The sequence below is a fragment of the Geotrypetes seraphini genome, chromosome 3, assembly GCF_902459505.1.
Source record: "Geotrypetes seraphini chromosome 3, aGeoSer1.1, whole genome shotgun sequence".
NCBI classification, from domain to species: Eukaryota; Metazoa; Chordata; class Amphibia; order Gymnophiona; family Dermophiidae; genus Geotrypetes; species Geotrypetes seraphini.
In genome coordinates, this window is record NC_047086.1 from 388627502 (window position 1) to 388699590 (window position 72089).

Below are 72089 nucleotides of genomic sequence, written 5' to 3' on the forward strand. Positions count from 1 at the left end.
TGGGCTTGATGAACCATTGGTCTGACCCAGTATGGCTGTTCTTATGTTCTTAAGTGAGCCAAGTATAGCACAATTAAGTCATTGTAATATCACTATTGAGGTTGGTTCTGAGGCACTGTGGAATGAGGCATTATGACATCACAATCTCGGCTCTGGAATGTTGCTCTCATTGGGGTTCCGGAATCTTGCTATTCTTTGAGATGCTGGAATGTTGCTACTCCTTGGGTTTTGGCCAGGTACTAGGGACCTGGATGGCCACTGTGCGAACGGGCTACTGGGCTTGATGAACCATTGGTCTGACCCAGTATGGCTGTTCTTATGTTCTTAAGTAAGCCAAGTATAGCACAATTAAGTCATTGTAATATCACTATTGAGGTTGGTTCTGAGGCACTGTGGAATGAGGCATTATGACATCACAATCTCAGCTCTGGAATGTTGCTCTCATTGGGGTTCCGGAATCTTGCTATTCTTTGAGATGCTGGAATGTTGCTAACTCCTTGGGTTTTGGCCAGGTACTAGGGACCTGGATTGGCCACCGTGAGAACGGGCTACTAGGCTTGATGGACCACTGGTCTGACCCAGCATGGCTGTTCTTATGTTCTTGCCTTGTAGGCACTGGCACTGACAATGACCCAGCTTTGCTCAGACTCCGGCTTTGACCGCCCTAGTGCTGCTCAGATAGTGCTGCAGTGGTCAGAGAGGTTACGAGAAAGTGACACCCTTAACAGAGAGGAGTAGCCTAATGGTTAATGTAGTGGACTGTAATCCTGGAGACCTGGCTTCCGTTCCCACTGCAGCTTCCTGTGACCCCTGAGGGTCACTTAACCCTCTATTGCCCCCGGTATAGCAAAACAAACACAAAACGTAGATTATCAGCCCGAGAAGTACCTGTTGCATATGTCTAGTAGTACTATAGAAGTGACTAGGGAGTTTGTGGTGCAGTGGTTAAAGTACCCTGAGGTTGGGGGTTCAGATCCCACCCTGCTCCTTGTGGCCCTGGGCAAGTCACCTAATCCCCCTATTGCCCCAAGTGCATTAGATAGAGTGTGAGCTCACCAGGACAGAGAGGGGAAAATACTTCAGTACCTGAATATAATAAGTGGTAAATAAAAAATAAATATATACCAAGTATTTCATGCTGCTACATGCCAACAAGGGGGAAACCTGAATTTAGAAACACGATGTACAGTGGTAGGTACACACTTGCTCGCTCTCTCTACCCTTTTTTGCACACTTGTTCAGTTTCTGTTCTTTCCCCATATCCTGTTGTTTCTACCTTGAATGCTCTGCAGTTATTGACGTTTTTGGCCACAGAGTCCAAGACACAAATGAAGTAGCTTATCTTATGCCCCCGTAGCCATTCATCTCATTTATCAGAGTAACATAAAGACTCAACAGAACAGATCAACAACTCAACAGAGCAGTCTGCACTTACAGATGAAAATACAGTATGTACATACTAGTCTTATAGCCCGTTACAGTAACAGGTGCTAGAATATGTGTGTGTGTGTGTCTGTCTTTATTTTTTTTTCTCTCTCCTAAGCCGCTTTCTGTATTTCTGTCTGTCATTTTTTTTTTTTTCCTTGGCTGTCCACTACCACCCCTTGCCTGCTCCCCCTGTCCATTCTCCCTTCCTTTTACCTCCCCTGTGTCCTCCACCACCCCATCACTGCTCACCTTATCCAGCAGAAGCCCTTCTCCCTTTGTTTTACCTCCCCCTGTCCATCATCACCTCCTTCCTGCTCCCCCTGTCCAGCAGTAGGCCTGTCTTCATTTTTCTGACCCCCCTCCCTGTTCATCAGCACCTCTTCCCCTGTCCATCAACCCCTTTTCTACCCCTCCATTTCCATGTGTTGCAGTATTTTCCTCCCCCCATACCTTCCTCCTGAACTCCATGTTAAAATGCTTTCCGGGTTTGGCTGCCGCGGCCAGCAGCCGCCACGGCCGACATCCGACTCGGGCCGCTGCGGCCGACATCCACCTTTGGGGGGGGGGGGGAGGAAGAGAGAGAGAGCGTACGGTGCGCAAGGGAACGATGGCGGCGGGGACGGCCATCTTACAGGAAGGGAGGGAACGCAGGCGGGGATCGTGAGAGTAGCCACCGCTGCGTCTTTCAACAGGGAGCAGGGCAGACCGTAAGCCGCGCATGCGCACTTCCTATGGGTCATGGAAAACCGGCGCACGCATAGGAAGTGCGCATGCGTGGCCTAGCGTTTTATTATATTAAGATGATCCTTTGTGCATTCTACGCAGCATCATAGGAATAACCTTATTTGGTCCATCTAGCCCAGAATCCTGCTTCCAACAGTAGCCAATCCAGGTCACAAGTACCTGGTAGAAACCCCAAAAGTACTACTACTGCTGTCACTACTATTTACTTCAATAGGGGAGTGTGTGTCACAGTGGTTAGAGCCTCAGCCCCCCAAGGTTCAAATCCCACACTGGGTTCAAATCCCACACTGCTCCTTCTGATCCTAAGCAAGTCACTTAATCCCCCATCCTCCCAGGTACATTAGATAGTGTGAATTCACTGGGGCAGACAGGGAAAAATGCCCGAGCACCTGAATGTAAAGTACTTAGGCCATAAGTGGTATAGAAATACTAAAAATGAATAAATAGCACTACCACACACATGCAGTGCTGTACATTAAACACACAAGAGACATGGCTTCCCCATGTTTGTCTCAACAGCAGACCATGGACTTTTCCTCCAGGAACCAAAAGCAGACCGTGGGCTTTTCCATCATTGAGATGCAAATACTGCTTCTTTTTTTTTCTCCAACAGCAGACCATGGACTTTTCCTCCAGGAACTAATAGCAGACCATGGACTTTTCCATCATTGAGGTGCAAATACTGCTTCTTTTTTTTTCTCCAACAGCAGACCATGGACTTTTTCATCATTGAGGTGCAAATACTGCTTTTCGGAAGCTCAGTGCCGTGGCAGTCATTTTGGATCGAGTTTTTGTTCCCGTGTCTAGGTTGAAGTGGGTCATATTGTGATCCCTGTTTCCCAATGTCCCTTCTACTTCTATATCTTGTGCCGGTCCTCGTAGTCCATTTAGAATTAAGTCCAGAATTGCATTTCCTCTCACATTTTCCATGACAAGTTGTTCTAGGAAGCAATAACCTACAGCATCCAGGAACTTGGTCTCTCTTCTGCAGCTGGAGTTGCCTAGGTTCCAGTCTATACCCGGATAATTGAAGTCACCCATGATAACTGCGTTGCCTCCCCTGCATTCGTGTTTAATCTCGTCTGTCATTTCTCCATCAGTCTCTTCGGACTGCCCTGGAGGTCGGTAGTAGATGCTGATCTTTGTATCTGTTCCATTTGTTCCCGGTATTTTGACCCATAGAGACTCTACCTTATTGTTCGCCTCCGGCATGTTCTCTTCGGTAGGCTCAATTCCCTCTTATTTATAGGGCAATACCCCCACCTTTTTGTCCTACTTTGTCCCTGCGGTATAGCTTGTATCCCGGTAACAGTGTCCCAGACGTTGTCCTTGTTCCATCATGTTTCCGTGATGCCGATGATGTCTAGGTTATCTTTTTGTGCTATAGCTTCCAATTCCCCCATTTTATTCCTTAGGCTCCTTGCGTTTGAATACATACATTTAAGTTTGCGGCCTGTTGCTGTGTTGCATTTCCATCCCACTTCTGGCTCTTTCACTTCCGTCCCTTTCAATCCATTGGGATTTCTAATGGAGGTGGAGGAGGGAATGGGTTTTTGGACACAGAAGGCATGGACTTGGGAGAGAGGAAGGGAGGGAAAGAGATGCTGAGGTGGGGGAGGGAATGTGTTTTTGGACACAGAAGGCATGGACTTGGGAGAGAGGAAGGGAGGGAAAGAGATGATTGTGTACACGGGGAATAGAAGAAAGTAGAATTTTTGGTCATAGGGAGGGAGTGAAGTACAGATAGTGGCATACCAAGGTGGGGGAGTGGGGAGGGCGGTCCGCCCCGGGTTTATGTCCCAAGGGGGTGCACAGCTGGCCACCCTCCAGTGTTCTCCCTAGGCCGGCAAACTGCAGCTCTTTAGCCACTTGAGTGCCACCGCCGCCATCGGGAACAGGCCGGCGCCGAGTTCGCCCTGCTTCTCTTCCCCGCGGGGCCGACCAACTCTTGCCACCCGCGTCAATTCTGACGTCGGAGAGGACGTTCTGGGCCAGCCAATCGCTGCCTGGCTGGCCTAGAACGTCCTGTCCGATGTTAGAATTGACGTCGGGTGGCGAGAGTTGGTCGGTCCCGCGGGGAAGAGAAGCAGGGCGGTCTCAGCGCCGGCCTGTTCCCGATGGCGGCAGTAGCAGCCTATTCCCCAGTGGCGGTGGCAGCATTTTCCCAATGGTGGTGGCATAGGGGAGGGCAGGGAGAAAGAAAGGGGGGGGGACAGGGAGCCAGAAAGAAAGAAAGGGGGCAGGGTGAAACAAAGAAAGAAATGGGGCACGGAGAGAGAAAAACAGACATTTCCTAAAGAAAGAGGGTATGGAGAGAGAGAAAAAGAAAGAAGGGGCAGGGTGAAACAAAGAAAAAGTTTGGAGAGGGAATGAGGTCTGGAGGAGAGGAAGCATACAGGAGGCTGAAAGAAGGGAAGAAATATTGGATGCACAGTCAGAAGAATAAAGTGCAACCAGAGACTGATGAAATTACCAAAGGTAGGAAAAATGATTTTATTTTCAATTTAGTGATCAAAATGTGTCTGCTTTGAGAATTTATATATGCTGTCTATATTTTGCACTATGGCCCCCTTTTACTAAACCGCAATAGCGTTTTTTAGCGCAGGGAGCCTATGAGCGTTGAGAGCAGCGTGGGGCATTCAGCACAGCTCCCTGCGCTAAAAACCGCTATCGCGATTTAGTAAAAAGGGAGGGGGAATATTTGTCTATTTTTGCATAGTTGTTACTGAGGTGACATTGCATAAAGTCATCTGCCTTGACCTCTTTGAAAACCTGCGGAATATAAATGATAACATTTTCTCTGTGTAGCAGCGTGCTTTGTGATTTTAAAATTTTATTGTTGGTAGATCATTTTGACTTGGCCACAAAGGTAAGGAGGGGGAGGGAGGGGAGCTGCTGAAAGACATCTAGTAATCCTTGCAGGCTTGACTGTGCAGTGAATTATTTTTGTAAAATCATGTTATGTTATGTGACTGGCATTTAGACTTTAATTTCTATGAATGAATAGAATGAAAATGATATAAATTACTTGCTTGTTTTTATGTGCGTGCGCTGAAGGAAAGTGGAGAGAGAGTGGGCTGAGGACGCTGAAGGGAAATGGGGAAGAGAGAGTGGGGAGAAGACGCCGATTTATAAATTACAATTGTACAGAATATTGTTTCTTTTTATACTTTAATATAAACAATTCAAGGCTTGTGTGGATGGAATTAGGTGGTTTGCAGGGATGGGGACCGAGCTTACGGGAATTAGTTCATAAAAATGGTATTTTTTTATTTCTCATTTTTTGTTTTATTTGTATTTGTTAATTTGTAAAGTGGTGATTGTTATGTATCAGTTTTTTTTCAAATTTACATCTACTGTCTTTATATTTTGCACTGTATTAGAGGACATGTGTTACTGTTTTTGTGGTGTTGCATTGTATCCAGGGTCTGGTTTCTTGGCGGTTCAGTTTAACTTTTGTCTACATATTTCTATTTTTAGTTTCTGATTATTCCATATTGGGCGAGGGTGTATCTCTGTTCTGTGTGTATGAAAAGAACATAGTTTTCAGTTGGCATTGACTACAGGATCAATTGACTGTGCAGGATCTGGCTTGTTTAGTTTTACAATGTATGTGTTGGTGTTCTAGTGCTCACTGCAGTGTTTAAGATGCTGCCTTTTCCTAGGTACACTCTTGTTGTGCGATATGTGGATTGTTACTAAAAATCATATTTTTCATATAGATGGGGGAGTGTCAAAAAATGATGGGCCCTGGGTGCCACATACCCTAGGTACGCTATTGTTTATACCACATAGGTATTTAAATGTCTCTATCATATCTCCCCTCTCCTCTCAATATTGCTCCATGGTGTGACCTCACCTTAAGTACTGCTTTCAATTCTGCTCGCTTTATCTAAAGATAAGATATAGTGGAACTAGAAAAGGTTCAAAAGAAGAACGACCTTGATGATAAAGGAGATGGAACTCCTCTCGTTTGAGGAGAGACTAAAGAGATTAGGGCTCTTCAGCTTGAAAACGAGACGGCTGAGGGGAGATATGATTGAAGTCTACAAAATCCTGAGTGGTGGAGAATCAAATGGATCAATTTTTCACTCCATTATAAGGGGACACTCGATGAAGTTACAGGGAAATACTTTTAAAAACATTAAGAGGAAATATTTTTTCACTCAGAGAATAGTTAAGCTCTGGAACACATAGCCAGAGGATGTGGTAAGAGCGGATAGCGTAGCTGGTTTTAAGAAAGGTTTGGACAAGTTCCTGGAGGAAAAGTCCATAGTCTGTTATTGAGACGGACATGGGGAAAGCCACTGCTTGCCTTGAATCGGTAGCATGCAAAGTTGCTACTGTTTAGGTTTTTGCCAGGTATTAGTGGCGTGGATTGGCCCACCATGAAGATGAGATACTGGGCTATATGACCCAGTAAGGCTATTATGTCCTTCAATGAAATGAAAAGGGTTGCATTTGTGTTCTGCATATTTTAACTTGCGTGTTACCCCTTATCGATAGGCTGCAACTCATACAAAATACCGCAATTAAACTCATTAACAAAATAGGTAAATTTGAACACGTCACCCCCCTTCTTAAAGAGGCTCATTGGCTCCCAGTCACCCACCGTATAATTTATAAAATCATACTGCTCTCTTTTAAAATCAAACTCTCCCACTTGCCCTTATTTCTCGATAAATTATTAATACCCCAAAGTTCTCCCCGTTCCTTAAGATCTACTGACCAAAAACTCCTTTTCATTCCTTCTTTAAAAGAATCCTACTATACTAGGAAAACGAACTTTGCTATAACTGCCCCCACATTATGGAATTCTCTCCCTCAATTTCTTCGGGATGAAATTCATTTACAAAAATTTAAGACTAATCTTAAAACTTTCTTATTTCAAGATGCCTTCGACAAATCTTAATCTATACTTTGTTTACTTATTTATCTTTTTCCCAAAACTAACCTTTACTTCAGCGCATATCTTTTATACCATGCACCCTTATCCCTCATGTTCTATCCCTTCCCTCTATCACATTTCTTCTAATATTATGTAACTTTTCCCTTCCTCCCGGTCAGGTTTGTCAGTACATGTTTTATATGTTTTCTCTAACTTTTCTAATACACCATCAACTAGTTCTTTCTATTCTATTTTAAATTTTATTGTTAACCGGTCAGATATTTGTTTTATGATCAGGATATTAAAAACTAATAAACTTGAAACTTGAAACTTGAAACTTGCAATTGTGTAAATTCTATATGAGAGAGAGAAAGAGAGAATAAAGATAATCTTCAAGAGTATACAATTTATACACAATAGAATGTTCATCCAATATCCACGTGACCTTCTAGAAATATGTTTTATGACATTGATAAGCTACCAACACTCTTTTCTATCTCATGTTTGTCAACAGCAATGCAAAATATACTAAGGGCTCCTTTTACTGAGGTGCGCTAGCGTTTTTAGCGCGCGCTAACCACACGCTAAATGAAAAATACTAACGCAAGCTCTATGGAGGCATTAGCGTTTAGCGCGCATGGCATTGTAGCATGTGCTAAAAACACTAGCGCACCTTAGTAAAAGGAGCCCTAAATTTTAAAAATGGTATTTTAATACTGTCATTGCTGGTGGTTATTGCCAGATTTTTGTTATTTCATCTATTAGTTTCCATAATACAGTAAAACCTTGGATTGCAAGTAACTTGGTTTGCAAGGCAAGCAAAACATTTGATTAAATTTTAACTTGATATACAAGCAAGGTCTTGCAATACAAGTGCATACGGTATACACACGTCACAAGTGAGCCGATGGTTCTTCGCTCTCTGACGCTGCGGGAGTGACTGTTTTAAACGAGCAAAATCTTGCAATACATAGAAACATAGAACATGATGGCAGAAAAGGGCCACGGCCCATCCTGTCTGCCCACACTAATGGCCCACCTCCTAACTACCTCCATGAAGAGATCCCACATGCCAATCCCATCTTTTCTTAAAATCTGGCACGCTGCTGGCCTCAATTACCTGTTGTGGAAGATTATTCCAACGATCAACCACCCTTTCGGTGAAGAAATATTTTCTGGTGTCGCCATGAAATTTCCCACCCCTGATTTTCAACGGATGCCCTCTTGTTGCCTTGGGTCCTTTAAGGAAAAAGAGATCCTCTTCCACCTCGATACGGCCCGTTACATATTTGAACGTCTCGATCATGTCTCCCCTCTCTCTGCGTTCCTCGAGTGAGTACAGCTGCAACTTTCCCACTCGTTCCTCATTCGGGAGATCCTTGAGTCCCGAGACCATCCTGGTGGCCATTTGCTGAACCGACTCAACTCTCCGCACATCTTTTTGATAATGTGGCTTCCAGAATTGTACACAGTATTCCAGATGGGGTCTCACCATGGATCTGTATAACGGCATTATGACCTCGGGCTTACGGCTGACGAAACTTCTACGGATACAGCCCATGATTTGTCTAGCCTTGGATGAAGCTTTCTCCACTTGATTGGCAGTCTTCATGTCTTCGCTAACGATCACCCCCATCTTCGCTAACGATCACCCCCATACATACATACATACAGTATACACGCATCACATCATCACAACTGAGCCGATGATTCTTCTCTCTCTGACACTGCAGGAGTGTAGTGACTGTTCTAAATGAGCGAGGTCTTGCAATACGAGTACATACGGTATACACGTGCCACATCATCACAACTGAGCCGATGGTTCTTCTCTCTTTGACACTGCGGGAGTGTAGTGACTGTTCTAAACGAGCAAAGTCTTGCAGTACGAGTACATACAGGATTTTGTATTAAAGTTTTTGGGTTGTGGAGTTTCCATTATTTCCTATGGGGAAATTCGCTTTGATATATTTAATTGTTCATTTTTATAGCCCGTCCACCCCAGGAGCCCAGAACGGGTTACAATAAAATGAAATTAGGTACCTGGAACTACCCTAACTGTCCCGAAAGCTCACAATCTAGCTAAAGTACCTGAGAAAACAATTATTAAATAGTAAAGATATAACAATTCAAATAAAAAGAGTAACATTAAAGTCAATCAAAGACCCAAAGCAGTCCAAGCAAGACAGAATAGAAGTCCAATTGAGCTCTAATCAGTGTTAAGGCAACAGTAGGATACAACGGCCGAGTGTTTTGGATTACAAGCATGTTTTCGGAACGAATTATGCTCGCAAACCAAGGTTTGACTGTATATGTCTTGTTTGAAAGCCTGTTCTTACCAGGCTCACAATAAGGCCTGCACTTTCTGATGTAACTACAAGTGCAAGAAGACTCTTAGGCTTCAGTTGTAGGTTGGGATCCAGAAGCCAACCAGTGACGTATGTTGCTCTACTACTCTGAAAGTGTGGGCACAAGTTTGGTTGAGCTGTGGTGTACGTTTGCATGAGATGCTCAGCTGTCAGCTGATGGCAGTGGTCGATACTATGCTCTACGGTACAGCATGTTCCATTCGCACCCGAGAATCAGAGAACCTACTTACCTTTAAAGCAATGCTTTTTAAAACTCCTGCTTTTATCTATAAAGCACTGATTCCCTATTCCACAAATAGAATATTGCGGTCTAACGAACAGCATTTATTAACAATTCCATCTCTTAAAATTATAAATACTAGAAGACAATATATCTTTTCTGTTACTGCACCACAAATGTGGAATTCCTTGCCAATCTACCTAAGAAAAGAGCATGATATTGAAAAATTTAAGATTAATTTAAAAAACGTTCCTTTTTAAAGACGCCTTTGATTAATAACTTATAATCTGGATCACAATTATTTAATCATTAAAAAATTTCCCACCTTATGTTTTTCCCCAACCTTCTTTTATTATAATTTGTAGTTCTTATCCCCTTCTCCTTTTACTCATGTTTTGTTAAATATGTATTTAGGATTTTTTATTCTCTTTTAAATTAATTTTTAAGGTCATGTATAATTAATGTCTTAATTTTTATTTTTATATTGTAATATTAATTATTTCTGTTTATATATATGTATGTTCATCGCTTTGAAAAAAAGACAAAGCGATTAATCAAAAATTTTAATAAACTTGAAACATGCCCCATGACCTTCAACGTTTATTTTGGTTCTTGAACTCGGTCCATCCTGTAACCTGAACTGTGTCCTTTCCCTTGCTACATATTACAAAATTACAGAAGCTGCTCTTTCAGCTTGTAAATTTCTATAGCTCTAGTGCAGAGCGACTCAATTCCAGTCCTTGAGGTCCATCGGAAGTCCCGTTTTTCAGGATATCCACAATGAAGAGTCATAAAAGAGATTTGCAGGCACTGCCTCTTTGGCACATAAATTTCTCTCATGCGTATTTATTGTGGATATCCTAAAAACCTGGCCTGCCCGTGGGACCTCAAGGACTGGAATTGCGTCACCCCGCACCAGTGGTACACACAGCAGACCGCTGTATGTTTTGATATAGGAGTGCTTAATGTTAGGCCTCAAGGGCCGCATCCCAGTTGGGTTTTCAGGAATTCTACAATGAAAATACACGAGATCTACTTGTATTTGCATGCAATGGAGTTAAAGTGCAAGCAAAACACATCTCATGCATATTCATTGGGCAAATCCCGAAAACCTGACTGGGTTGTGGCTCTCAAGGACTGACACTGAGCACTTCTGCTTTAGTGTAATCCTTAAATATAGACTGACCTCTCATTCAGACAGGAAACCCAAACATGGATTGTGGCCAACAAATTATGAGTCACTCAGAGACGTGAAACTCTACAAGGAGAGAATGCTCACCCCTTGAAGATATACCAGAGTTTACCTTCCAGTCATTGCAACTGTTTCAATGCTGGTCACGCTCCATGTTGGATTCCAGAGTGAATAAATAAATAAATAATGGTTACAATCTTGCAGTCTTCTGTGTGAATATACTTTCTTGCTATTTTCTTATTTCTTATTTCACAAACATCAAGAGCTATAAGGGTTTTGAAACTTAGCTCAGCTTGACTTTTGACAAATGGAGGGGGCCACGTAGAGAAATATCTGCATTATTACACACTCAGGGCCTGATTCTATGAGCGGTGCCTAGATGGGCATACCTAGCCGAATGCCACATGGAACGCAAAATTAAATAAGCTTAATTGGAGTGGAAATTGACCACACTATTAAGATTATTACAAAATATTTAAAAACCAAGAGTTCCACGCCAGGGAGCATTTCAAGAGGTACTCGGGGGGGTGGGGGGAGCCAGAGTGGCGGGGGAAAGTAGGGAGGGCTCATGACAGTGAGGCCAGGCACCACCATTCCGGGCACCTCCCTTCCTCCTTACGCCAGTGGGTGTAATTATCAATTTGGGTTACCCTTAAGATGTGCTATTTTACCACAGGGCCCTTGACACAGGGAGGCTAATGCAGTCATTTCTGGCATTAAACCACAGGTTACTAAATTAAAAAAAAAAAAAAATCATTCTGGGGACGTGGTGTTTTAGCCAGCCAGCCTGTTATGCTGACTGCACCATAACTAGGTAAAGCATTGATAAATGGGGAGCATTTAGGGCCTCTGACCAGCTGCGGTCAAAAATGAGAGAACTTAGAATTTCACCCATAATAGAACATTTAATATTTCTTTATTTTTTTTTTTGTTTGAGTAGATGTAAATGCTTAATAAATCAAAGTAAACACAAGGTTAAGTATATACGTACTTAGCAAATCAAAGTGAATCCACGTAAAAGTTCTGAGGGAGCCAGACAGAAATCAATACGGCAGCTGTCTGTATTCGGTCCTTGGCTTGCTTGGAAATTTTCATTCTGACTCTCTTACATCCTGTCTTTCTGCTTACTATAGTGAAACATTCTCTGATCTTTGCCCTGTAGCTGCAGTGGAGAGTTTATGACCCTTCACCTGTCCAAACTGTTTACAGCCCTTCGCCCCTGTCCACATTCTGTCATTAACCTTTTTTATAATTTGTGTGCTGTTGCCAACTGCACTGCAGTTATCTTATCTCGGAGCAGTGTTGTAGTGAGTTAGGCACTGTATTGCGCACTCTTCCTCGCCGTTTCAGCCTCCCCCACCCCGCACGCCTTCCCTGCTGCATGCCTCCTTCCTCCACATTGGCCTCCGCCATCCCTTTGATGTCACTTCCTGGTTCTTGCGACCAGGAAGTGATGTCATATGCAGAGCCGAGGCTGACGCGAGCAGCGGGCAGGAGATGCTGCTTGCACTGGTGAAGTTTTGAAGAGATGGGTGGGCGGAGAGGAAAGGCGATGGCACCCCCGCCAACTCTTCCCCCCCCCCCCCATTCCTATGCCACTGTCTCTGGGCTAGGTTACAAAGGCTGTGTTGCTTTGACCGGCTGCAAGGGATAAGCCCTCGTTGTTTGTTTTCTTTTCCAGGACTGCTGAGTTGTTCTCATGATGCTCGCGTATGCCTCTGAGTACCCTCTCCCCCCCCCCAATAAAACTTTGGTGTCCCTTCAAGCCTAAAACACAGGCCCATAGCACTATATTATCACTCACCTTCTAAATAGTAGGTGGTAAGTGCCTCCTGCTTGATTCTGCATTAGTTTTGGGATTCCTGTACATTAAAATTTAATATTATAGTATGCTATGTCCAAAATCTAACACATTTTAGTAAAAGAATCCCTTAGTTACTATTGGAGTTAAGATTAACATACAGTATATCCAGGAAAACCCAGACATGGCCTCTTTTTAGAGGACTGTCCGGGTGTCTAGATGTTTTTTTAAAATAGGGGAATCTGTCTGAATTTCTTCTGACTCCCCCACCTACCTCCTCCCCGGCCACTGTAATTCAATCTTCTGGCAGCCAGCAGGAGCAGCAATGAGGTGAGTCTGCTCCTGCTGACCTGTCCTGGAAGACACCTTTCCACAGGTTGTGCCTATGCTGCAGAGAGTTGGCTTCTGGGGCAGACCGGCGGCAGCAGGCTCAGCTGATTGCTGCTGCTGGCTGCCTGAAGATTGATTTACAGTGGCCGGGAAGGAAGTGGTTGGGGGGAGTTGGGAAATAGAGAGAGGTCATGAAGGGAAGCAGCCTCGGAGGTCAGAGAAGGAAGGGCTGAAGAATCAATATCGGGAGGGAAGGAAAGGAGGTTGGAGAAACAGCATGGTGGGTGGGTGGGCTGGAGAAACAGCATGGAAGGACAGAGGACCGGCGAATCAGCATGGAAGGGGGCTGGAGAATTAGCATGGAGGGAAGTAGGGCTGGAGAAAGAGCATGGAGGGGAGCTAGACAAACAGCATAGCGGAAGAGAGGGGGCTGGAGAAACAGCATGGAGGGGGCTGGAGAATTAGCATGGAGGGAGGTAAGGCTATTGAAACAGCAAAGAGGGGAGCTAGACAAACGGCATGGAGGGAAGGAGAGGATTAGAGAAACATGGAGGGAGGGAGGGCTGGAGAAACAGCATGGAAAGGAGAGAGTGTAGGAGAAGAAAATATGGAGTAGGGTTGTGCTGGATGTGAGAGGAGAGACAGAAACAGCAGGAGAAGAGGTTGGAAGGAGTGAGAGAGAGAGGAGCACCCGTGATAGGGAGGGGAGTTGGGGGTTTGGAAAGAGAGAGAATGAAAGAAAGAAGCATCCTCAGGAGAGGGGGGGGGGCAGAAGGAGAGAGAGAGAAGCACCTGTGGGGAAGGAGGGTTGGAGAGAGAGAGAGAAGCACTGAAAGGATGCAGAGGATCAAGGAAATGGGTGAAAGGTGGGTGGAGCTGTGGGCGAAATGTAGGTTTTCTTTTTTGTCTTCACAAATATGGTAACTTTAACTGGAGTTAACAGTGAACTAACATCTCTTAATGGTAGCCCATATTAATAACTTACTCCCTTAATCAGCTATATTAAACAGGTAATTTAGGACATTTTAAAGCTAACAATAAAACTGAATATCATTACTATCCACTTAGGTTTTAGTCCCTTCCCAGTGACACAAGAAAGACTGAATGGGCCCTGGATAGAAAAATTGGGATAGGCCTCCTATAATACTATTGTAACCAGGGTATTAGGAAATGAGAGGGGGTAATGATGCACATTTCCCTTTGCCTACTTATAATTACCTTCTTCCCTACTTTTGTTGTCTGAGCATTGCTGTAACCCTAGTGTGTCTACAAAATCTTGAGTGCAGTAGAATGGGTACAAGCGGATCAATTTTTCACTCCATCAAAAATGATGAAGACTAGGGGACACTCGATGAAGTTACAAGGGAAATACTTTTAAAACCAATAGGAGGGATTTTTTTTCCCCACTCAGAGAATAGTTAAGCTCTGGAACGCGTTGCCAGAGGTTGTGGTAAGAACGGATAGCGTAGCTGGTTTTAAGAAAGGTTTGGACAAGTTCCTGCAGGAAAAGTTCATAGTCTGTTATTGAGAAAGACATGGGGGAAGCCATTGTAGCATGGAATATTGCTACACCTTGGGTTTTGGCCTGGATTGGCCACCTTGAGAACAGGCTACTGGGCTTGATGGACCATTGGTCTGAGCCAGTAAGGCTATTCGTATGTTCTTATGTTACTTTTTGTAACTCTCTCCAGGGGCTCCTGTCCTTTTGACATTATTCCCACCATTCATCTTTCCTATGTGACCCTATTCATCTTGTTACTGTGGATGGGCAGACTAAATGGGCCATTTGGCCTTTATCTGCCATCATGTTTCTATGTCCAGCATCTCCCCTTTATGTTCCTGTTCCTATCTTCCCCATGTTCTGCATTTCTCCTATATGCCCTATCTCACTCTGTCCAGCATACCCTTCTACATCCCTGTTCCTATAGTCCAGTGGTCTCCAACTCAAACCCTTTGCAGGGCCACATTTTGGATTTGTAGGTACTTGGAGGGCCTCAGAAAAAAATAGTTAATGTTTTATTAAAGAAATGACAATTTTGCATGAGTTTATAAATCTTTCCTTTTGGCTAAGTCTTAATAATAATATTGGAATTTATAGTTAGAGACATATGATCAAGAAACTGTTTTATTTTACTTTTGTGATTATGATAAACATACCGAGGCCCTGGCGGGCTGCATGTGGCCCCCATGCTGTGAGTTTTGAGACCATTGCTATAGTCTATCTATTTCTAGCATCTCTTCTCTGTCTCTGTAGACTCTGTCCTTCCCTATATCCAGCTTCTCTCCTCTCTCTTCCCTTCCTCTTGCATCATCACCCTTGACCACCTATACTCTGGTTTGGCATCTTGCTCTTCCTCCATCTGTTGATTCAGCATGTTGCTCTCTCTCCCTCTTCCATCCCCTTCCCCAGTCCAGCATCTCCCCCCTCTCTTCCCTTCCTCTTTGCTTAAGATTTCTCAGTCTTATTTTTGCCCCTCCAAATCCAGTAGCTTTTCTTCTAGTATTTCTCATCCCCTCCTCCCCACGCTTGAGTCCGGCACCTGTCTAGCTTCCCTCCATCAGTTTTCCACACTTCAACACTGAAAGTGGCTTCCTTTCTTGCCCACAGGAAGTTACATTACAAAGGTGAAATGTGCAGAAGAAAGTCTCTGCTGGCCAGAGAGAGATTACAGTTAGTGACATGCCGCAGCATGTGGAGGACTGGGGGGGGGGGGGGGTTCCCTCCTCCATCTGGCAACTGTCCCCTCTATTCCCCTTATCCATCGTCTGTCTCCTTCCCTCCATCTTGCATCTACTCCCTCACTCCCCCCCCTCCCAGACACCCCCACCCCCATGGCCGCTGCCCCTGCCCTCCTCTGCTATCATTTCCTGTTATGGAGCAAGAACAACGTGGTCCCACAATCTGGTATTTTTGTGTGTTTGCTGTTGCTGCTGAAATTGTGTGGGCAGCGGCAACCGTGGCTTCCCCCATTCCGAAGCCTACGGATCACTGTTTTACGAGCTCAATCACTAAAGCTCCATCCCATCGAAAAATAAAACACTCAAAAATATCTCAAATTTCAGGCAGAAGATTCTGCTGCAGAAGGACTTTTTTGGTTTATTTGGAAACATACGAGTCCCCCAATTTTTCCAGACGCTCTGTATAAAACAGGCTTTACAGATGGAAAATCCATTATAGAGTTACCCTAAAGTCCTAAAAATTTTGCTGGGTTTTTCCCCCCCAAAAAAATTTCAGTTGATTTTCTGTTCAAATATACAATAATACAATGTAAAATTCTTTTATCCACCCATTAAAACATCCTAAAAGTCAGATTCTCAACTATTCAACAGATTGCCATAAGAACATATGGGTCAGAACAATGGTCCATCAAGCTCAGTAGCCCATTCTCATGGTGGCCAATCCTGGTCCCTAGTACCTGGTCAAAACCCAAGGAGTAGCAACATTCCATGCTACCGATCCAGGGCAAGCAGTGGCTTCCCCCATGTCTTAACAACAGACTATGGACTTTTCCTCCAGGAACTTGTCCAAACCTTTCTTAAAACCAGCAACACTATCGGCTCTTACCACAACCTCTGGCGACGCGTTCCAGAGCTTAACTATTCTCTGAGTGAAAAAAATATTTCCTCCTATTAGGTTTTAAAGTATTTCCCAGCAATTTCATCGAGTGTCCCCTAGTCTTTGTAATTTTTGACGGAGTAAACAATTGATCCACTTGTACCCGTTCAACGCCACTTAGGATTTTGTAGATTTCAATCCTATCTCCCCTCAGCCGTCTCTTTTCTTTACCAAGCTGAAGAGCCCTAATCTATTTAGTCTTTCCTCATACGAGAGGTGTTCCATCAATAATCCCCTATATCTTACAAAACTGCATTGTTACATTTCTTTACATAAGCTACATCTTCACATTTCTGTACTAAGCAAACAATATTCCACCATGCAACTTCAGATAGTACAGAATTATTTTTCCATTCAGATAGGATATGTTGTATTGCAAAACCCATTAATATATTGAACAGCTTAGCCTCAGATTTGCCTAAAATTCTAGAAGTGAGAGGAGCTTGTGCTTTTTTCATTTTGACTCAAAACAAACGCACATCCCGAGGCTAGGGCGGATGGGCTCGAAGATTTATGTAAAGAGGATTTTGTTTTACAGTTCAAGGCTGGAAAGAAGATACTGCTTCTGTTTCATCTTGAAGAGCAGCGGAGATTACCCTTTTCTTATGCACAGGATGCGTTTTTGCAGAGTAAGTTTTGTTAATGGTGCTCAGAGGGTGGGGTAAAAACGTTATTTGGCCTTTCGAGGGAGGACCGTTCCATTTGCAGTTTTCACACATTTTCATTAGAGAACAGAGGAGCAAAAAAATGCAGAAAAGTATATTCAGGCTTTGTGCAGGGTTAGTGTGGCTCCAGCGTACAAATTTTGGGGAGGGTGTGATGCAGAAAGGCATTTGATGCAAATCGTATCCCTACACAAAGCCTTAAATGCTAATTTAAAAGCCAATTCATTGTTTAATGATAATAATTTTATTTTTTATATACTGCTTAATCAAAAGTGGTTCTAGGCGGTTTACAAAAACCAAAAAACAACTGCAGACTATGTACAAGATGCAGGCACTGTTTATTTCAAACTCTAATGGTATATACAACCTTATTACCAACCGAGGGACCCGACACGGTCCGTGTTTTGGACAACAAACCTTCCTCAGGGGTCCGTGGTAGATAAGGTTTTGCAACAAACAGCATTAAAGGAAAAACAAGTTCCCAAACGAGTGTAGTGCTGGATTGTAAAAAGCAATCTCAATGGAAAAGCCCAGCGGGATGAGGCGGGACTGGGGGGCGGGTCTAGCGTGTCCGGATTTTACAATCGTAAAATCTGGCAATCCAAAGCTTGAGTTATGTGCATAGCTCCTTGACCCGGAAGTGATTCCAGAGGATTCTGCTCATGCCGGTGAAGATTTTAAAGAGGTGGGACGTAGAGAATGACACGGTGGCGGTTTACCCGCGGGTAACCCGCCAAAAACGGGGAATGAAAATTAGCAGCCTCTGCGGGGGCGGGGACAAGGCCATCACCGCCCCGTGGAGCGGTGAATGGTCTTGTCACCGCAGTGAGGCATAAAGGATCGTGCGGTCCCCGCAGCCCCCACCCGCCCACCGGCTCGATCGTTTAACCAGCTTCCTCTCTCCACCTCACCTTAGTTTGCCGGCTTTCTTTTTCGGCGACCGGAACGCTTTCAAAAGAGCCGCGCACGTGCGGCTTCTCAGTATTCAATCTTCTGCTCTGACCCAACCGGAAACAGGAAGTTGCAGCAGAGCAGAAGATTGAACTTTGAGCAGCCGCGCATGCGCGGCTCTTTGAAAGCGTGCCGGTCGCCGAAAAAGAAAACCGGCAAACTAAGGAGAGCTGGAGAGCAGTAGCGTACCAAGGGGGGGGGCGGGAGGGGCGAAAAAGGTAATGGCGCCAGGCCTTGGAGCACCGAGGCAGACCGCTTCTCCCACCTCCCAGCCGAACCCCCGCTGACCCTCCTATCTCTCCCCCCCCCCAAGTGAACCTTTCCGACCCTCCCAGCGAAAGCAGCAAACCTCCCTCTAGTAGCGTCGGCTTTCTCCTCCCTCTGCCGCATCACTGATGACGTCATCAGTGACGCGGCAGAGGGAGGAGAAAGTCGCGAAGGAGGTTTGCTGCTCTCGCTGGGAGGGTCAGAAAGGTTCACGGGGAGGGGGAGATAGGAGGGTCAGCGGGGGTTCGGCTGGGAGGGGGGAGAAGCGGTCTGCTTCGGTGCTCCATTACCTTCTTCGGGCAGCAGCAGCGTTTACAATTCACTGCTGTTGCCGGCTTCAGGCCTTGTTCTCTGCCGGGTCCTGCCTACTTCCTGTTTTCATGAAGACAGGACCCGACAGAGAGGAAGGCCTGAAGTGGGCAACAGCAGTGAATTGTGAATGCTGCTGCTGCCCGATGAAGTTCAGGACATCAGGACATCGGGGAAGGAGCAGGGAGAAATCGGCTGCTGGCTTGGGGGTGAGGGTAGGGAAAGAATCATGGAAGTGGAGAAATTGGCATGATGGCTTTGTGGGGGCTAGGGGGAGAGAGAAAGGAAGGAAAAAATAAAGAGGGGGGCCAGGGGGAGAGAGAAAGAAAGGCAGAAATAAAAAGGGGTCAGGGGGAGAGAGAAAGAAAGGCAGAAAGAAGGAGGGGGACCAAGGGGAGAGAGAAAGAAAGGCAGAAATAAAGAAGGGGTCAAGAGGGAGAGAAAGAAAGGCAGAAAGAAAGAGGAGGGCCAGGGGGAACGAGAAATAAAGAGGGAGGCCAGGGGAAGAGAGAAAGAAAGGCAGGAATAAAGAGGGGGGCCAGAGGGAGAGAGAAAGAAAGGCAGAAATAAAGAGGTGGTCAAGGGGGAGAGAAAGAAAGGCAGAAAGAAAGAGGAGGGCCAGGGGGAGAGAGAAATAAAGAGGGAGGCCAGGGGAAGAGAGAAAGAAAGGCAGAAATAAAGAGGGGAGCCAGGGGGAGAGAGAAAGAAAGAGGGGGGGCAGGAGAAGAAAGAAGAAGGATCAGAAGAAGGACCAGAGACTCATGAAATCACCAGACAAAAAGGTAGGAAAAATGATTTTATTTTCAACTTAGTGATCAAAATGTGTCCTTTTTGAGAATTTATATCTGCTGTCTATATTTTGCACTATGGCCCCCTTTTACTAAAACGTAATAGCGGTTTTTAGCGCAGGGAGCCTATGAGCGTCGAGAGCAGCGTGGGGCATTCAGCGCAGCTCCCTGCGCTAAAAACCGCTATCGCAGTTTAGTAAAAAGGGAGGGGGAATATTTGTCTATTTTTGTATAGTTGTTACTGAGGTGACATTGCATAAAGTCATCTGCCTTGACCTCTTTGAAAACCCGCGGAATATAAATGATAATTAACATTTTCTCTGCGTACAGCGTGCTTTGTGTTTTAAAATTTTTATTGTTGGTAGATCATTTTGACTTGGCCACAAAGGTAAGGGGAAGGGAGGGAGGGGAGCTGCTGAAAGACATCTAGTAATCCTTGCAGGCTTGACTGTGCAGGGAATTATTTTTGTAAAATCATGTTTTGTTATGTGACTGGCATTATCTAGACTTTAATTTCTATGAATGAATAGAATGAAAATGATATAAAATTACTTGCTTGCGGGGACCGCATGTTCCGGCTCACACAAGGAAGGAGGGGGTGAAATGGAAAAAGTTTCTCTTCCTTGGAAATAGATTCTGAAGTGACCTCATCAAAGAAGACCAGCACCAAATGTACAAGAAATCCCTTAAACAATGTCAAAAGAGCCCAAAATAGAAAACTGCTACTGCCTTGAGACTCCATTATTGAAGGAATCAACTTGAAATCACAGAAGAAACAGGAAAAGGTTAAATGCCTCATGGAATCCTCAGGTACAAAACACAAACCAAATTGTGAATGAAATCAGAGCAGACAGTAAGAATTATAAAATTGATGTCATTATCCATCTGGAAAAAAAGGCGTATTAGAAATAATGCCTCAGCAATACAATTTTCAGAAGTTCTATTTGCTCATGGTAAGGGAGAAGAGAGACTGCTAGTGATGGTGGGGGGACTGATAGAAGATATGAAAGAAGGGTGGTAGAAAGGTACAGATGGTAAAGGAGGGAGGGAAGGGTGGTGGTGGAAAGGAATAGAACAGACATTGAAAGAGGGTAGAGAGGAACAGACCCTGAAAGGAAATGTGGAAGGCAGAGTGGGGAGAAGACGCTGGAAGGGAAGAAGACAGATGCCAGACTATGGGGGAGCGGAGGGAAGAAGATGGGTGCTAGACGGGGACGGTGACGGGGCAGTGAATGGGATGGCAATAGCGGTGACGGGACGGTGAAAGGGGTGACGGTGACGGGGAGGTGAAGGGAACGGCGGTGACGGGGCGGTGCAGAGGATGGTGGGCCGGGGACGGTGCAGTGACGGGGACAGAGTTTTCCCCGTGTCATTCTCTAGTGGGGAGCAGGGAAAGGAGGGTGCAAGCATGGCGTGGGGGGGGGGGGGGCAGAGAGATAACAATAAAACTCTTCGGACACTGTTGCTGCCAATACTGTTCAAACTATAATCCAAATTGGAATTGGCTAACACTCTTATTCTACTGGGGGAGAATGTTTGGAAAAAAATATATACTTTAAATAATGGACATCAGTATGAGCCCTTTGAATTGAAAATGAGGGATTATGGGCTCAGGCAGTAACTCATAGGTGACCAGCACCAGACATAAGTCTAAATAAGAACTGCCTCATACATCAAGTCCTGTTTTACGTAATCAAAATAATGTGAATATATTTTAAATCATTTGCAAACGTTCACACCAGGGGAAGAAGAGAAATGAAAAAATAATAAAAAATAAATGCGATAAGAATAAATGAATAAGCTCCCAAAACATCACAATATTAAAGAACATAAGAAATGGCTTTGCCGGATCAGACCCTAGGTCCATCCAGTCCGGCGACCCGCACTCGCGGAGGCCAAGCCAGGTGTTCCCTGTTGAGAAACCTTGTTTACTTGTATCCCTCAATGTGATTTGCGAGAAGGTGTGCATCCAACTTGCCCTTGAATCCCGGAATGGTGGTCTCCATCACGACCTCCTCCGGGAGTGCGTTCCAAGCGTCCACCACTCATTGTGCGAAGCAGAATTTCCTGATATTTGTCCTGGGCCTGGTGCCCCTCAGCTTCAATCCATGATCTCTTGTCCGAGTCACATTGGACAAGGTGAATAACGATGTTTCTTGCTCTATTTTGTCGAATCCTTTTAATATTTTAAAAGTCTCTATCATATCCCCTCGCAGTCTTCTCTTCTCGAGGGTGAACAATCCCAGTTTTCCGAGGCGTTCTTTGTAGCTCAAGTTCTTGATACCTTTAACTAGCTTCGTGGCTCGTCTTTGCACCCTCTCCAGCAGGGTTATATCCTTCTTTAGGTAGGGAGACCAGTGTTGGACACAGTATTCCAAGTGTGGTCTGACCATTGCTCTGTAAAGCGGCATTATGATTGCCTCCGATCTACTTGTGATCCCCTTCTTTATCATGCCCAACATCCTGTTTGCTTTCTTTGCTGCCGCTGTGCATTGTGCTAATGGCTTCAGGGTCCTGTCTATCAATACCCCCAGGTCCCTTTCTTGTTCGCTCTTGCCCAATGTTACACCTAACATTTTATATTCATGTTCCTTGTTTTTCTTACCCAGGTGCATCACTTTGCATTTGTCTATGTTGAACTTCATCTGCCATTTTTCTGCCCATTTCTCTAGCTGGTTCATATCTCTCTGGAGTTCTTCTCTGTCCTTTTGTGACCCAACTACCCTACATAGTTTTGTGTCGTCTGCAAACTTGATTAAATTACTTGTTGTTTCTTCTTCCAGGTCGTTTATGAAGATATTGAACAGGATGGGCCCAAGGACCGAACCCTGGGGTACACCGCTCGTCACCTTTTCCCAGTCCGAGAACTTCCCATTTATGCCCACCCTCTGCAATCTATTTTCCAGCCATTTGCCTATCCATCTTAGTATATCTCCTTCTATTCCATGGCTTTGTAGTTTCTTCAGAAGCCTTGCGTGCGGAACCTTGTCGAACGCTTTCTGGAAGTCCAAGTATATTATATCCACTGGTTCACCGTTATCGATTTGTTGGTTCACCTCCTCAAAAAATTGAAGTAAGTTTGTCAGAAATGACTTCCCCTTCCTGAAGCCATGCTGACTAGCTCTCATCAGGTCGTGGTTTTCCAGGTTTTGCACTATGCTATCCTTTATTAGTGCTTCAACCATCTTCCCAGGAACCGACGTAAGACTCACAGGTCTATAGTTGCCCGGTTCTCCTCTCGATCCTTTTTGAAGATTGGAGTGACATTCGCTATCTTCCAGTCATCTGGTATTCGCCCGGTTCTAATTGACAAGTTAGCTAGGGATTGTAAAAGTTCTCCGATTTCTACCTTAAGCTCCTTTAGCACTCTCGGGTGAATTCCATCTGGTCCAGGGGATTTGTCACTTCTTAGTTTGTCGATCTGATAGTATATCATGTCCAAATCCACATTCACTGTGGTTAGGCTATCCTCTATTTCTCCTTTGAATGCTCTCCCTGTTTCTGGCATTGATGCAGTGTCCTCCTTAGTAAAGACAGACGCAAAGAATGAGTTTAGCCTATCCGCAATCTGTTTGTCTTCCTTGATGCACCCTTTTCTTCCTTGGTCGTCGAGAGGGCCCACCGCCTCCTTAGCTGGTTTTTTCCCTTTTATGTATCGAAAAAGGGCTTGAAGTTTTTGGCTTCTTGCGCTATCTTTCCTCATATGCTTTTTTAGCGTCTTTTACCGCCTTGTGACACTTCTTCTGGTCAACCTTGTGACTGTTCCAGGCCTCCGTTGTGTGTTCGCGTTTCCATTTTTTAAACGAGTTCCTCTTATCCCTTACTGCATCCTTTACCTCTTTAGTTAGCCAAGCTGGTTCTCCTTTGTTTTTATTTTTCCTTCCTTTGGATATCTGCGGAATGTAGAGATTCTGCGCTTCGATGACTGTATTTTTTAGTAGGGACCATGCTTTATTGACTGTCCTTAAAGTCCTTGGAGCTTTTAAAGTGCAAGTGCAAATGCTGAGAAAAAAATTCATGCTGAAATTGTGCAATAAACCGTGTCACACTTCCTTATATTTCATTAAGATTCCCTGTATTTCAATAAAATTTCATGATAATACACTTCTCCCTCCGTATTCGCTGCGATAGGAGATTAACAGAACCGCAAATAACTTTTTCACATGTTATTCGCTGTTTTCTATTAAAAACCATCGTGAATATGGTGAAACCGTGAATAACGTGGTGGGAGACCTGGTCTGTTCCTGAAGGAGAGGCAGAACACGGTGAAGAAAGTGCTGGGAATCGGCGATTTTCTCTATGCAAGCTAATGTAATTTGGGGGGAGGAGCCAGCAAGCTAAAAACTGTGAATAATCGAAACCGTGAATGCTGAAACTGCGAATACGGAGGGAGAAGTGTACTGGATAAACTGGGTGCAAAAAAAATAAGAAGAAGAATTCATACAAAAGTTGATAAAAAAGTTTTGTGGCTCAATAAATAAATAAATAAATATGCAGTTCATACATTGAGTCAAGGGCAATGCTTATCCTATGTAAAGTTCATATTCCCTTATAACAATTCATAACATCACTTAATACCCTAATACCACCAGATCCTCCCACAAATTAAAACTATCCTTCCCCTCGCTAAAAGGCATTTCCCACACAGGAAAGCTAGGGACCTCCCTCCACTTCAAAATCACTGAGCTCTGGAACAACCTTACCTCCCCTCTTCGGAACTTGAGCTCTCTCCAAGTTTTCCGCAAACATCTGAAAACCTGGCTTTTCTCAAAAAATGTAAGTCTCCCTCCAACTTAGGAATCAAGGAAACTCTTATATCTTGGCATCCCAAGTCCTCTAAATTTTCTTCACACTTCTACCTCTAACCCTCTGTTGTAGTTCCTTCCTATTTCTCCTACTGTAAACCGCGTCGAGCTCTACGAACGTGGAGATGATGCGGTATACAAACCTAAGGATTAGATTAGATTAGATTAAAATGTAGAAAATTTCATTTGGAACTATATTGCACAAAAGTACTTAGCTGAATCTTTGTGAAGAATATATACGGTAGTGGTGCTAGAAAAGGTTCAAAGAAAGAGCGACCAAGATGGTCTCATATGAGAAAAGACTAAAATGGCTGAGGGGAGATATGAGTGAAGTAGAACGGGTACAAGTGGATCGATTTATCACTCTATCAAAAATGACAAAGACTAGGGGACACTCGAAGAAGTTACAGGGAAATACTTTTAAAACCAATAGGAGGAAATTTTTTTTCACTCAGAGAACAGTTAAGCTTTGGAACGCGTTGCCAGAAGTTGTGGTAAGAGCGGATAGCGTAGCTGGTTTTAAGAAAGGTTTGGACAAGTTCCTGGAGGAAAAGTCCATAGTCTGTTATTGAGAAAGACATGGGGGAAGCCACTGCTTGCCCTGGATCGGTAGCATGGAGTATTGCTACTCCTTGGGTTTTGGTGAGAATGGGCTGCTGGGCTTGATGGACCATTGGTCTGACCCAGTAAGGTTATTCTTATGTTCTTATGGAGGACAGGCAGAGATAAGATGCTGGCAAACATCTATAATGTAGACTAATATATATATATATATATACCTATAATGTAACGAGCTTAAAGACTAATATATATATATACCTATAATGTAGACTAATATATATATACACACCTATAATGTAACGAGCTTAAAGACTAATATATATATATATATATATATATATATATATATATATATATATATATATATATATATATATTTTAGTCTTTAAGCCCGTTACATTATAGGTATATATATATATATTAGTCTACATTATAGGTATATATATATATATTAGTCTTTAAGCTCGTTACATTATAGGTATATATATATATATATATATATATATATCTATATATCTATATATATCTTATAGGTATATATATATATCTTATAGGTATAAATACTCATCATAATTTTATATATATCATAATATATATATATATATATATATATATATATATATATATATATCTTATAGGTATAAATACTCATCATAATTTTATTGCAAAAACATGGTTTGGGGGTGCATAGTCTGACATAGGACAATGTTTCGCCATCAGGCTGTATCAAGGAATCACCCCCTTCAGTCTGCCGGAGCAATGTCTCCCTTGTTTCAAAGTTCATGCATTGCTCTGGCAGACTGAAAAGGGGAATCCTTGATACAGCCTGGTGGCAAAACATAGTCCTATGTCGGAATATGCATCCCCAAGCTGCATTTTTTCAATAAAATTAAGATGAGTATTTATACCTGTAAGATTTATTTATATATATAAAGATTGCACTAATAAAGCACTTTCAAGATATTAGACCGATGACGAGTGATTTTAAGGCAGAAAGGAAGCAGGTTTTTTGTTTTGTTTTTTTTCTGCAATTCCTAACTCTCAAAGGAATGTGATCTAAAATTTCTGACTGCAAATATATATTAGTCTTTAAGCCTGTTACATTAACGGGTGCTAGAATCCCTCTCCCTAACTGTCTCTCCAATGCCCTCTTCTGTCTCTCCCCCCACCCCGAGCAAAGCTTTCTGTCCCCAGCACACCTCCCCCCCAAAGCAGCCCCCTTTCCCTCTCCCTATCCATGGCCCTTTCTGTCTCCCCCCCAGCACACCCCTCCCCCCCAAAGCAGCCCCCTTTCCCTTTCCCTCTCCCCCTGGCTCCCGGTATTGATCCCCTTCTTACCCTCCCCTCCATCCCGGCGTCTTCTGGCCTGCTCCTCTTCAAAGCAGCCTGAGATCGTGGTGGCCGGCTTTAGCGAACCTCGCAGGCTGCTCTCCAACTCGGTAGCACGTTCCCTCTGATGCGATCCTATGCGTCAGAGGGAGCGTGCTACTGAGGTTGGAGAGCGGCCTGTGAGGTTCTTTAAAGCCGGCCACGATCACAGGCTGCTCTGAAGAGGATCGGCGGCGGCGACGAGTGAGGTGACACGGCAGGCAGCGAGTGAGAGGCAGCGGTGAGTGAGGGCGGGCAGTGATGCGCCGAGGCAGGGAGAGAGCACAGTCGCGCGCCTTCAGCCCCCACATGCGCCGTGAGGTTAGAATGTTGCCACAGAAGCACACCTCACGGCGCCACACCGCACGAATTTTTGAGAGCGCATGTGCGCTCTAGCGTTTTATTATTATTGAGATATATATATATATATATATATATATATATACATTGCACTATAAAGCATTTTCAAGTCATGCAGCAACACTGCCGAGGTCTTTGAGATGTTCTAATCTGTCGTAAGGTATTTTTGAAGAAAATCCTTTCCCATCAGTCACACGTTCAAGCTATTGCACTGCCACTGTCCCTGCTGCCTTCAGACATGCTATAACCATACCTAGTGGCGCAGTAAGGGGTTGGGTTATTAGACGTCTGGAATTCCCTCATGTCCTCCTTTTCGAGAACATGTCCGGGGGTCCGGACGCGGCTTTTCAAAACCCAGCACTTTGTCCGGTTTTTGAAAAGCTTCCTTTGAAAAATCACGTTGAGAGGAGGCATCCGAGCATTTGAGCAGTTACCGCCGTGGCCATCACAAAAAATGTTAGTGCAGCTTTGTAAAGGAGTGAGTAAGTTAATGATTATTTATCTCCCTTCAATAAAGTACAGCAGGAAGGTTGTTCAAATATGAATGATTAACCTATTAAACTGGAGGTAGTTAAATAATTATGAAATTATTGCAACGCGAACTATATATTTTTAATAGCATAGCCCAGGGGCAGGCAATGCTGGTCCTTGAGAGCCGGAGCCAGGTCAGGTTTTCAGGATATCCACAATGAATATGTACGAGATGGATTTGCACGCACTGCCTCCTTGAGATGCAAATCTATCTCATGCATATTTATTGTGGATATCCTGAAAACCTGACCTGGCTCCGGCTCTCGAGGACTGGAATTGCCTACCCCTGGCATAGCTAAATCAGTAATGTTAATATAACTGTAAAACTAATCTAAAAAGTTACTTTTCAAAAAATGAAATCTTCATCTGGTTGAAAATACTTAAAATTATACCAGCAAAGATGAGTCTTTCTGTAGAAGACCACGATTAAAATCAATTTGATTTAAATCAAATCCACTCTGATAAAAGGGACAATATTCTATACAATTGTTTATAAATCACAAATAGAGCCTTCCATTTTGATCTGATTTTGGTAGAACCTTCCCAAAGATTTAGTTGCCACGTTTTTACATCATCTGGGAAGGTAATTGGATTGTCTTTCAGACATGGGTGTAGAAGAGAACCTAAACTCTGTAGTGGATGAACAGGAAAATAAGTATCTATTAAATGTTGGAAATGTTCCTTGATGCAAGCAACAATGGATGAATCTGTTTTAGTAACAGTAAGATGCTTAGGCAGCTGGGCATATGATGGAAATCCTTCCATCATATATAGGAGTCTGATCTAGAGAGTTGCACGGGGACAGAAAGCCCACCCATCCCTGCCAGGATCCTCTCCGTCCCCGCAAGGAAATACCTCCATCCCCGCCCGTCCCCATAAAAAGCAGCAATTACTTCTGACCGGATCATCAATTCCACAGTTTCTTTTGTGTTTGTGCTGCTGTTTTCCTTGTGGAATCTCTTTGGTGGAAATCTTTTTGTTTTCTGTCAGGTAATTAACTTATAAACCTCCTCTTTTACTAAGGCTGATGTGTCCATTATATTATATGGACGAACCCTGCTTCCAAAGCCTTCCATCCCCGTGGGAGTCCCGTGGTCCAGAGGGGATTCCCGCGGGACCCCCGTGGGACTCGCAGGATTCCCGCGATCCCCGTTCCCGTGCAGACCTCTAGTCTAATCAGCAGTCAAGACTCTTGTCGCCACATCAAAGGCAGACAAGACACAAACAGAGCACACAGGTCCACTGGGCCCTCTGCCCCACCCCCCATTTATTTACATGTTTTCTTATTTACTTCTTTATTTTCACTTGATTTCTTTATTTTCTTTTATTTTAAAATTCAAAACAAACAACAAAGATTACCATACCAGTGCCAGTGTACACTTTTTCTTCTATGCAACCTCCAAACATCTCTGACCAAATCCCCCCTTCCTTCCTAGAAGAAGAGATATTCTGCTGGCAGGGCTTTGGGAAGCCCACCAATTTATATTTTGCATTTGGGTAGGAGGCATGAGATAAGGCTGGAAGAAAATGTAGTGCCCACCATTTTAATGGACTAATACATTTCTCACTTAGCTTTCAGAGGTTAAAACCTCTTTCTTCAGGTCAGTAAACTATACTGCTGTTACAGTATCCCTGTCTTTTTGGTCTCTGAATTAATAAAAAAAATGTATTAAAGTTAGTCCAATAAAAAAGGATCACTTTATTTCCATTTTCTATTAATAAATGATTCTCAACACAGCTACAATAGTACTTTATCCTAAAGCAAAAAGAAATAAAACAAATAGAATTTTTTAAAACTTTTGTTGTCTGGTTTCTGCTTTCCTCATCTTCTCATCATTCTCTTCCTTCCATCCACTGTCTGCCCTCTCTCTGCTTCTTCCATATAGCATCTGCTCTCTTTCTATGCCTCTTCCATAAACTGCCTCTCCCTTCCATATCTCCCTCTCTCCATTGGTCTGGCATCCATCTAGTTCTCTCCACTTCCCCCATGGTGTGGCATCTGTCTTCTTCCCTTCCATCTCTCCCTCCCAGCAGATTTTAGCATCTCTCTCTCTTCTCCTTTTCTTCCCTGGTCTTCCTTCTCAATTTATTTTCTGCCTCTGTCTAAATTATTTCTTACTATTCAGTCCTCAATTTCCCTCTTTCATTGTGTCTACCTATAGCTTGCCACCTCTTTCCCTCACCCCTTCCAGTATCTAACTCTATTCTCTTCCCCCAATCCAGCATGTGCCCTTTTTTTTTCTTTCTCCTTCCCACTTCCTTCCAGCGTTTGTCTCCTCTCTCACCCTCCTTCCATTCAATGCCTGTCCCTCCCTCTCCCCCACACTTCCATTCAGCATCTATCCTCAACTCTCCCCCCCCCCACTTCCATTCAGTGTCTGTCCCCCTGAACCTAAAGCGCCACTTAACCTCTTCCTCTTATCGGGCCATCTCCCTCTCTTCCCCTCACCTTTGCAGACACTTCCTAAAACCAAAGTTCTCTCAGACGGGCCCTGACGGGGAAGCCATTCTCACAAGTTGCACGCGCGTGGCTCCCCTGAAGCTTTTCCTCTGACGCAACTTCCGGTTTCTGCCGAATCACGTCAAAGGAGAAGCTTTGCGGCAGCCACGTGCATGCAACTATTGAGAATAGCTGCCGCATCAGGACCCATCTGAGAGAGAAAACTGGTTTGGAAGGTGAGGGATAGGGGAAGAGATGTCTGGACGGAGGGGCATAAGGCAGCTGCCTTGTTTGCCTTCCCCTAAAGCCGGTGCCCCCCCCCCCCTCCACCGATATTTTCAGACCCTAGGCACATGCCTACTGGACCTACCCTTTAATCCGGCCCTGGTCACAAATGATGTCATTTAATAGTAGTTCATTTAAATCCTAAGCAGCTTCTGCGGGGTTTTTTTCATTGAATTCAGTTGCCAGTTGTCTAAGATGTGTTAAGTTTTTACATATTGATAATAGTCTCAAGTTTTTAGAAAATGATACAAGGACAAAATTTGTCCCTGTCCCCATTCCGGTTGGCTCTGTCCCCATCCCTGCCCTGTCCCCACATTCTCTACTAATACTACTACTAATCATTTCTATAGCACTACAGTCCCTGCTCAAAAGAGCTTACAATCTAGTCAAGGCAGACAAACTGGACAAGAAGGTGCAGGCGGTGGAATTACAGAGGGAATGATAAGACAGATTTGGGCGCTAGAAGGTGGGCTGGAGTTTGGAATTGAAAGCATCTTCAAAGAAGTGGGCTACGAGTCTGGATTTGAATACCGCCAGAGACGGAGCTTGATGTATTAAGTCAGGCAGTTTGTTCCAGGTATACGGTGCAGCAAAGTAGAAGGGACTGAGTCTGGAGTTGGCTGTAGAGGAGAAGGGTACAGAGAAAAGAGACTTATTTGATGAGCAGCGTGACCGAGGGGGGAGTGTGGGGCGAGAGGAGAGATATTGAGGAGCTGCAGAGTGTTGAAGGTCAATACGAGGAGTTTGTACTGTATGTAGAAATGGATAGAGAGTCAATGAAGTGATTTAAGGAGAGGGGTAATGTGGGCCTAGCGACATTGGTGGAATATGAGGCGTGCAGCAGAGTTCTGAACAGATTTAAGGGGAGAAAGATGGTTTAGCGGAAGGCCAGTGAGAAGCAGGTTGCAGTACACTTCTCCCTCCGTATTTTCGGCTTCAGCACTCGCGGTTTCGCTTATTCGCGATTTTCCGCATGCTGACTCCGCCCCCCCCATTACGTCACGATTAAAGTTCCTTTTCTTTTACTGTACCGATAAAAAAGTTTAGCTTACCAGCATTCACTCTGAAAATCGCTGCTGCTCTGCTTTCTCCCACAAAATCGATGATTCAAATCTTTCACCCTGAAAATCGCTACTTCCCAGCATCCATAGAGAGAAACGCTGCTTCCCAGCATGCATGGAGAAAATCGCTATTACCCTGAAAACCGCTGGGGATCTTTGGGAATCGCCTGCTAAAAGCCCTAACAGCTTTGGGAATCTCTGCTTGCCTGCTATAATCTAATCTAATCTAATCTAATCCTTAGGTTTGTATACCGCATCATCTCCACGTTCGTAGAGCTCGACGCGGTTTACAGTAGGAGAAATAGGAAGGAACTACAACAGAAGGTTAGAGGAAGAAGTGTGAAGAAAATTTAGAGGACTTGGGATGCCAAGATATAAGAGTTTCCTTGATTCCTAAGTTGGAGGGAGACTTACATTTTTTGAGAAAAGCCAGGTTTTCAGATGTTTGCGGAAAACTTGGAGAGAGCTCAAGTTCCGAAGAGGGGAGGTAAGGTTGTTCCAGAGCTCAGTGATTTTGAAGTGGAGGGAGGTCCCTAGCTTTCCTGTGTGGGAAATGCCTTTTAGCGAGGGGAAGGATAGTTTTAATTTGTGGGAGGATCTGGTGGTATTAGGGTTTGAGGAATTCCAAGAAATATCTGGGATTTTGCCTCTACTTCAGGAAATGGTCAGGTCTCCCACCATGTCCACAAAGCGCAAGAGTTCAAGTGCTACAGAAAGGGGAAAAAAAAGCGAAAACCTAACAAGAAAAGGTAGAATTATTGGATATGCTTCAGAGCCTAAAGTCATCCTCCGCTGTTGCTCGACATTATGGTATTAATGAGCAAACTGTAAGGTACATAAAAAAAGAATGATAAACAAATCCGTGAAGCAGTTGCGGCAGCTGCGCCAGGAGGTGCGAAGACGTTACATGCTGTGCGAGATGACAATCGCTCTCGTACGGAAGCTGCAACATTTCTGTGGGTACGGGATTGCTACAAAAAGAGAATCCCGCTAGACTCTGCGATAAGAGGAAAGGCAAAGTCTTTGTATGGTCACTTGAAGAGCAGGGAAGGTGGAATGTCGCAATCCGACTTTCTGGCCAGAAAAAGGGTGGTTTGATAAATTCTGTCCCAGGTATGACCTGTGTAATGTGACAGTGGCAGGAGAAGCAGCATCTGCCAACCAAGAGGCAGCTAGAGAGTTTGAAGATATGGATATGGAGGATATTCAAGACTTAGACACCAGAGCAAATGAACTAACGGAAGATGATCTCATTGACCCGACTGCTCCTGACGGAGAGGCAATACCAGATGACGAGGAGGAAGGAGGAGTAGAAGAAGACGTGCCGGAAGACAAGTTTACACTGGCTAATATTGCCGAGGGCATACGCAGGTTCAATGGTGCGACTGACCTTTTTCTATGACATCGACCCATCCATGGTACGTGCGTTAAAGATGAGGGAGTTAGCAGAAGCAGCGATTTCCACATACACTTCCCCCTCCGCATTCGCGGGGGTTCGGGGCAGAGCCGGCCCATGAATATTAAAAAACCATGAATAATATTTGGACCGGTTCTGCTCCTAACCCCCGCTTCCCCTGGCTATTTTAAGCCCTGAAAGCCCCCCCTTAAGCCTTACCTGGTGGTCTAGCAGGTTTTCGGGGCAGGAGCGATCTTCTTACGCTCCTGCCCCATGCAGATCACTCACGGGAAATGGCTGCCTTGAACTCCCGTAGTCTCTCGAGCCATTTCCTGTGAGCGATCTGCACGGGGCAGGAGCGTGGGAAGATCTCTCCTGCCCCGAAAACCCACTAGACCACTAGGTAAGGCTTAAGGGGGGGGGGGGGAGTGCTTACAGGGCATAAAATAGCCTGAAAAAATGAAAATGTATTTTTTGATTTAAAACCACGAATAAGCGAATCCGTAGATATGGAATTTGCGAATATGGAGGGGGAAGTGTACAAAAATATATATAAAGAAATGATGAAGCAGAAGAGCCAGACGGAAATCACAATATATTTCCAAAAGATACCGAGAGGGACTGCCTCTCCATCCATTGCCCATAATTCACCTCTTCCACCCATGAGGAGGCATCCCCTTCGTCTTCCTCCTACTGAAGACCCACTTCCACTGCCTGAGGAGGCCCTTGGTGCTCGCTTATCCTCTTCGTCCTACTTGTACAGGATGATGAGGATAAAGACACTGCATGAGTAGATAGGTATTCCAGTACTGAACATTTCTTTTTTTCATTGTTGAGAAAAGAGTATTGAACTTTTTTTTTTACACCGAGATTATTACTGTACACTACTGTATTGCGCAATAAATATTGTTATTCCCCCCCCCAAATTGCGAATCTCAGTAATACATAGAGCTCCTTTTACAAAGGTACGTTAGGGCCTTAATGCGCGGATTAGCGCGCGCTAGCCGCCGCCTCCTCCTTTTAAGCAGATGGTAATTTTTCAGCTAGCGCATGCTACAGCGGGCGCTAATCTTGTGCGTGCGCTAAAAACGCTAGCGCGCCATGGTAAAAGGAGCCCATTAGTGGCTGTTTCTAAAAACCGCGAACAACATTAAAAAAAAAAGGTTTTCACGGTTTTATCCATATCCGCGGCCATGTTCCGCCCGCATCCACCACGAATACGGAGGGAGAAGTGCAATCTAGGCAAGAGGTGATGAGGGTCTTAGCAGTGCATTCGGAAAGAAAAAAAAAACAACAACTTTCAAGCCTGAAAGAATCTCCAGTTATCTGTATTCTTGATGAGATCTATATAATAAAAACACATATGGTTCCGATGTATTATGGTCTTGAAAGATCATTATACGTAACGGCACCAGCCCTCTTCAGTGCTTATCTAGAGCAGTGGTTCCCAACCCTGTCCTGGAGGACCACCAGGCCAATCGGGTTTTCAGGCTAGCCCTAATGAATATGCATGAGAGAGATTTGCATATAATGGAGGTGCCAGGCATGCAAATCTGCTCCATGCAGATTCATTAGGGCTGTCCTAAAAACCTGACTGGCTGGTGGCCCTCCAGGACAGGATTGGGATCCACTGCTCTAGAGCACAGATAATTGAAAGTTAAAAAAATAAATATTTGGAGGTTCTTGTAGGCTTCTGAGATCTGAAATGTGAAGTTATCACACTGTGACTAACCGCATTTGTTAGTCAGCTGTATGGTTTTCACAGAGCTGCTGACGTTTCTTGTTCTTCAGGGCTTCCTGTTTATTAGGGGAGTCTTATTTTATCGCTCACGCTTCATGTTTTCTGCTGCAGGGTTTCATTTTCTTAAGAATAAGATCAACCAAATTGTTTCAGATCTCTAATCTTGATTGACCCCCCCTTTTTTTTTTTTTTTTTTGCAGGGTGTATGAAAAGTCCTCATCTCAAAACAATAATCTGATGAAATGGATATGCTTTTGGAATTTGAAAAGCAAATAAGAGCGTGGTTGCCCTAATCACTTGGAGACAGAGAAATAAAACGTCGATACATCAGGGCTGCTCAAGTCCGGTCCTCGAGATCTACTGGCAGGCCAGGTTTTCAGGTTATCCACAGTGAACATGCATGAGAGAGATTTGCATACCAAGAAGGCAGTGCAGGCAAATCTCTCTCAGGCATATTCATTTGTGGATATCCTGAAAACCTGGCCTGCCAGTAGATCTCGAGGACCGGACTTGGGCAGCCCTGAATTAGACCATGTAGCTAAGTTGGATCAATTCATCTTGAGCTTCTACTAAAACATGTGCGCAAAATCCAAATTAACAATGCATTAACAATGTTCTTTTTGTTGTATTTATAATAGCATTAATGATCATTAACAAAGATATTGTTAATTTTCTGTTTTAGTTTGTTTTATTTATTCTTCATACATACATATATATGACCTATATCAGGGGTAGGCAATTCCGGTCCTCGAGAGCAGGAGCCAGGTCAGGTTTTCAGGATATCCACAATAAATATGCATGAGATAAGGAGGCAGTACATGCAAATCCATCTCATACATATTTATTGTGGATATCCTGAAAACCTGACCTGGCTCCGGCTCTCAAGGACCGGAATTACCTACCCCTGACCTATAAGATATTATATATTTTATTCTTTGAGAATTACTTATGTATGATTTCTTTAAAATACTCATAAAAATTATTGAAATAACAATGCATTTAGCCCCTCCCTTTTATAAAACCGCAAAAGCGTTTTTTTAGCGATGGCCGGCACGCTGAATGCTGTGCGCTGCTCCAACGCTCATGGGAACTCAATGAGTGTCGGAGCAGCGCACAGCATTCAATGCGCCATCCGGCGCTAAACACTGCTTTCACGGTTTTGTAAAAGAGGGGGGAGGGGAGTTAGTACTCACTGTTGAATGAACTAAAAATAAATGTGAGTATTCCTGCCTAATTTAAAGGTGGGGTATTTTACCTGTGATGCTATAGGTGCCCTTTAGGTACCTAGATATAAATGCACAGTTATAATCAAAAGTCTTAGAGACAAGTATTACGTATTGAAAACAAAAGGGGGAAAAATTGGGGTTACGTTTTATTGCCCCTTTTCACTGGAAGGACAGGAATTGGGATATAAAGGCCCAAATTCTGTAACCAGCGCTTAAAGTTAGGGTTCATAGACAACCCCGCGAAAGACAAAGGCGCACGCCGACAACTGAGCGCAAGATGGAGGCACGCGCCGAAGAAAATTACAGTTTTTAGGGGATCCGACGGGGGGTTTTGTTGGGGACCCCCCCAGTTTACTTAATAGAGATCGCGCCGGCGTTATGGGGGGTTTGGGGGGTTGTAACCGTCCACATTTTACTGTAAACTTAACTTTTTCCCTAAAAACAGGGAAAAAGTGAAGTTTTCAGTAAAATGTGGGGGGTTACAACCCCCCACAACGCCCCCACAACGCGGCGCGATCTCTATTAAGTAAAGTGGGGGGGTTCCCCCCCACGCCCCCCTGTCGGAGTCCTAAAAACAGTAATTTTGTGCGGTGCGCACCCCCGCGCTGCGCTCAATTGTCTGGGCGCGCCTTTGTCCCGGCGCGCTTTTGACCCGACACCAAAGTTAGGCACCTATTTTGGAGGTGCCTATCTAAACTGAAGAACCAGCTCAATTAAGCTTTTTAATCAGCACTGATTGGAACATAGGCGCCTATCAAGAAAGCGCGATTCTGTGACAAGGCGCCTGTAAAAATAGGCGCTATGCATGTTAGGTGTGGGCGTGGCTACATGTTAGGGTGCCTTGTTGCAGAATCACCGCTCTTAAGCGTGCTTAAGCGCTCAGCTAGGCGGTTAAGTTTTAGTTGGGCCTAGAGCTGGCCCAGTGGTTCCCAAACCCTGTCCTGGGGGATCCCCAGCCAGTCGGGTTTTCAAGATATCCCTAATGAATATGCATGAGCGAGATTTGCATACCCGTCACTTCCATTATATGCAAATCTCTCTCATCCAAGTTTCCAAGTTTATTATATAATTTGATTAATCGCCTATTCCAAGTTCTAGGCGATGTACAAATTGTTAAAAATATCTAAAATATAGGTAACAAAGCACACAAACACACAGCTTAACAAATTAAATTGCTAATACGAACATTCTAATACAAAATTTAAATCATTTAAGTTAAATAATTTATACATACGACATCAAAACAAAAGGAAAAATTATTTAGGGATTACAATCAGTGTTAAATTCAATATATTGAGGTAAAAACATTAGGAGGGGAAACAAAAATGATTAGAGATGAAATATTAGATGAAGAGAGACAAAGGAATTATGTTTATTCACTAAAAGCATCTTTAAAGAGAAAACTTAAGTTTGGTCTTGAATTTGTCTAAATTCTTTTCCTCTCTTATATCCAATGGAAGATCATTCCAGGACTGAGGAGCGGTTATTGAAAAAAATAGTACGACGCCTCGTTTTAATAACTTTTAATGAGGGGATGGCCAATAAACGTTGATCTTGTGATCTCAGAAATCTAGAGGTAGAATAAGGAATTAAAACTCTGAAAATAAAAGCAGGGGTTTTAAATAATAGAGATTTAAAAGTAAGCAAGCATCGTTTAAATAAAATACGATATGCAACAGGGAGCCAGTGTGCCTTTTTAAGTAATGGAGAGACATGATCACATTTTTTAGCTTTGCATATTCATTAGGGATATCTTGAAAACCCGACTGGCTGGGGGTCCCCCAGGACAGGGTTTGGGAACCACTGACTGCTGGCCTATTTCTTGGGCGCCTCCAAAACAGGTTCGGCTCAGCGTGATTCACTAAACAGCGCCCGATTTTACTTGAATCGCGCTGAACAGTGCCTAACTTTTGGGCGCTTCTTATAGAATTTGCCCTTAAGTGCTCCTATATCAAATTCATGTGGTCTAGTTAAGTGTTTTTCAACCTTTTTACACCTATGGACCGTCAGAAATAAAAGAATTATTCTGTGGACTGGCATCGGTCCGTGGACCGGCGGTTGAAGAACACTGGGCTAAGTCGTGGGCCAGACTCCGCCCATCTCTACCCAATCTCCACCCCAGACCCCGCCCCCATAATAGTACTAATTGCACCTTGCACATCCCGTGCCTCATCTGGAAGCCTTCCCTCTGACATTGCAACGTCAGAGAGAAGGCTTCCGGTTCAGGCGCAGGATGCGTGTAAGAGCCACTGCCCGTGGCTTTGAACTGCATCAGTGAGGAAGAGGGAGCTGGCTCGAAGATAACGCCACATCGATCGCACCGTGGACCGGTGGTTGAAGAACACTGTTTTGGGCCTGATGCACGTGCTGGCCCTGTGGACCGGCAGGAAATTTCTGTGGACTGGCACTGGTCCATGGACCGGTGGTTGAAGAACACTGGGCTAAGTCGTAGGCCAGACCCCGCCCATCTCTACCCAATGTCTACCCCAGACCCCGCCCCCATAATAGTACTAATTGCACCTTACACGTCCCGTGCCTCATCTGGAAGCCTTCCCTCTGACGTTGCAACGTCAGAGAGAAGGCTTCTGGTTCAGGCGCAGGATGCTCGTTGGAGCCACTGCCCGTGGCTTTGTGTAATGAATCAGTTAGGAAGAGAGAACTGGCTCGAATATAACACCGCATCGATCGCACCGTGGACCGGCAGTTGAAGAACACTGTTTTGGGCCTGATGCACGTGCTGGCCCTGTGGACCGGCAGGAAATTTCTGTGGACCGGCACTGGTCCATGGACCGGTGGTTGAAGAACACTGGTCTAGTTAGCTTGCATTAATCAGAATGCACTAGCTGGATAATGCTGGAAAGCCCATGCCCGCTCCCTCCTCAAAGGAGTCCAACACCACACACGTAATAGAGCTTCACAAACATTTCAGTCAACTTACTAAAATTAAAATTCTACATAACCTTCTGCATAAAATACCAGCCTGGCAATAATACCACCAAACACTTCTCCTACGCCAAGAATGAATCTCAAGCAAACCTAATGCAACTCAGGCTTTTCAACGCCCATCATCTCATACTGTGTATTTCATACAACAAAACAGATGTTTTAACAGTGTCTTAAAAGCATCCACATTTTTTTCAAAATGTTTAATGTAAGATGGGAGCTTATTCCACTCTTCTGGACCACAGCATGAAAAAGCTCCCACTCACGGTTTGCAGACTCAACTCTTTTCTTGATGGTATAGCTAACTCATGGAGTGTTGCCGAGCGCAACTTTTGCAACCCAACATAAGGGAATACACTGTAAATCAAATATTGTGGGGCACACCCTTGCGTACTTAGGTAATCCGGCAGCAATAGTTTATACTTAATTCTGAACTCTATTATTTCAAGCTTTATTGGCTGAAAATTATCTGTTACGTGTTCATTTTTCTGAAGCTGGAACAATATCCGAATAATAGAGTTTTATAGACTGATCCAACTTTACTTCCTTAATCACCACTTTGCATGGGTGTCGGAATGGGGTGGCCACAGGGGCCATGGACCCCCTCCCCCCCCCCACTAAAATTGGCAGTCAGAGGTCAGAAGAGTTATGGCTCTTCCGACTTCCCCATCCACCTCCTCCCTGGCTACTGTCATTTTAAATCTTCAGACTGCTGGCAGCATCAATGAGTGATCCTGCTGCCGTCGGCTTGCCCGGAAGTCTTTATTCTGCAGCGTCCAGCTGCTGTAGAATGAAGACTTTTGGGGCAGGCCGACAGCAGCAGGTTCACTCGTTGCTGCTGACAGTTGCTCAAAGATTTAATATGGTAGTAACGGGTGAGGAGGTAGGTGGGTGAGCTGGAGAGAGAGGTCTGGGGTGGAGCTTTTGGCCCTTCCCCCCAAAAAATGTGTTCGGTTGCCTATGACACTTTGCCACCCTAGCTCAAATGCTGGTATCATCATAGCTTGACTACTGCAACTCGCTCTACGTTGGCCCGAGTTCTTCTCTACAACTCAAACTACAAAATAATTCAAAACACAGCAATTACTCATAGACTGATCTTCAGACTAAAAAAATATGATGCTATATCAGAATGCTATCCAAAACTTCACTGGTTACCCATACATGCACGAATCACATTTAAGCTATCCTGCACCATGTTCCATATCCTACACCCTAATATCGCAGAGCAAATAATTCAACTTTTCTCCAGGATCCGCAGCACAAACCTACTAATGCTTCCCTCATCCAAAGGAGTCAAATACAAATGAGAGCAGGCAGCGGCTGTCAATAAAAAAATACACTAACACGGCTTGATAAAGGGGGGCCTATGTGTCTCAGTATCACTAGCTGAATATCTGGGCAGGATCCAGTCAGCATGAGCTGGCATAGTAAGAGCCACTCTTGGCTGGTTAACTCATGCAGAATATCAGATACTTTATTGTTTGTGAACCGCTGTGAACTTTGAAGAGGTATTGGCAGTATGCAAATAAAGACTGTATTATATTGTATTACTTACACTAGCATTTTAGGATGTTGAGCACAGAATATGTTGCCAGGGAGACCGGTTCTGAGCTGCCTTAATTTTCTGTCACCAGAAGGAATATTTTAATTAAATAAAAATGGTATTAAAATTATTTCACTCCTATTGCAGTCTTCTCTGCTTTCAAACTGCAAGCAAACCCACCACATCCCGCCTATGGTAACAAATCCAAAAATGTCTGCCGTTGCTTGCCTCTCAACGTGGCACAATATCTTATACTACAGGAGAATTTCTTGCTCATCACTTCTAAGAATATTATTGCGTTAAATGGATGGTAAACTAGTGACTTTATAAATGTGCTTTTTTTTTTTTTTTTTACAAGTGCATAATGTGGTCAGTGTGATCCTTCCTGTGACTGAAAAAAAGGTATTACTTTTATGGGTGCTGTTATGTTTGAGCTTTTGTTCAAAGTAGGCCTCAATGCACTGTCGCTGCTTCCTCCGAGGCCTTTGCCTCAGAACAGCAGGGTGTTAATTTCCTGTTTTGAGCTCTTCATTGCTGAATTCACAACCTCCGTAAAAAAAAAAAAAAAAAAAGAGAAACAGCACAATGCTGACAGAAGTACTAATAAAACTATAAAGTTTAAACAAGGACTGATGTTTCCTCAAAGAACAGTGTAGAGACCTTTCACTTCACTCCTGAGACAGGGAAAATTCAGATTCCTATAAATATGCACTTCCTGCTAGGAGCTATGAAGCTGAGGTATTATACAAGACTTATTTAAAACACTATTTAAGTCAGTTGTAAGTATTCACTTGAGTTTACAATAAATATGGTTATAGAGACACCAAGGGTGGCTTATCCCAAAGCTGGAGATTTACCACCGCAATGCTAAGGACAATGAGTGAGATTTCTCTCGCAGGCCCCTGCCATGTCATGAACCAGCTCTAGCATATATATGTACGTTCCAAAAAAAACTGACATATCCAAATCAATAGATAGAAAATAAAAAACATTTGACCTTTGTTGTCCGATAATTTACTTTTCTAATCGTGCTGGTCCCAGTCTCTGGTTTCAGCTTTCCTCTGTCTTCTCTTAATTGTCTTGCTAGGATCTCCTTGTCCATTTGGTACTTCATTTCTCTCCATGGTCACCATCCATCTTCTCTCTGTATCCCTTTCCACCCTATCCAGCATCACCTTTGTGGCCTTGCTGCCATGTTGAGCATCTCCCCCCTCTGTGTCCACATTCTTGCCCTGTCCAATACAACTCATTGGTGTGCCTACTCCTGCCCCCCCCACCCCCCGCCCCTACCTCAGCATTCCAGCTTCTTTTCATCACCCTTCTGTCTCCCATCAGATCAGTGAATTTCTCTTTCTTTCCTCCCTCTGCTCCCCTCCTGCCCAGGGCTCCAGTAAGTGTTCCTCTCTTCCCTCGCTCCATTTCCCTCTCACCTTTGGAGATCCAACATCTCTCCCTCTCCCTTCTTTCCCCCTCCTCCAGCCTGGCAACTCTCTCTCTTCCCACCATCCTGGCATCTCTTTCTCTCCCTCCTCAGCATGTGAATACATGAGGCAACCTCCCATCAAATGACATCTTATTCCATTCCCCCCTCCTCTACAGGGCTTTGTGGACTCTGATGTCTGATCTACCCAATCGATGCGCTGGTGGTCTAGGTTAGATCGGGCTGCTGCCTTTGCCAGCTCCAAGGCTCAAAATGGCGACTGCAACCTCTCACGGTAGTCTCGTAAGAATACATAGCCGCTATTTAGAACCATGAAAGCCAGCACAGGAAGCAGTGAATGGGGATCATTGGTGTTCGACCTACCCTAGACCATCAGGGCATTGTTCATCTAGATCCAGGAAGGCAGGTAGTGGGATGTTTTTTTTTTCCTGGGGGAGGCCAGATAACTTTCACAGTGCCCTGGAGTGAGAAGTCCTGGGGGGTTCTTGGGGAAGGCTTTGGCTTGTATTCCCTGAATACACGAGATACTTTAGCATATGAGATGGAGGATAGGGCTGAACGCATGTGACTTGGTATGTCTGTAAGCACATCCTCCTATCTCCCCTTCCACTATGTCCAGCATGACCTCCTAATCTCCTTTTCCATTCTCCACACCCAGAATGTCCGCTAATCTCCTCTCCTACCCTCCTCTATACTTAGCATGCCTCCTGATTTCCCCCACCTCCCCAATCTCTCCTCCCGCCTCCCTCCATGTCTAGAATTTCACCTATTTTTCCCGCCTTCCTCCTTGCTCAGTATGTTCCACGATCTCCCTTTTCTCCCTCCTCATGTCCAGCATGACCCCCTCGATATCTCAATGAACCTTGTCTCTTGTGTCCAGCCTGTACTCCATCATTTCTTTTCTATGCCAGTCTGATTGAAAATGGATCTCGAGTGGCCTCAGAGCTCCAGTGTGTGCTAGACCTCCTTCCGTCCCACCCCCTCTGCCACAGCCCCTGAGGTCAAAGGGAGGTGGGATTGGTAGACGCTGAGCATGTACATCAGGGGTTTCAAAGTCTCTCCTTGAGGGCCGCAATCCAGTCAGATTTTCAGGATTTCCCCAATGAATATGCATGAGATCTATGTGCATGCACTGCTTTCAATACATATTCATTGGGGAAATCCTGAAAACCCGACTGGATTGCAGCCCTCAAGGAGGGACTTTGAGATCCCTGATGTACATGGTCCCAAGGCTCTGTACTATTTTCTGTCTGCCGCTTCTATTCTGGTGGTGAGGACCTGGGGGGAGGAGGGGGAGGAGTTGTGGAGAGGATGAAACAATGTATGGAGGAGAATGTAGTGTAGTGGTTACTGTCTTGATGGGGGTGCTGGCACCTCTGCACCCTCCCCCACACCACGCTTGTGCCCTCCCTTATCCGCCCCCTTACCTCTTTAAAATCTTCTCTAGCTTGAGCAACTACTCTCGCCTGGCTCCCTCTGATATCACTTCCAGGTCATGGGCCAGGAAGTGACATCAGAGGGAAAGCCAATGCCCGCTTGAGCAGAAGGCCAGAGAAGCTACTTGGGCTGGCAAAGATTTAAAGAGGTAAGGTTGTGGGAAGGGAGAGTACATGGTGTGAAGGAGCGGGGGGTTGGGAGGAGAGGAGGGTATTGGTGTTGAAGGAGTGGGAGGGGTGCAGGGGGTGCATCCAACCTGGGTGCCTCCTACCCCTCGCTATGTCACTACCCTGAGGTTGTGGGTTCAAACCCTCTGCTGTTCCTTGTGACCCTGAGCAAGTCACATAATCCTCCACTGCCCCAGATACATTAGATAGACTGTGAACCCACCGGGCCACAAAGAAAATGCTAGAGCACCTGATTTGTAACCCTTTCTGCGCTCTTTTGGGAGGACAGGCAAAAAAAAAATTCAAATAAATAAATGAGCCACGTGTTCTGGGGAGAAGCTGCTTCTTGCCTGCATCTTTCATCTTGGACTCTGGAGGTGAGGGTACGAGTGATGTTATTTTCCACAATGTCTCCAGGGCACACTGGTTGAGAGTAAGAACATAAGACACTGATGAGTTTGGCTCTGAGGCACCGTGGAATGAGGCATGATGACATCACAATCTCAGCTCTGGAGAGAGGGAGCAGAAGGTGGAAATATTTTGGGATGGGGTGAGAGAAGGGGTAGATTTTGTATAGATGTGGGAAGACAGGTTCTAGATAGAACAAGGGAGAGAGAGGAGAAATGTTGGGGGGGGGGGTGGATTACAGAGAGGAGGGAGATGATGGAATGGGGAAGTGAAAGGGGAGATGCTAGATGGAAGGTGAGGACAAATGCATCTAGGAAATAGTCATTTTTGAAACATAAAGATAAGATTTTTTTCTGGTTTGAAAATGGCCATTTTCTCTACTGGATTTCTGGACATTTTCTGCAAAACATTCAAAACCAGATTTAGATATCAAGATCGAAAATGCTTCTCTGCATCACTTGGAATGTCAACCCCAATATCACCTCTATGCACTGCCCCGTACTTTTATAACGGTGGCAGATTTTTTTTTTCTTTATCTTCTAAAATACACCTACTAGGATTGAATTAGCCTGTGTAAAACTTCCGACAGCGCAGCCGTTGTATTTGCTAGGAACGCTTTTTTTAACTGGCAGGTACACATGAATGGAAGAGAATGATGTTTCATAGTTAAATCTGTCATTTTTCCTTTTCTGGAACACTTGCATGTGGCTGCCAGATCAGCTGACGCACGCCAGGATAAATGACTGTCCTTTCCTCGAAGCTATTACAAATCATACAGACATTACCAATTTCTAAAACAACAAGGATCAGCCATATCACCTTGAGCTACAACTGAAAAAGGTGTGGAGTCAGATCCAAACAAACACTATTCCTACTGCCATGCCACCCACATTTCACATATCACTGTAAACCTTTAATGGCACCATCGACAACTTGGTGTAGAAAAAGTACAGTAGATAACTTACGAGGCAGGGCACATTTTCAGAGACTTAGGAGCTCATGTAATTATCTTTAGCATTCCTATATTAACGCTGCATAGCCTAAGGTAATTTATAGAAATAGCTGATGACCCGGCGTTGCACGGGTATTTAATTATAGCAATAACACTGTAAATGGATTCAAATAAAGATACTTTATAGTGGTGAATGAAATTATTGGTTTACAGCTTAATAAAAAGTACAATATTCAAATAATAATGTGAAATATTTGACAAAATGAATACAATACAACTAACGCAAAACGTGATTATAAACAACATTTTTAGATTCACCTCCAGGAGCAAGAACATATAAATTGTTAGGTGAACCCACCCTTGAGCAAGCAACATAGAGTTGTGGGCCGAGAGACCCCCCAGAACATATCTCCCCAGGTAGTTGGAATTACTGTGAGAATGGCAGTTTTTTACATTTTTTCCATTGACATGAATGGGTGAAATCTGATTTTCTGTTTGTAGCTCCACCCACATGTGCAGGTGGGCCGCGAGACCCCCAGAACATATCACCCCAGGTAGTGAGGGATCTGCATACCAAGTTTCGTTCAAATTGGTCAAGCCATTTTTGAATTACTGTGAGAATGGCAGCTTTTTACATTTTTTCCATTGACATGAATGGGTGAAATCTGATTTTCTGTTTGTAGCTCCGCCCACGTGACCAGGAGGGCCACGAGACCCCCAGAACATATCACCCCAGGTAGTGAGGGATCTGTATACCAAGTTTCGTTCAAATCGGTCAAGCCGTTTGTGAATTACTGTGAGAATGGCAGCTTTTTACATTTTTTCCATTGACATGAATGGGTGAAATCTGATTTTCTGTTTGTAGCTCCGCCCACGTGTGCAGGTGGGCCGCGAGACCCCCAGAACATATCACCCCAGGTAGTGAGGGATCTGCATACCAAGTTTCGTCCAAATTGGTCACAGTGAGAATGGCAGCTTTTTACATTTTTTTCCATTGACATGAATGGGTGAAATCTGATGTTCTGTTTGTAGCTCCGCCCTCGTGTGCAGGTGGGCCGCGAGACCCCCAGAACATATCACCCCAGGTAGTTGGAATTACTGTGAGAATGGCAGTTTTTTACATTTTTTCCAGGTAGTGAGGGATCCACATACCAAGTTTCGTTCAAATCGGGCAAGCCGGTTTTGCGGAGACAGTTTTTACATTTTTTCCATTGACATGAATGGGTGAAATCTGATTTTCTGTTTGTAGCTCCGCCCAGGTGTGCAGGTTGGCCGTGATACCCCCAGAACATATCACCCCAGGTAGTGAGGGATCTGCATACCAAGTTTTGTTCAAATCGGGCAAGCCGTTTTTGCGTTGGCAGCTGTTTTACATTTTTTCCATTGACATGAATGGGTGAAATCTGATTTTATGTTTGTAGCTCCGCCCACATGTGCAGGTGGCCGTGAGACCCCCAGAACATATCACCCCAGGTAGTGAGGGATCGGCATACCAAGTTTCGTTCAAATCGGGCAAGCCGTTTTTGCGTTGGCAGCTCTTTACATTTTTTCCATTGACATGAATGGGTGAAATCCGATTATCTGTTTGTAGCTCCGCCCACGTGTGCAGGTGGGCCGCGAGACCCCCATAACATATCATCCCGGGTAGTGAGGGATCTGCATACCAAGTTTCGTTCAAATCGGTCAAGCCGTTTTTGCGTGATTGCGGCACATACATACATACTTCCGATTTTATATATATAGATAAAACAAAACAAAAGAAATAAGGTGATATCTTTTTATGGGTTCATAAATGACAGTGCGCGGGACAATCGTGCGCGGACAAACCCGCTAAAACAAATGTGCGTAGGACGTCAGCGCGCCGGATTAAAAGGTAAGTTTAAAGTGCTCTGAGGGGAGGGTTGGGGGAACCCCCCCCCCCAGTTTACTTAGAACAGTTGCTGCTGCCGTTGGAGGTTTTGGGGGGGTACAGAGGAAAGTGTAATTTTTTCCAGTGTTTTAATGAAAAATTAGTTTCCTCTGTAAGTGTGTGTGTGGGGGGGGGGGGTCCCCCCATTCCCCCCTGAGCATTTTAAACTTACCTTTTAATCCGGTGCGCTGACGTCCTGCGTGTGATTGTCCCGCGCACTTTAGTCCCATCACCCTTTTTATAGGACTAACAATGCATTTTTAAAATTGACTTTCGAAGGCAACCCTTCTTCTTCAGATCAGAAATAAAAGTGGACTAACATGGCTAGCACACCATTGGAGCAGAAGGTAGAAAGTCTCATGGAGGTAGTTTTATAAATCTGTTAGGTATTAGACTTTACATTCCACCGGAACGTGCAGCCCGGATGGGGATTACTGCGTCGCATTCTTGCCCGAAATGCAATCAGGCTCCCGCATCTTTGAGTCACATGTTCTGGACTTGCCCCGCAATCCAACAGTTTTGGAGACATCTTGGCCTATACACCACATCGCTTTGGGGAAGGCGATGGCTTCCGCAACCGAGGGCGTTATTTGGATCTTATAATATAGCCTCGCCCAAACCCAGGGGAATGTCAGCATTTATCTCCAGAGCCCTTTTGATGGGAAAAAAAGCCATCCTCACCAACTGGCTCTCCCGTGATCCCCCGTCATATGCACAAAGGAGATCCCTAATGATAGTGTACGCAACACTGGAGAGACGCATGGTGGGAGACTTGACTCTTGGCCCGGGTCGCAAATTTTGTCAGGTGTGGGAGCACTTCTGGCAGGACCTCACACCGCGTGCTCGCAGTAGACTTTTGAATCTTTAAGATTTTATTCCCACTCTCAGCTGTTGGACTGGCCATGGATTCTTGGGGAGGGGGGGGGGATGGGAGGGGAACTGATTATATTGTTGAAAATGTTATTTCCTGAATGGTACTACTGTTTGTATTTGCTTCTTACTGCTGGAATAATAAAAATCATTTAAACATAAATCTGTTAGATATGTAAAATGTTGTTTAACATATGTGACTTGCCGCTTATAAAAAATAGTACCATATTTCCCCATATATATGCCACCCCCTTGTATAGGATGCAGGAAATGCCGATGTAGGGTTTAAAACTCTTAAGATAAGCCGCCCCATGTTACTAGCCGCGGCTTAGCTACGAGTTTTAAAACCTACATCGGCCTATACAATGGGGCGGCCTATATATCATTCCCCTCTTAAAAACCTCCTGGACAGCAGCGCCTGCCTCCTCCAAACACGCTGTGCAGGGCAGGAGCGATGTTTGCGATCTCAAGCCTCGCCCCGTGCCCTTCCTGATTGGCTGCCGTCAGTTCTCGCGACGGTAGCCAGTCAGGAAGGACGCGGGGTGAGGCTTGAGATCGCAAACATCGCTCCTGCCCTTCACAGCGTGTTTGGAGGAGGCAGGCGAGGTGGTCCAGGAGGTATTTACCGGCGAGGGAGGTATTTAAGGGGGGGAGGGGGGATGATGTATTGCTCCATGTATGGGTCACCCCATTTAAGCAAGCCGCGCCCACTAGGTCGGTTTGCAAAATTGATGTATAGGCCACGGCCTATATATGGGGAAATACGGTAATGTGATCTAGTGGTTCTAATCCAAATAATATACGTACCCCACTAGTAATCGTGATATCTTGAGGCTAAATATACTTTTTAAAAACTTTTTATCTTTTTTACATCCCTATTTATCTTAAAAACTGCCGTAGGGGGGGAAAAGGCTCAGAATCTGGAGCTATGTACCCAATCAGGGTTCAAAATGTGACAAGTCACTTCGCTCCTAATAAAATCATCAGCAAAAAAACAACAAAAATCTCTCCACTATCTTCTATCAATCTTTATTCACAAATCTTTTTTTCTTCTTCTTTTCATATATTTCTGTCTTTTGTCTTTTTGGGGGGGTGGGGGGTAGGGGGGGAGTATACGCCTTTAAAATAAACTGAACTTCTTTCGCTTCTATATCCGTAATCACTTAGTGCAATTAAATAAATCTAAAGATGCCATACAGTTCATATGTCTATATTTCAGCCTCTTAAAAAATAGGCCATGTTTGAAAGTAAACAAGGTCCAAGCTGGCATGCAGTAGGCATGTTCAGGCAATAAGAATGGTTAGAATTGGGTGGATTCAAGATTTCTATGTATTTTTATATGAACTTTGCAAGCACTTAAATGAATATGGATGGATAAAGTCACATTATAATGTCCAGTCCTCTTCACTAAAGCAACAAGTGGTGAGAAAAACCTCAAACACCCTCACATTGTTTGGGTGTAATATATTGACTCTGTGGACCTGTTTATCGGGTTGAACTCGATCATAGGTTCAAAAAAAAACACTACCATACTCGTATGTGCAATCAAGCAAGTGTTCAAACTGTATAAATAACTGATAGCTCTTTATTAGCAAAATACTTGGCATCAAGATGAGGTAAAACACTTATCTGAACATATCCCCAACAGGACTTGTTTCACCTGGAAATTCAATACTGGAAAATGAATTTTCAGACATTATGCCAGTGGCGATCAGCAAACCGCTGAGCACCGCCTGCTAAATATCAATCCCTGAATGAAACAGAAACATGATGGCAGATAAAGGTCAAATGGCCCATCCAGTCTGCCCATCCACAGTAACCATTATCTCTTCCTCTCTCTAAGAGATCCCATGTGCCTAACCCAAGCTTTCTTGAATTCAGACACCTCTTCCGGGACACTGTTCCATGCATCTACCACCCTTTCTGTAAAAAAGTATTTCCTTAGGTTACTCCTGGGCCTGTCACCTCTTAACTTCATCCTATGCCTTCTCATTCCACAGCTTCCTTTCAAATGAAAGAGACTGGACTCATGCGCAATTACATCACGTAGGTATTTAAACGTCTCTATCAAATCTCCCCTCTCCCACCTTTCCTCCAAAGTATACAGATTGAGATCTTTAAGTCTATCCCCATATGCCTTATGACGAACACCACACACCATTTTAGTAGCCTTCCTCTGGACCGACTCCATCCTTGTTGTATCTTTTCGAAGATGTGGTCTCCAGAACTGTACATAATATTCTAAATGATGTCTCACCAAAGTCTTATACAGGGGCATCAATACCTCCTTTTTCCTGCTGGCCATACCTCTCCCAATGCAACCTAGCATCCTTCTAGCTTTGTTTAGTTCTAATAAAAATAACACATGTAGGCGGTCGGTGACTCAGATGTTTTGGGGAGTCTAAGGTGGGACGCGGTTGGGGACAGGGCTAATGCAGGGTTGGAAACATGATACTGGATTTGATGGACCTTTGGTCTGTGCCAGTATGGCAACTCTGAACACCTGTACCAGTGGGGACAGTTTTGGACACAACAGATAAGGTCTCTTTCACTTTGTTTCTCTGGTGCAGCTGCATCGGCCGCTTCCCCCTCCTCAGTACCTCTGTTACTAATGGTAATATCTACACTGAACACACTCTAATGACTTATGTGACACACAATCAAAATTTAAGCAAAATTGAAAGGTCGCAGCAGCCATTTTGAATACCATGGCAAGGTGCAGGAGTGAGGAGGTTGCGTTCCTGGCCCCATTGACCCCTATTGGACCATCATGGACAAAAGGGAGCCTACCTACAAAGTGGGGGTGGAAGTGGGGTCTTTGAAGTGCTCGTCACATAGGGGACACTCAATGAAATTATATGGAAATACTTTTAAAACAAGAGGAAATTTTTAAGCTCTGGAACTCATTGCCAGAGGATGTGGTAACAGCGGTTAACATATTTAGATTTAAAAAAGGTTTGTACCAGGTTCCTGGAGGAAAAAGTCCACAGTTTTTTGTTGAGACAGATGTGGGAGAAGCTTGTCATTGATAGCATGGAATATTGCTTCTACTTTGGGTTTCTGCCAGATGGTTGTGACCTGGATTGACCACTGTTGGAAAAAGGATACTGAACTGGATGGACTATTGGTCTGACCCAGTAAGGCTATTCTTATGTTCTTATGTCAGCTAAGAACATAATAGTCAAGCCATTGTGACATCACTGATGATGCTGGCTCTCAGGCATTGGTGGAAAGAGGCATTATGACATCACAATCTCAGCTCTGGAATGTTGCTACTCTTTGGGTTTCTGGGTACTTGGGGCTTGATGGACCTAAGCTCTGTCCCAGTATGGCAATTCTTATGTTGAACTGCTTAAAGAAAACTAGTACCGAGAATACATTTTTTGGCCTACAAAGTTCAAGTGAATACAAAATCTGCTTGAACATGTGTACTGTTAAGGTAAAATAAATTAAAGATACCTGTTTAGGCAAGCAGGTGTTAGAAGCTTCAGGTAATAAGTGATGCTAATGTTCTCTGGGAAGGTGATTTCAGCACACGTGTATAATACACCCAAGAGCCGGTGTTCATAGCTCCAGCATTTGAAACCCACCAACAGGAAAGTTTTTCATTCTGTATGCTATGGATATTTATCACTGTGCATTCACACTACAGATGGCACTATTTAACTCCGTTTCATTAATGGTTGGGAGTTATACAACACAAGTCTCCAATACTTCACCCAACCTCCACAGCATCCAACATCCCTCTCCACAAAATTACAATTTATTCCACACGCTCTCATATTTTAGATCTGGCAAAATGTGCCTCAGGTACACCTCCTCCACCCTTAGTAATGTTCAATAGCGGTAGGGATACCGGTGTTTTTTATTCCTCATTGGCCCACATTCTTTTATTGCAGTTATTTAGGTAAACTTTTTAACTTTTTTATCCACCATAATCTTTTTAGAAGTTTCCTTGAGATTATTCTATTTAAACATATTCAAATAAATTGTATACTTAGCTTAGTATGCTACTGGGTTACATGATCCGACATGTTTCGCAATAATTTGCTTTATCAAGGATCCCCCTGTAAAATATTTTTTTAAAAAAAGCTTTCAGTACTTTATATCTTACTAAACAAACTCAACCCAAACTCCTAATACCTTCCACCTTAACACACCCTGCAGTGCTTACCAGAGCCATTATGTCCACCATCTTACTCAGAGTTTTTTGCAAGATGGGGGCGGCTCACTTTAGAGCTCCTTTTATAGTACTTCCTCCCATGCCTAATGCCCCTCCCCCATAGAGGAACTAGATCAATGTGGCCCATTCAACCTCAGAATTTAGGCCCTTTGGAGCCACCGTACCCAATCGGTCAGTCCAGCCCTGCTCTTTGAAGTTTAAAACTTGTTCCATATTCCTCCATCCCCCCTCCACTGTTTCAATCACACGCCATTTCATATCTTCAACTGTGTGTTGCTTACGTATCCAGTGGTGTACCAATGGTGCTTTGCTCTTTCTGAGTAACTATACGAGATTTATGTTCGTTCAATCTGGTTTTCACTGCCCTGCTGATACGTCTTATATATATCAGTGAACAGGGGTAAACAATTGCATATATTACCCTTGTAGTATTGGAGTTAGTGTTACTTGATGGTATATCCCTTATTGGGAACTATCCACGGATAATAGCGATAGCTGCTAGACCTGAATACCGCTAGTGTTTGCCATCAGTCTGGTTGCCCGGCATCTTGGCAGAGTTCATTTGCAATTTTGACCTTAAGAAAAAAAAGAATTCAGATTACCAATGTGATAAATTTACAAAGTCTGGCAAACATTTGAGGCTTCCGCCTTGAAAAGGTTTATAAAAAAAATGAGATAAAAAAAAAAAAAGATATCATCACGTTTTCCTTTCATTTGTTTTATTTCTATTAATTAGCTAAATGCTTTTTCAAGGCGTAATTTGCACATCGTTTTCCGGTGCGCTTGTGTTCCAGTGGCCTCAGAAACCTGACCCCAAAAGACTTCACATACGTTGCGATGTCAAATGTATGTTTGTGTTTACTGCGGCACGCAAAAAACCACTTTCAGAATCTATCAAAGGGGTTTTACAAAATGAAGATAAGGGAGAAAGTAATACCATACGAATTGACAGGACAAAAAAGTAAAAGAAAAGAAACAATAAAGGGGGTGGGGGGGTAGTTAAAAAGAAGGTATGGGAGAGGCCAGTGGCACAATTTAGTCTTATGTCAACAATGTAGTAGAACAAAACAATTGAGCTCTGGAATGCGTTGCCAGAGGATGTGGTAAGAGCGGATAGCGTAGCTGGTTTTAAAAAAAGGTTTGGACAAGTTCCTGGAGGAAAAGTTCATAGTCTATTATTGAGAAAGACATGGGGGAAGCCACTGCTTGCCCTGTATTGGTAGCATAGAATGTTGCTACTCCTTGGGGTTCCGGAATCTTTTGTTACTCTTTGGGATTCCAAATGGAATGTTGCTACATCTTGGGTTTTGGCCAGGGACTAGTGACCTGGATTGGCCACCGTGAGAACGGGTTACTGGGTTTGATGGACCATTTGTCTGACCCAATATGGCTATTCTTATGTGAGCCAAGTATAGGACAATTAAGCCATTGTAACATCACTGATGAGTTTGGCTCTGAAGCATTATGACGTCACAATCTCAGCTCTGGAATGTTGCTACTCCTTGGGTTTTGGCCAGGTACTAGGGACTTGAATTGGCCACCGTGAGAACAGGCTACTGGGCTTGATGGACCATTGGTCTGACCCAGTAAAGCTATTCTTATGTTCTTAACTCATTAGACGTATGTGTGGTGGACACTTAAGAAGTGATTTTAGGGGCCATTATATATGTATAAAGAGGATATACAGGCAGTCCCCGGGTTAAGAATGAGTTCTGTTTTTAAAACCGCTCTCAAGTTGAATTTTTATGTAACTCGTATCTTGCTTCTCTTCACAAAGCTGAGGGCAGTCTGCGGCTGACCCGGAATCCTTCCCTCTGAGCACATAGTAGTGGAAAACACTCTTTTCCCCTCCCAAAGCCTGATCCTAGTATTCTTCCCACCTTCTCCACCTCCTTGAGGCCCCCTCTTGCATGCCTTTCCACCCACCCCACTGTTCCCTCTCCACCACCACATCCAGCATTACTCCCTCTCATCTCTCTCTTCCCCATGCATCTCTACCACACTCCTCTGCCACCACCATGTCCAATAATTCTCTCTCCTTCCCTATGCCCGTTTCCTCTTTCTTCATTTCCCCATGTGCACCATCTCTCACTCAGACACCCCGCCCAACAATTTTTCTTTTTCTATTCCCTCCCCTACCTCGGCATCTCTTTCCCTTACTCCCTCCATTCTTGCATCCTGTCCCAAGTTCATGTCCCCTTCCTCCTTCCTTCCTCCAAAGTTTGTTCTTCCTCTCTTTCCATCCCTCTATTCTGTGTCCCAAGTTCATGCCTCCTTCCCACAGGTACCTGTTCTAGCCAGTTCCCTCCTCCTCCTTCCTTCCAACCAACCACACTTTTTTCTATTCACAAAGCCACAAGCAGTAGCTCCTACATGCGGCTCATGGCCGACCTGGAAGCTTTCTGGCTGCCAACTCATAGCTTCGTTTGAATTAATTTATTTTGTGTGTATACTCTTCTGCCTCTGTATTTGGTGTGATAGGGGATTAACAGACCTGTGAATATAGAAAAAAACGCAAATAACTTTTTCATATGTTATTTGCTGTTTTCTATTAAAAACCATCGTGAATAGGGTGAAACCGCGAATAACATGGTGGGAGACCTGGCCGGTTCCTGGAGGAGGCAAAACACGGTGAAGAAAGTGCTGGGAATCAGCGATTTCTCTATGCAAGCTGATGTAATTTGTGGGGAGGAGCTAGCAAGCTAAAAACTGCGAATAATTGAAACCGCGATTGTTGAAACAGCGAATACGGAGAGAGAAGTGCATATATATATATATATTACTAAATACCTAGACTGGAACTTACATCATTTGAGTAAAAGAGAGGGGAGAGAAAGATCGAGCCTATTCTCATATAAAACTTCCATTAGCAGAGCCGTGTTGCTTGTGGCGATTTCTTCCTTCACGACTGCAGCTCTCAAACACGTCCAGAACAAACAGAGGCCCGAGGGGTTGGCGACTTACAGACTTTGTGAAACAGGCTGCTTTGGGGGTGTTTGCCTGGGCAATTACTTATTTACTTAAGCACATTCTTTCAAAATTGCCTTCAAGCTGCACGTGATCGCTTCAATGCAAGAAACTAGAAAAAAAAAAATGCTTTTCTTGCTAAAACAGTGGATTCTTACTTTGCTTTTTGCTGAGTTAAAAGCTGACTGGGCTGAAATGCTCTTTTAAAAAAAGTGTATAGTGTTATAATCCAGAACAGGAGAAAGGGATTTCTTCTGAATTTTGGTTCTTGGCAGTGGCGTAGTAAGGAGGATGGGGGGGGGGGGGGACACGCACCGCCCCGGGCACCATCTTCTTGGGGGGTGCCAACAGGGTGCCTCTCCTGCTCTCCACACCACATTGCTCCTTGTGACTCTAGGCAAGTCACTTAATCCTCCACTGTCCCAGGTACATTAGACAGATTGTGAGCCCACCAGGACAGATAGGGAAAAAGCTTAAAGCACCTGTGTGAGTGTGGTTGTATAACTACCAAAAGGCAGTATACAAGTCCCAATCCCTTTCCCTGATGTCATAATGCCTCATTCCACCAATAAGAGCCATCCTCATCAGTGATGTCACAATGGCTTCATTGCTCTATACTTGGCTCACTTCTGATATTTTACTGGAGGAGAGTGCGGCATAGTCGTTAGAGCTATAGTCTCAGCACACTGAAGTTGTGGGTTCGAACCCCCTGCTATTCCCTGTGACCCCGGGCAAGTCAGGTACGTTAGATAGACTGTGAGCCCACCCAGACATAAGAACATAAGAAGTTGCCCCCGCTGAGTCAGACCAGAGGTCCATCTTGCTCAGCGGTCCGCTCCCGCGGCGGCCCATCAGGCCTAGTGCCTGAACAGTGGTCCCTGATTAATTTTGTAACTTACCTCTAATCCCATCCCTATAATCTACCTTTACTCTTATCTGTACCCCTCAATCCCTTTGTCCTCCAGGTACCTATCCAAAGCTTCTTTGAACCCCTGTAGCGTGCTCCTGTTTATCACATCCTCTGGTAGCACGTTCCATGTATCCACCACCCTCTGTGTGAAAAAGAACTTCCTGGCGTTTGTTCTAAACCTCTCCCCTTTCAATTTCTCTGAGTGCCCCCTTGTACTTATTGATCCACTTAATTTGAAAAATCTGTCCCTGTCTATTTTTTCTATGCCCTTCATGATTTTGAAGGTTTCTATCATGTCTCCTCTAAGTCTCCGCTTTTCCAGGGAGAAAAGCCCTAGCTTTTTCAGTCTGTCAGTATATGAGAGGTCCTCCATGCCCTTTATTAGCTTAGTTGCTCTTCTCTGGACCCTCTCAAGTACCTCCATGTCCTTCTTGAGGTACGGCGACCAGAACTGAACACAGTACTCCAGGTGCGGGCGCACCATAGCACGATACAGTGGCAGGATGACTTCCTTTGTCCTGGTCGTGATACCCTTCTTAATGATACCCAACATTCTGTTTGCTTTCCTTGAGGCCGTGGCACACTGCGCCGACGCCTTCAATGTTGTGTCTACCATCACTCCCAGGTCTCTTTCAAGGTCGCTCACCCCTAGCGCTGATCCCCCCATTTTGTAAATGAACATCGGGGTTTTTTTCCCTATATGCATGACCTTGCATTTCCCTATGTTGAAACTCATTTGCCACTTTTTGGCCCATTTTTCCAGTGTTGTCAGATCTTTTTGGAGATCTTCGCAGTCCTCCATGTTATTGACCTTGCGATATAGTTTGGTGTCATCCGCAAATTTAATAACCTCACATTTTGTTCCTGCTTCCAGGTCGTTAATGAATATATTGAATAGGAGCGGTCCCAGCACCGACCCCTGTGGAACTCCGCTCGTGACCCATTGCCAGTCTGAGTAATGTCCCTTTACTCCAACCCTCTGTTTCCTGTCTGCCAGCCAGTTTTTGATCCATCGGTGGACCTCCCCTTGCACCCCATGGTTCCATAGCTTCCTTAGTAGTCTTTCGTGTGGCACCTTGTCAAAGGCTTTTTGGAAGTCAAGGTAAATGATATCTATGGATTCCTCTTTATCCACCTGGCTGGTTACCCCCTCAAAGAAGTATAATAAGTTCGTGAGGCATGACCTGCCCTTGCAGAAGCCATGCTGGCTCGACTTTAGCTGCCCATAGTTGTCGATGTGTTCCCAGATGCTGTCTTTAATCAGTGCTTCCATCATCTTTCCCGGGACCGAGGTCAAGCTCACCGGCCTGTAGTTTCCTGGGTCTCCCCTTGAGCCTTTCTTGAAGATGGGTGTGACATTTGCTATTTTCCAGTCTTCCGGAATCTCTCCAGTTTTTAGGGATAGGTTGCATATTTGTCGAAGTGGTTCAGCTATTTCGTTCCTTAGTTCCTTGAGTACCGTTGGGTGAATTCCATCCGGACCTGGCGATTTGTCGCTCTTTAGCCTGTCTATCTGCCTGAGGACATCCACCTTGCTCACCTCTAGCTGGACCAGATTTTCATCCTGCTCTCCTTTTACGATCTCCTCGGGCTCCGGAATGTTGGTTGTGTCCTCCCTCGTGAAAACAGATAAGGAAACTGCTTGAGTGCCTGATTTGTAGCCCACCCTGAGCTCCATTGGAAGGAATTGGCTAAAAAAAAAAAAAAAAAAAATCAAATAAATAAATATGAGTGCTTCCAAACTAAAGATTAAAGTGAGCATATTACACATATCTATCTACTCATGTGCAGGCTAACAGTGATAAAGTCTGCAGAAATACGAGGGGGTGCTGTAACGTTCTCATCCCAACGAAGAAGGGAATGATGTGGAGCCATGAAACTTACAAGCTATTCCACATATTCACCCCTAAGGTTCACACAATTGGCACATCGCGTCTGAAGATCCTGTGACCCTTCTGAGAAATACTCTGATGTATGGGCACTGAAATACAGCTCCACTGCTGCAGTTACCTCCGAATCACTCAAAAATTGTCAACAAACTCTTGGAAACAGAAAATGGTCAGAAGGAGCAACATCTAGTCAGTAGGGTGGATGGTCTACGCACTGACACCCCAACTGCTTCAAAACATCCATTATTTTGCCAGCCTTGTGAGCAGGTGCATTGTCTTGCAAAAAGAGAACTCCTATCCTCAGCTTCCCTCTCCTTTTTTCTTTTAGTGCCTCCTTTAATTGGCATAGCAAGTTATAGTAGTATTCTGCATTAACTGTTTGGCCCCTTGGAAGATAGTCAGTCATTACAACGCCTTCCTGATCCCAAAACACTGTGGCCATGACCTTTCCTGCTGACTTTTGGGTTCTGAATTTTCTTGGCCTTGAAGAACCTGAATGCCGCCATTGCATGGGCTGTTGTTTTGTCTCAGGATCATAGTGGTGCAACCTTGTTTCATCGACAGTAACTCATTGTTCCAAAAACCTCTCTGAAAACGCTGCAAAATCAGCTTGGAAGTGTCCACTTGACGTCGTTTCTCGTCAGCATTCAAACATTTGGGCACCCACTTGGCTGACAGCTTCTGCATACTCAGCTGCTCGTGGATTATACACCCAAACATGTTCTCTAGATATCTGTAGCGTCTCAGCAATTGTTTCAGCTGATATTTGTTGATCTTCCAAAATCAGGTCATGGACATGGTCAACGGTTCATAGACAACCCCGCGAAAGACAAAGGCGCGCGCCGACAACTGAGCACAAGACGGAGGCGCGCGCCAAAGAAAATTACAGTTTTTAGGGGCTCCGACGGGGGTTTTTGTTGGGGAGCCCCCCCATTTTACTTAATAGAGATCGCGCCGGCGTTGTGGGGGGTTTGGGGGGTTGTAACCCTCCACATTTTACTGTAAACTTAACTTTTTCCCTAAAAACAGAGAAAAAGTGAAGTTTTCAGTAAAATATGGGGGGTTACAACCCCTCACACCCCCACAACACGGTGCGATCTCTATTAAGTAAAGTGGGAGGGTTCCCCCCACGCTCCCCCCCCCCCCCGTCGGAGCCGTAAAAACTGTAATTTTCTGTGGCGCGCGCCTCCGCGCTGTGCTCAATTGTTTGCGTGCGCCTTTGTCCCAGCGCGCTTTTGACCTGACACCATGGTCAACAATTTCAGGAGCTGATACCATTTGAGGCCTCTCAAACCTTGCTACATCTTCGGTCTCAAAATCTCCACGTTGCAAGTTTGCACACCGCTTCTTCACTGTGGAGTATGACGGGCATTTGTCACTCAATGTTTTCCTCATACATTCATGGATTTCGGTTGGAGTTTTGCTCTGCAGGAACAGGAACTTCGTGACGGCTCGGAGTTCTACACTTGAAAATTCCACACTTTTCGAAGACATGGTTCACAATCAATGATCGGAAACATTGTCAAAACATAGCATTACGATTCTACAAATTGACACTTTGCAAAATAAAATAACACTCTTTCCAGCTACAGTGGCAAAATAACGCACAGAATTTAGGAGCTAGGTCGGGCTGAGAATTTTTCAGAACTCCCTTGTAGCTGCTTCCAGATGGCTCCTCCATCCTCCTCCCTTTCTTACTACTTTCCAGAGCCGCTCTTTAATTTATTTTTCCAAGTTTTAAAACAAAGAGTTAGGAATCAACTACTTGTAATGTAGAATGTGGATAAACAGGCCCGCTTTTGTCTTCTGAACTAGTATTAGCAATCAAGAGCCGCAAATGGAAGCAATCACACAAGAGATTGCGATAATGATCCTGAAAGCCAAACCAAACTGCTTTCAGTGACGGCAGGGCAGTGCTCTTTGCATTCAGCCAATGCTAACTGCATGGGTCCATTTCCCTTGTATTTTTTCCCCCCCCCCACTAAAAATCACCTTACAAATGGAAAAGCCAATGCTTTATATTTGCTCTGAGCCAGGCAAACAGCGACCAGGAGGTAACTGATTCTTGCTTTTGCTAGAGAGGGTTGGAAATAGTCATGCACCAATGGGAACGTAGCATAGGACAAAGGTGATTGATTAGGAAATACCACACCCTCTTGAACTTCTTTGGTTATAAAGAATGACGGGGGAAACTAAAGTCAACACCATTGAACAGAGCAGACAAGCTGACCTGCTGCACTTTACAAAGCTGTGTTAATATACTTCCTTACCTTCCTGGGATGGCATAAAGTGACAAAGGGCATGCCCTGGGTATGATTATCTAAGACTGCAATCCCTGCCAAGCCAGGTATTTTATTTATTACAACAGCTTCAATTGAGAAGTGAGGCACCGTGACCAATAGATCTTCAGATGTTGTCAGGACCTTGGCATTGATTCCATACACTTGAGGGTGTGCAAAAAAAATAAAATAAAAATCATGCCTTGAACTAATCCTCTGTGGCATGGTTAATACTTCAAGAGCTGGCTGCAATATCTGTTCTTCAGCCTATAAAAACATAGTATGATGAAATTGTCCAAACATTTGATCACTTGAGTGTCTTAGGAATTTGGAGATCAGTGGTTCATATCTTTACGCTGTCCAAAAAGTTTAAATTATGCTACCTAAGACGTGAGTACACAGCAGTGAACCAGAGGGGTGAGAGCAGTTATGTTATAAGGAGCCCTTTCACTAAAACAAGCTAAAAAGTGGCCTTTCCCACACGCTGAGGCCACTTTTAGCATGGCGGTCAAATGTCTATGGTGTTGATTTTAGTTTCCCTGTTATTCTTTTTAACCAAAGAGTGGTGTGCGGTGAGGACTTTCAGGGGATTTCGTGAATCCCCAGCTCTTCAGCCCTGCTGTTTAATTCACTTTTTCCTTGATGCAATGTGATTGGTTGAGTAGGCCGCCTGCTCAACCAGTCAAACTGCTTCAAGCAAAAAGTAAACAAACAAGGAAAAAATAAAAAGCAGATCTCTTGGGCTGGGGATTCTCTGAACCCCCTGAAGGCCCTAACGGTACTGCTCTGAATTTGATTGGCGGGGCAGCATTTGCCTGCTGTCTGCTCAACCAATCAAATTCAGAGCAGTGCCCTCAAGGCCTTTAGGGGTAGGGCGAATTCCCTGAAGGCCCTGACCACACGCCACTGAAAGAAGTATTATTTCCTGATCAATCACATTTATCTGGCGCTAAGCTCCCATTGACACATAGCTAAACTAAACCTTAGGTTTGTATACCGCGCCATCTCTGCAAGCGTAGAGCTCGGCACGGTTTACAGAGTTAGGAGGAAAGGAACTACAATGAAGGGTTATAGGAGAGGAACTAAGAAGATAGAGAGCAATAGCAATAGCGGGAATCAATTACCTCCTGGTTATTTCTTTATTTGGTTATTCAATTGTCTATACCGTTCTCCCAGGGGAGCTAGATAGTCAAAGCATTTTTCCCTGCCTGTCCCTGTGGACTCACAATCTGGGGTAATGGGGGATTAAGTGACTTGCCCAGGGTTACAAGGAGAAGTGTGGGTTTCAACCCAAAACCTCAGGGTGCTGAGACTGTAGCTTTAACCATTACACCACTCTAGACCTCAAAATGTAGTAAAAGTGAGCCAAGTATAGGACAATCAAGCCATTGTGACATCACTGATGAGGTTGTCTCTTAGGCATTGGTGGAATGAGGCATTATGACATCACAATACCAGCTCTGGTTATCAGAGGCTGAAACTTTTCACACTATTATTTATTCAGTTTTCTATACTGTTTTCCTAGGGGAGCTCAGAACGGTTTATATGAATTTATTCATGTACTCAAGCATTTATCCCTATCTGTCCTGGCAGGCTCCCACTCTATCTAATGGTTCATAGACAATTGCGCGCAAGACAATCGCGTGCGGACAAAATCGCGCAGACAACCGAGCGCGAGACAACTGAGCGCAAGACAAATGAGCGTAAGACAATTGAGCGTTAAGACAAGTGAGCGCAAAGACAACCGAGCGTGAGACATTTGAGCGCAAGACAATTGAGCGCAAATTAGTTTCCGAAATGTGCACGAGCGGGACAACTGAGCGCAAGACGACTTGCGCTGAGTTGTCTGTGCGATTTTGTCGGTGCGCGATTGTCTTGCGCGCTTTTGACCAGTCACCCTATCTAATGTACCTGGGGCAATGGGGAACCAATTGACCTGCCCAGGGTCACAAGGAGCAGTATGGATTTGAACCCACAACATCAGGGTGCTGAGACTATAGCTATAACCCCTGCACCACACTCTCAGATACAGTGTGGTTGAAGAGAGTTTGGCAACTCTTGTTTGACAGTCACTCAGATTTAAATAGCACCATTTTTGAAAATACCAAGTATCGTATACTGTTTAATCTATGTAAAATTGGAAGATGCCCAATGGAAAATGTATTTTTAATGCTGTTAAAAGCATGAGCATTGGCTTTTCCATTTGTAAGTTGATTTTCAGTACAAATCCTCCCCCCCCAAAAAAAAAAAAACCCACCCCATGGGGAATGGGCCCATTCAGTTAGCACTGGCTGAATACAAAGAGTACTGCCCTGCCTTCATTGGTTGGCGCTTGGCAATGTAACTCTGCTAACAGTTTAGCGCAGAACACACCAATTCTGTGTCCCCCCAACCAGCCCCCAGAGCTAAAAATAAAATCTGTTGTATGAAGTATGCGGGAAGCGTATGCTAATCTAAAAACTACCACACGACTCCTGAGAATACCCTGCAGTCCTGCTTTTTAACCTGCGGATAAGCATGTGCTACTGCTTATCACAGCTCCGTAAAAGGGCCCCAAGGCGTGTTATATTATCAATTCACTGGCATGCACTTATTATATGGTGCAATATACGCTCATTCTCCATTCCTAGGTTTCTGGATAATTAATAAACTAATTTATGTTCTGCTTTGTCAAAGCCAATAGTTGATTACCACAATACACTCCTCCCTCCGTATTCGCGGTGGTTAGGGGCGGAACATAACCGTGAATACGGAAAAACCGCAAATAACTTTTTATATGTTGTTCGCGGGTTTTGTTTTGTTTTTTTGTAACAGCCACCGTTAATATATTGAAATCGCGAATAACAAACATTGTAGCCATGGGGGAGAGACCTGTGGAAGTGCTGTGCAAAAGCGTTCTCTGTGCGCGCCAGGAAGCAGCGATTGTGAAAGCTGTGAAGCAACGATTTTCAGGGTGTAAGCTGGGAAGCGCCAAACTTTTTATTGGTACAGTACTTTACTCATGTTGCAATTTGGAGGGGAGGGGTCAGCATGCGAAAAATCACGAATAAGCGAAACCGCAAGTGCTGAAACCGCGAACACGGAGGGAGAAGTGTATAACAGAATACACAAGCAAAATTACAATATAAAACTTCAAAGGTCTCCAAGACCACATAGTGGTTAGATCATCTTCTACCTGGTAGTTGTAGTTTGAAAAGACTTTAATGAAAGTACAGTACTCCCCCAAAATTCACGGGTGTTCCGTTCCAGGAACCCCTGCGAATTTCAAAAACCCACAAATGCAGTTTTTCGGCTGTCAAAAGGCAGGGGAGGCAGGAGAGCCGGCACGTGAAGAAAATCACTCGCGGTCTGCTCTGACTGCCTCTTCCTGTAGTAAAGTCGGGCTACACCAATCAGGAGCTGCTTTGACACGCAGCTCCTGATTGGTGTAGCCCGACTTTACTACAGGAAGAGGCGGTCGGAGCAGACCGCGAATGAGCGAGTCCGCGATTCGCGAACCGCGAATGAGCAGGGAAACACTGTATTGGATTTGTTTCCTGCACTGTGGGTTTATTGTTTTGTGTTACTTTTGGTTTTCTACCCTAGTAGTGTTTGATACTTATTATCTTTTTTTTTTTTTTAAGTCTTAGTTTATTTATTAAAATTTTTTTTATATAACAGCAATTAAGCAACAAACTATGAGAATAGAAATACAATCCAGGATATACAAATCAATAATACAAATTTTGAAATGCACTGGAAACATGTTGTACCATTCAAGAATCAGAACTCAACAGTAAATAATCTTTAAGAGCAGACCATTTCTTCAAGGAGGACAGAGAAGCAGTGGAGGAGCCGGGTCTCTTAACAGAATAACATTCGTATCTATAGGTGAGGCACAATGAGTTCCACCAGTGTGTATGAGAGACTTTCGACAGATCTTTCAAATGAGTACAAACCGTTTTTACAGCCATACCTAATAAGGTATCTAATAATTGACACGAGGAGTCTGGTAAGGTGGAAGTGAACTGAGCTCTTCTTAGTAGTTTAATGCCTAACGAAATGTGATCTGAGATAGGGAGAATTTCAGTTATGGTAGACCAGACCTCAGTCCAGTATTTATGAAGATATGGACATTCCAAAAGGAGGTGTTTTAAGTCACCAACCTATGATCCACAAGACCAGCAAAATTTGGAAAAAGCTGGATTTCTTTATGGATGCTTATTGCGTATATATATTTTGAAATTTCAAATAAAAATGATAGAATACTACAAAATCAATTAACAACACTAATAAAAAGGCACAAATAAAAATAACTTTCAAGGACTCCCATCATCCTTGCCTTCTTGTCTTTAAAAAACACTAGTGCGAGGAGCAAAGAAACACATACGTGAAACCTTGGTCATTTAAAGTAGCCCTATAGCTGTTGTAAATGCCCACGCCTGGAGGTTAGGTAAGAGCAGTCTGGTAAGATTCGCCTCTTTGCGGATGAGAGTAACACGAGATTGCCACTAGGGGGTGCTATTTTGTGATGCCAACTGGGCAGGAGTGACAACTTCAATGTGCTCCTCGCGACCCCTCTGACATCACTTCCTACGCGCGGCATCCGGAAGCGACGTCAGCGGGAGAGCTGATGTGGTCGCGAGGAACACGTTGACGTCGCGGCGGTGAACAACTAGAGGGGCCGAGGAGTCTCAGCAAATCAGGGCCTTCCAGATATTCACTATACGGGTTCCCATATATGCTGTAAACCTAACCCTAACACTCAAGAAGTGAATCTTCTTCTTTATTTTAAATTTCAAGTTTTAACAATCTTTACAAGTTAAAAAAAAAAGAAAAATACAATGTAAAATGATTTTTTTCCCATGCCCCCCCCCCTGCCCAAATGCCAAATATAAATACCTTATCTGGCAGGGATCCCCAAACGCCGCCAGCTGAAGACCTCTGCCTCTAAGTCAGGTAGCCAAATCTCTCAAAGCTCCTTAGCTGGTGGCAGCTCAGGGATACTGCCTCCAGTGGCAGAGCTTGGAGGTTTCTGGCTGCCAGAGTGGATGAGAAGGTGGTCTTCAGGTGGCAGGACTTCGGGACCCCCCACTAGCCATGGTAAAGGAGGTGGTTAATTTAGGAGGACTCAGAACAAAAAGAAGAGCACTTCTTCAGAAAAACCGTTTCTTAGTAAGTGTTTCATTTTGGGGAAGAAATGTATCTTATGTTGGCTCTCTCCTGAGCCCCCTTCCTTTTGGCTTTGGCGGAATCGACTTCATGAACTTATGGGCTGGGAGGCCCGTTTGGGCTGTTCTTCTCGTCGCCGGAGCAGAGACTTTATCAACACTTGGACTCCCTACTTGAACATTTTGTCCCCTGCGAGTCGTAGCCATATCCTGAATAGACTCCAGATGTAATGGCATATCTCTATTTGACGTATCTCCTCCCTCTGTTTGGGTGTTGAGGTATATTTTTCATGGTGGGGGTGGGGGGGAAGGGGGGAGGGTGGGGTTCTGTCCGGGGGGGTTGGGATATTGATCTGGATCGTGGAGGACATCAGAGTCCAGTCCTCCACGGCAATTGGTTGTTATTGTAACCCTTGTTTTCTGTTACGGTTATACCTGCTGTTGTCATTGCTTAATAAAAAGATTTACACATAAAAGAAGAGCACTTCTGTTTTTTTTTTTTATTTCTCCAGTGACGCAGTGCTTGCTGAGTTTAATTTCTTGGCGTTACTAGTTCAATTTTGTTTTTCACATTTCCTATTTCTACTTGCAGTCCCTTGTTCTGTATTTGGTGATGGTCTGTCTGTGCTTTGTGTGTGAAGAAGGCACCTCATTCAAAGCCGTTTTAAGTGTGTTAATAATGGCAGGTGGGGAGATCGAGGGAGGAGAGCAATCGGGAGGGGGGGCCCTCCTCCTTAATTTCTGCCCTGGGCCCCGGCATGTCTAAAACTGGCCCTGATGGGGGTCCAATGCTTTGACCTGACTTCACCATTGATTTCCTGAGGGTGAACAGAACTACAAACCTAGGCGTGCTTTGGGTTAAGGCCAGAACTGGATTAGCTTGCTTTGTGAGAAATGGGAGCCAGTCGATAAGCCACCAGGGAACAAGAGCCAGACTGGATCCCCTTGTCTGGAAAGAATACAGCTGATCAATGGCTGGTAACTCGAGAGCGAAGCCTGGCTTGTGTTGACCCCTTGCTTATCCCGAGCTGCTCTGTAATTTGTCGGCGGGTCAAAGGGCAGAAAACAAAGGGCAGGGCTATATTTTAAGGCACAAGGCTTTAATTATTTCCAAGTGCAACAAGTCTGTTAATATAAATACACATATTCATTTGTAACGAACAGGACAAACAGTTTGGTCAGGCCCTTTCACAAGCACCTCATTCCAAAACATTACACAATCTTTTTTGTGAAATCAGGGCAAGATGGAAGAAAGACAAATCTGCAAAGAGTGGTGGAAAAATCCATCCATACCCCGCAGCCTACAAGGAAAGTCGGAGAGAAGAACGTCTTAACCGAGATGTGTCTCTGTTTTGCAGCTTTTTATGATAACCATTCAGCTGCTTCTATTGCAACTCGCGACGTTCCTACTACCTGCAAATAGAAGCGTCTGGTAAAGATTTCTATGTGACGAAGCATGTCGCTACACGGCAGCTAGGCAGAGCCCATCCTGCTAATTCAGCCTGCAGGCTCTAAAGTGTGGCATGAAGGGATTTGACCTTCCTTATCCACTCCCTTCGGTGGTGTGTTCATACTTTCAGCTGTTTCGTTTGGTTAAAAACACAAGGTGACATCATATGTCTCGCTTCCCTAAAGGCAACTTCAGGCTTGACTTGAGTAGAGTTACCAGCAGGGGAGGAAAGGCTGTGGTTCAAATCCCAATGACCCTGGGCAATCCTCCAGTGCCCGCTGCCTTGAAATGCCAAAGCAACAAAAAGGCAATATACAATTCCCTTTCCTTTATGAAATATAACTCGGGGCTAGGATTCAGGAAACATGAGCTTGCAGTAAGGATTCAGTGAACTATTTGGCAAACCGCTGGATATGTCGGCATTGATTTGTAAGCTACTAGTGCAACTACAGAGCATAGCACAAAACCGTGGATCATAAGAGAGTAGTTCTATAACTGGGGGTCTGTAATGAGGCACTGAGAAGCTGTATAGAGAATGGCACAGGGACAAATAGCCCTGTCCCATTCCTCCAAGTTCTGCCTTAACCACACAAGCCTCAAAAACCTATGACTTTAAAGTAATCGAGGCTTGTGCAGATGAGGACAGAGCTTTGGCATTGGTGGGACGAGGCATTATGACATCACAATCTGAGCTCTGGAATGTTGCTATTTATGATTTTAAAGTGTGCAGATGAGGACGGAACTCAGGCATTGGTGGAATGAGGCATTATGACATCACAATCTGAGCTCTAGAATGTTGCTACTTAGGATTTTAAAGTGTTAGAGGTTTGTGCGGATGAGGACGGAGCTTAGGCATTGGTGGAATGAGGCATTATGACATCACAATCTGACCTCTAGAATGTTGCTACTTATGATTTTATAGTGTTTGAGGCTTGCGCAGATGAGGACGGAGCTTGCAGGAATGGAACAGAGCTCACGGGGATTGGACAGGAAAAGAGATCTGACGGGGATGGGGAAAATTTGTCCCCATGTTATTCTTTATGGTTAGATCCTATCCTATGTAAAAGAACCTAGGCTCCTGTTACATAACCAACTAGCAACATACCTTAATTTTATGCACTCACACTCTGGCTAGCTGTAGAGCCAGTGTAAGCATGTGTACCCAAGTGTAACAAGGATGCCCATAACATATTGTATTCTAAGTGGGAGCCCTGCTTATATCCTGCTCATGCTCGGTCCCTGTGTATTCCCGTCTTGCAAATATGTGCTATGTAGGTTAAGCAGATAGGTCTCTTTTGGCTCTTGATTGTTTCGTTGCTTCTTGTTCTATTTACCCACACATAATTTATACATCACTAGTCTTTATGCCCGTTACATTAACAGGTGCTAGAATATATGTCTGTCTGTCTTTCTTTCTGTCTTTCTACCTGCCCCTGTCTTTCTTTCTGTCCTTTGTCTATCTGTCTCTCTCCCTGCCCCCATCCCACTTCCCTGTTCAGCAGCATTTTTCTCCCCCCCCAACTTTCCTGTGCAGCGGTATTTTGCGTGCATTGTAGAGGAGGAAAAGAATCAAAAGTGCCTTTCAGGCGATGCCTGGTTGGGACCTGGCGAGCAAAAAGCCCCTTCCCCTCCGCTTGGGTGTCCTGTTGGATCACCGCCAGCAGGTGGCACCACCGCCCCTTAGCTGGAGAAAGGAGGCGAGTGCCGCTTCCCGCTTGAAAACCCTCCCTTCCCCAGTGGTGCCCCGCGCCCCTGAGCCCAGCTCCTGTCACACCGCTCCTCGCCCGCCGGTGATTATGGTGCTGGAGGGGGCCCCCCGCCACCTTCCCCCCCGCAGGGACCCTGCCCTTGCTCCTGCTTGGGCCCTGCCAGCTGCCTGTCTCTCCGGGGCGCTTCGGAAGAGCAGGAGCTGCTGCCGGGGAGTGGCTTGCGCTGCTCAGCACCTCGTTCGTGCTCCGGGGGGATGCGTCGCACAACCAAGCGATGGTGCACTGGACCGGCGAGAACAGCAGCGTAAGTGCAGCCCTGGCATGTCTGGGAAGCTAAAGATACCTAGGCGCACGCTCGTGCATACTTTAGGCTGTTTTACGGCGAGGCTATCGGTAGTGTTCAGGCCTGCCTCCGTGTTTGAAAATCGAATTCGGCATGGAGGCACACCTCACGGAGCCAGGAATCACGTTTTATTATTATTGATAAGCTGTAACAAGTAAAGCATAATAGCAATTATAAAAAAGATACAATACAAACAATAATAAAACCCTGAGGTTGTGGTGGGTTCAAACCCGACCCTGGGCAAGTCACTTAATCCCCCCAATGACCCAGGTACATTAGATAGATTGTGAGCCCACAGGGATAGACAGGGAAAATGCTTGAGTAAATTCATGTAAACTGAGTAAATTCATGTAAATTGAGTAAATTCATGTAAACCATTTTGAGCTCCCCTGGGAGAACAGTATAGAAAATTGAATAAATAAAGTGTGAAAAGTTTCAGCCTTTAGAGCTGGTATTATTATGTCATAATGCCTCATTTCACCAATACCTAAGAGCCAACCTCATCAGTGATGTCACAATGGCTTCACTGTCCTATACTTGGCTCACTTTTACTACACTTTGATTTCTAGAGTGGTTCTGTGGTTAAAGCTACAACCTCAGCACCCTCAAACTCGGGCTGCTCCTTGTGACCCTGGGCAAGTCACTTAATCCTCCCAATGCCCGAGGTATATTAGATAGATTGTGAACCCTCTGGGACACACAGGAAAAAATGCTTGAGTACCTGAATAAATTCATGTAAACCGTTCTGAGCTCCCTTGGGAGAACGGTATAGAAAATTGAACAAATAAATAAATTGGTAGCAAGTGGTCAGAAAGCAGCATTGGGACATGAAAGGAATTTGGGGGAAGATGGACAAGAGTGGCACTGAGGGATTTGGCAAGGTATGGGTGAACAGACATTTAAAATTGTAAAGACGTCTTTAAAAGCTGCACTATGTAAAGATGCAACGCATCAGATGGTGGGAAGTGTGAGCCTCCTAAGTGGCAGACTTGTGCAGCCTCATGGCTGGCTTTTGCTATCAATGGGAGAGCTGTTGAAGATTCTAAATAGAGAATGACACGGTGACAAAATTCATCACCGTTCCCTTTTCCGTGGATAACCGCAGGAAATAATCCCATGTCATTTTCTAGTGTCTATTTCAACCTCAGTCCTTCTACACCAGCATTCTTCAAAGCAAAGCTTGTGGGTCAGTGGTTGTGGCCATTCATACTCTGATTCTTACGGGAGCCAAGGATAATGAAGCCATTGTGACATCACTGATGTGATTGGCTCTTAGGCACTGGTGGAATGAGGCATTATGACATCACAATATCTGCTCTGGATACCAGAGACTGTCATTCTGTAGTGTCTGTTTCAACCTCAGCCCTTCTACAGCAGTATTCTTCAAAGCAAAGCTTGCGGGTCAGTGGTTGTGGCCATTCATACTCTGATTCTTCCCTCTCTCCTTAAAGAATGACATGAAGATAGTTTCCCACGGTTATCCGCGAGGACGGGAACAGTGATAAATTTTGTCACCGTGTCATTCTCTAATTCTAAACCGATCGCCGGTCAGTTGGGAGGGAACTGAGAGGAAGTGAAAAAAACGTGAACATGCTAGACGAATGGATGGCTAAGAGAGTCGTAAGAAGTTGTTCTTATAGAGCTTTGCAGGAATTAGTTCTTAGTTGACGATATATGGGTGCTGTGTATTGTTGTCGAGAGAAATTTTGAAGCTTTTGAGAGATTTGATGTGAGCATAACTTGTCCAAAAAACTAACTTGCAGTAGAATTTAAGTTTTATCTATCTGGCTATTATATGCATTTCAGTTCTGCAGAAACCTGTGAGCTGTTGGTGCTGAGATTGATTTCCTGATAAAAGACATTACTGAGGAAATGACTGTTTATAATATATTTGAGGATTGTTTAATTCTAGTGCAATGGCGAGAGGCTTTGAAAATTTAAGCATGTGTGCTACTGAAGCTCAGCTATTTTGTGAAGTTGACGAAGACCGGTTGCTAGTTATAGCTGTAAAATTGTTAGCATTCTCAGTAATTAAAAATGCATTTGAAGACAATCAGCAATTAATCACTGCCTAAAAATTAATACATAATATAATCTTATTTGAATTGAAAAAAGGGAGAGAGAATACAGAAATGCAATAGAGTTGCTGAACGGAACGGAAATTTTAGTATAATTGGATAGTCTAGACAGGGAACATTAATTATATTTTTATTTTGAGAGTATCTTAACAAATAGATTTTGAAGAAAGGGGACACACTAAAAAGACACATCTACTTATATTTGTCATTGACATAGCATAAGAGGGCACATCAATGTTGACCCTAAGCTAGAATTTTATAATGGAATCTTGGCTCCAAGATGCTGTTATAGAACTGGTTCTAAGATCATGGCAGTGGAGCACCTAGAACATTGATCATTGCTAATTTTTAAGCTGGGGCCATTTTGAGTCCAGAAGGGCTGAAAGAGAGACATGATGTATCTTCCTACATGGGATCATGTAGGAAATGTAGCCATCCAATCCCTCCAGAACACCTGCTCTTGGCCACACAAATAGTGACCACAAACTAAAAGTACTAATACAGACAAACAAATCTAGCTATTTTTCCACCTTCTCCCACTTTCTTCCTTTCCCTTCCTCTGCCGTCATCCATGTGAACCATCTCCTCTCGCTTTCTACCCTTGCCATTCATCAAAGTGCAAAATCTCCTGCTGCTCTTTTCCCTTCCCCTCTATCCAGGTGTACCATCTCTTCCTACTCTCTGTTCATTCTCACCCTCAATCTATGTGTGCCATCTCCTTCTGCTCTTACCCCTTCCCCTCCATCCAGGTGTACCATCTCTTCCTACTCTCTGTTCTTCCTCACCCTCAATCTATGTGTGACATCTCCTCCTGCTCTTTTCCCTTCCCCTCCATCCAGGTGTACCATCTCTTCCTACTCTCTTCTTCCTCACCCTCAATCTATGTGTGCCATCTCCTCTTGATCTCTTCCTTTCCCTTGCCCTCCATGCACACCATCTCCTCCCGCACTTTTCCCTTCCCCTTCTATCGCTCTATGGTACGGCTGTACTTTGATTACTGTGTGTGATTCTGATCGCCGTGTTTTAAAAAAAGATATAGTGGCATTAGAAAAGGTACAGAAAAGGGTGATAAAAATGATAACAGGATGGAACAACTTCCATTTGAGGAAAGGCTAAAGTGTAAGGAACTAAGCATATTATTTTATTAACATGACTGGGATAGCAAGATGACAGATTAGTGGGGATGACTGACTTAAAATGGAGGGCAGAAGGATTTTTTTTTTTTCTTTCTCTTTAAAATGGCTGACAGTGTCTGCTTTCATAGTTAGGGTTGGCAGACCAGCAGAAGGCTTTTTGCTGAGCTGTCTGATAAATTTGCAATTAACCATGTGTTTGATTTGGACTCGAATATGATGCATTCAAAATATCCAGTGGGCCGAAGAAAAACAAAATTATCTTTGACATGTCCCACCCCCAGATGTTGGAGCAAGATGACCTGGAACTGGGAGGAGTTCTAGGGATGGAGTAATTGACATGATCACGTATGCACCAATTCCAAGCTAAGGTGTAGGGGTATAACACAAGCTGGTGAGTGAAGGTTGGCTGGTATTGTGTATACCAATGGTTCAGGACTAATGTCAGGAAGTTCTGCTTCACTCAGAGAGTGGTTGACGCCTGGAATGCCCTCCCTGAGGAGATTATTGCGGAATCGACCGTCCTAGGCTTCAAGAGCAAACTAGATGCATATCTCCTTAAGAGAGGCATATAAAGATATGGTGGACTATAAATTACGCCGGGTGTACACCTGGCAGGGCCTCCGCGTGTGCGGATCAACGGACTTGATGGACCGAAGGTCTGATCTGGAGATGGCAGTTCTTATGTTCTTATGTTCCCCATCCTGTCCTGGAGGACCAATGAGGTATGCAATCATTTTTCCTTTTAGTCCCCGTGGGCTCACAACCTATCTAACGTACCTGGGGCGATGGAGGATTGAGTGACTTGCCCAGGATCACAAGGAGCAGCGCAGTTCATGTCATAAATAGCCGAAAAGGTAAAAAAAAGAGATTAACTTTCATAAACCACAACAAACCACAGAAAGAGGAATGAGAAGAGAAGCTGGTAATTAGGGAAGTAAAGAACCAAATGGATATAAAAAATAGCTAATACAGTAAAACTAGAA